We start from the raw sequence: 72089 nt of genomic DNA on the forward strand, positions 1-72089 counted from the left end.
ATTACAAAGTGAATTGTCTACTCACACAACTCTGTTAATGTCATGACTGGCCAGGCAAGTGGATCAAGTCTATAATCCCAGCACTTTAGGAGGCCAAGGAAAGTGGATCGCTTGAGTCCAGGAGTTCAAAACCAGGCTGGGTAACATGGTGAAAATTGTGTCTATTAAAACCAAAACAAATTAGCCAAGCATGTTGACACACACTTGTAGTTCCAGCTACCCAGGAGGCTTGAGCCCCGGAGGTCGAGGCTGCAGTGAGCCCTGACTGTGCCACTGCACTCCAGCCTGGGCAACAGAGTGAGAACTTATCTCAAAAACATACAATAAAATTATCATCATCATCGTGATCAAGAGAGAAAATATAAAATTATTTAAGTGGCTAAACGTGTCACTATCACGTAGTCCCTGATGTGATGCAATGAGCAAGGCATTTTCCTATGTGGTATTCTTTCAAAAATCTGTAATATTGGTTTAGTCATGATAAAAAGATCTGCCCAACACAGATCAAGGGGTGTTCTATTAATACTTGACCAGTACTTGTTTAAACCTTCACGGTCATAAAAACTCATAGAAAGTGAGAAACTGCCACAGATTGGAGTAATTTAAAGATGCCTGATGGTCAACTGCAATTTGGTTGCCTAGATTGGGTATTTGAAGAAAAGGCAGTGAAAATCTTGTGAAATAAGAAAAAAAAATCTGTTGTTTGCTTAATAGTGCTTTTCTAATGTTAATTCTTAGTCTTTTTCAAATATACTGCAGTTATGTAAGATGCTTACATTAATACAGATGGGGATAAAGATATTGGAAAACTCTGAATTATTTATCTTTATAAAATTTTGTGGATCTAAAATTATTTCAAAATAAAAAGTTAAATAATTTTAATAAATAACCTTTACCTTCAGTGAAAAAATAAATTGAAAATATCTACTAAGTAACATACACATGATAGATTTTATCATCATTATAAAAGGTATTCAACTTAAAGATAATTGTACATTCTTAAAGGAAAACTGAGTAACATATTTTTATATTGAACAATATTTATGAGTTATCTAAGAAACTTCTTTCAGGTACAAAGTCTCCCATATTTTAGGTTTCTCTCTCTCTCTCTTCTTTCCCCCTCTCTTAAGTAAAACTGTCAGTAATAAGATCTACTGTAGACATGATGTAGTTAGGAATTCAAGCTTCTCATTTGTAATAGTTTGCTTGTTAATAATATAGTAACTAAATGTTATCTAGGGAGTGAGCTATATAACCATACCACGATTTTTTAAAATTATAGTCAAAGACGTGTTTTTCCACTTAGCAATAATACATACTTGGCTTGGCATCAAATACTGAATTTTTGAATACATTGTTTACTGTTAGAAATATATCTTTCCCAATGTGTCTTTTACTTAATGACTCACCTCAAACATATTTTTTCATGTACTTTGTTACTGATACACAAAAAAACTATGCTCTGACTGGCTGGAAAGAGTACTTCTATCCAACACCGTGAAGAATCTCTCATCCTAGGTGACATTTTTAAAAACTTGATTCTTCTAACCATTAGAGATATTATTTGTGTATCTTCAAAAATTTATTTGCTGAAAAATAATTATTTCCCATGGCATACTATTTTCTAAGTATGATTTGAGCCATTTGTTTTACAGTAAGTCAGAATATAAACTTTCTTTTAATTTTAAGTACGTAATCTCAAAAGTGCCTTCCAACATATGAATGTATTTAGTATAATACTTAGTAATCTGTCCTATGGTCATTAAGTATGACACATAGAAAGAACATTCTAAACATAGCATTATATATTTTTTTAAGTTTTGGATTGAGGTTCACATAGCTTTAAATTATTGCAGAAAAAAATGTTTTGGTTGCCTTCCTATTTCAAATGTTTAAAAATTTTTATTACCCACACACTTTCTTTAATATGTTTACCCATTATCTGAACACACAGTAAAAGTTAGACAAAGTTTATTATTGGTGACAAATTGGTTTAATTCTATATTTTACATAATTATGTGGTCTTTTGCAACTTTTAGCAAAATATTAGGTAAGTTTATTAGCGGTATACTTTTACTGAGGCTGAGATCGCTACTTGGAATAGAAATTTTGGCTCTGTCATTTTCATGGTCACTTTTGTTATATTCTCATTGTATTCAAATAGTGATTCATTTTTGGAAATTCTTTAAAAATATTTTGGTTACTTGTGAAAGGTGAGTTTAATTGAAATAAAATAATATCATCCACAAATCCCCCTTGCAATATGCAGAAATCTAGTAAGAGCAATCCTGTTTACTTCGCCAAATATCACATTTCCTCCTTAACTCAGGTCACTTCCAATAAAACCCATAACCCATGGAAGCCTGGCAAGTACTGACTGAGTCTTATATCATATGAGAAATATTCTTAAAATTGAATATCAGTCAGTATATTTTCTTTAAAATATCTGGATGGATATCACTACTAGATTCTCACAAACCAAGGGATCTTTTTTAAAACTGTGTTTCTTTCTTCTAGGTATGCGGAGGGATCAGACATTACAATTTGGAGAACATTCATCACCAAAAGCTCCTAGTAAAACATATGAGATGTGACATTTCTGTGTTGAACTTCTCATTAATATCCTCTTGTAGAGAGTATAATGATACCACATACTTGGAGCAAAAACTTTAAGATATGCTCTGCAATTCAGCTTCCTGTTCCTAGAGATAGAGATGTCATTCCCTAGAAAGCATGTGAAACACAATAATTTTAATGAAAAATAGATTGAAGCTTCCTTTTTAAACAAATAGCTCATCCCACCTTTCTTCTGATTCTCATATTTTAAAAAATATTACATGACTCATATATTAGAAATTGAATATTTAGCAAGTCAATAGTCTAGTGATATAAACTCAGGTGAAATTTAGAAAAAAAAATCATCAATAGTACTAAACTAACAAAACTAATAGTTTTTTTTTTATGCTATGCAAACCTTAACGAAAGACTTCAATGTGAATGTACTCCAAGTCATTATCTAACCAGTGCACTCCATGTATGCAAAAGTTCTCTTAGTAGAAATTCATAAGGTCAGAATATTCTTAGTATGATGTAAACAAATACAGACATATAATTGTGGTTCTTTAAAGGAATCTTTTTTTTTGGACTTATCCATCTATCTTTTATTTTTAAAAAAGAATTCTAGCAATGTGAGACCCAAAGCATTCAAAAATAACAATGTGCAATTGAAGCTGTAGAATGAGGAATTAATCTTTTATCCATAAAAGAAAATGTTAAATTTAAAACTGAATCAATTCATATTGTTTCTTGTGGACATGTTTTAAAGTAGCAATTATTCTATGTCTATCTATTTTATTTTTGAAATAGGTTAATATTAACAATCTTTTTCTCAAAAATAGCTAGAGATAAAATCCTGGACTAAGATTAAATTTTAAAGTAGTATAAGTTTTCAATATTCAACAAGAATGGATAATACTGTGCACAAAACAGATCATGAATGAGATTAGATCTTGTTCTGTAGCTTTCTACAGAAAGTCTGAAAAACTGGGAAATACTGGAAGAGTACAGATAAAGTCATCTTCTGTAAAATTACTTTCTGTCCATCAAAGTATAAGCTTCTGACCACACTCTATGCTAATAATAAAAATACTAAAGCTCTTTTCTTTTGCTCCTAAATTCTCCCAATCAATTTTTCTTTGTCCATCCTTTAAAATAACACTTGGCACTTAACATTACATTATCAGAAGATTCTGCGAATGTTAACCACTGAAATCACCACCTTTCCAAAACCTCTGCAAGTAACAGAACTCAAAATGGAATCAGCAGATAAAAGACAAGAGACTGGCAAATTATGTCTTTATGGTATGATCTCAATTGATTGCCTTAGGGTTGAACTTTAAATCTCTGAAATAATCATGGAAAGTTTAGAACCATAAAACTTCATTCCCGTGTTTTTTGTTAAATCACCATGGATCAAGTTAATAGCGGACACCTCATTTTAATACTTCCTCATTAATCCATATGTTACAGTAATTGGCATTTAATCCTTATGAAATGGGACATTTTAACTTTGACTAGATTGATTTATTAAATTTTCTTATAAAAGATAAAGCAGAATGTGTTAGGAGAAAACCATAGACCTAAAAAGTGTAGTTATAACTAAAATAACTTAAAATATGAAAATATTTTTCATAACATATCTTAAAGAAAAAAATCACTTTAAAAATAACTTTCTTCTCACTTTCCACTTAAGCAGTCATTTAAACAAAAATTTTGGCTGCAGTACTATGAGAAGTTAACAATAAAGGGAAAGGCAGGTTGTCTGCCTAATTTCACATCTGACATATTTATAAAACTTCAAATGTGTCTCTATAATGTGTTTGTGTATGTTGTGCTGAGGTAGATGATAGGATGAGAGAAAAGCAAGATGAAGGAGAAAACTGTGATGCAGAGAAGTAAGATACTTTGATTAAGACCCCCTATAATTATGATCCCTCTGGGTTGTACCAAACCCATGTCTACCACCTTAATCTGCTGTGATCCCATGACAGAGAAAACACACATTTATTTGAGGGGTACCATTGAACATAAACTTACTTAGTTTCTATATATTTCTACCAGAATGAAACAAACAAAGTCATATTATTCATATACCAAATGCATCCCATTCTCTAGTTCTGCAGATTCAGTTGCTTCATTTAAGCTTACTTTCTGGGTTGTTTTTTTGTTGTTGTTTTTTTTTTCTTTATAGCTAGGCATTCTTCAGAGGATTTTTTTCCCTTTCTTATTCGATGGTGAAAAATTCTACTTATTCCTGAAGATATTTCATCCTGAGTGATTTTAAAAATTCTTCATTTCAGATTCCATCAAGCACATAAAATTCCAAAACAGTGAGTTATGATATCCCTTCATTTTGTTTTGTTTTCTTTTGTTTTTAAAAACTTCTACATTATAAGGGTAGTACGGAATGACTTATACTTTGAAGGTTTATTTGTGGCATTACCCTGAGGTGTCTAAAATACCCATCAAAATCAAAATTCTGAGGTATTGGTGATGTTTTATAGGATTTTTTCCTATAAACTTTTTGTGACACATTCCATCTGGATAGGGGTGTGCTGAGTGTGAGTAGGGGTAGTTGTGGAGGCACCTTGTAGTGATACAGGACTTTCTGCTCCTTGGACCAGCTAAAAACCAAGTTCTTGTCTCACGACTAGGAAAAATTAGGCATGAGGACACATTGAAAGTGAGGAGAGTGGAATTTATTAAAAGAAAGCTCTCAGCAAATAGAAGGAGGTTCTGCCAACAGTCTCCCACCTCACAGATTGAATACCAGGCCAGCACACACAAGCTGAAGAGGCCCGACTCCCCGCCTGCAAAGGTACGAATTCTGAATGGCTGCACTCCTTTCCTCCACTGCGCTGTGGTCCCTTAGTCTGAGCCAGTCCACGTTGATTGTTTTCCTTACTGCTCATGAGTTAAAGGACAGAATTTTTCACCATGGGCATGATTAGGCAAGTCCCTATACACAATGACCTGGGCAGCATTTGACTGTCTCCTGTCTCTATCAGTAGTTTTCTCAAACTATCACACACTCTCATTGCCAGCAGCCACTTTTAAAGGCCAAAACTTAAAGTTATACTTCCTATCTTCCTTAACTGGTAATTCTATATGTGAAAAACTTTGGTTTCTAATTTCAATTTGCCATCAGATTCTGGGAGTTTCTGATATGATCAAGCTTAAAAGCCTATCTAAACAATATGCCTCAAGGAACATGAGAGGAGGCACTTGAATTCTTTTCCATTGCTGATAATCATGTATTAAGCAAACTTTGGGATATAATTATTTTTCTTTCTTGAAAAATAAATGGAGGTTTTGGCTTAGTAATTAACTAGGCACATCACTCAACACAATTCTTCATTCTTATTTTCCTCCTTTAGCTCTTTGTGAAAACATAAATAAAACTACTACATTGTGTTTCATTTTACTTAATTAAATAATGTTCGATTCACACATTTATTAGCTTTTTCTGTTAGAGAAGTTGCCAAACTACTGTTTCCTCAAGTTTATTAAAATATAATTGACAAAAATTATATATATATTCAAAGTGTACAACAACATGATGTGTTGATATATGTATGCATCCTAAAATGATTAAATAAATCTAATTAACATATCTATCACCACATATACTTATCATTTTCTCTGTGTGCTGTTAGCACATTTAAAATCTAATTTCTTAGCAATTTTCAAGTATAGTATCCAGTGTTAATAACTACAGTCACCATGCTGTACAATCTCCAGAATTTATTCCTCCTATGTAATTGAAACATTGCACCTTCTAAACAATTTATGTTCCCGTATCACAGCCCTAGTAACCACCATTCTACTCTCTACTCCTGAGTTTTGCTCTTTTAAGTTCGACGTATAAGTGATCATGCAATATTTGTCTTCCTGTGCCTGGATTACTTCACTTAGCCTAATGATCTCCAGATTCATCCATGTTGTCTCAAATGACAAATGTTTCTTTTTAAGGCTGAATAGTATTCTTTTGTATATATATGCCACATTTTCTTTCTTTTTCTTTTTTTTTAAACTATATATTTAGAAACTTTTTTTCCATATTTTGTACATATGGTAAAAATTATTTTAAGAAATCAGCTCACAGAATTGTGGGTCTGGGGCAAATGCAAAATCTGTGAAGTAGGTCTTCAGGCAAGGAAGTCACTTTTTTCCCGTACTTTGTACTTTCATTTTAGTCACAGGGTATATGTTCAGGATTCTTTTTCTGATTTATTTTTCAGATATTCATGGTTAGTAAATAGGTGTATTGCAGATTTTTATGTTAATTTTATACCCTGCAACTTTATTGAATTTATGTATTACCTCTACCAATATTTAATGGATTTTTAGTGTTTATTTTATCTAATATCTACCAAAAGAAACAATTTTACTTCTTTCTTTTCAATATGGATGCTTAATTCTTTTTCTTGCCTTATTTATCTGGCTAGTACTTCCAGTATTATACTAAAGAAAAGTTATGGTAGTGCACATCCTTGTCTTGTTCCTGATCTTAGAATAAAATCTTTCAGCTTTTCATTACTGAATATGATAGCTATGGGTTTGCCATACATAGCTTTATTATTAACTCTAATAAATAAGTTAAAAAACAAATGTATTAAAGATAACTATAAAAATTTGGTGATAGATACACAATATAGAAAATATAAATTGTGCTATCAATGATATAAAATACAAGGTGCAAGATAAGTTGAACTACAGAGTTTTTGTATGCAAAGTTAAGATGCTGCCAACTTAAAATAGGCTGTTAGAACTATTAGATGATTTCTGTAAGCTTTATGGAAACCATAAAGAGGAATCCTGTTGTAGACACACACAAAAACAAAGCAAAATAAATATAAACATGTAAGTATAAAATGGAAAACAAAAACATCGAATCACAAAGGAAAACAGCAAGAGAAAAAGAATGGAATGAGGTGACGGTTGTAGTGTCAGAAAACAGTCAACAAAATGATGGCGGTAAGTCTTTACCTATAAAAATTTATTTTAAGTATAAATAGATTGAATTCTCCAATCAAAAGACACAGAGTAGCTAAATGAGTATTTTAAAAACTAGATTGAACTTTATATGCTGTCTACAAAAAAAAAAAAACTTACTTTAGCTTAATGGGCACATTTAACTTAAATATGAGGAAATGGAAAAATATTCTCTGTAAATGCAAACCAGGTGAGAGCAGAGTTGGCTATTCTTATATCAGACAAAATAGTCAAAAAATTCCTACCAGTGGTAAAGAAGGATATTATATATTCATAAAGAAGTCAACATCAAAAGAATATGGTAATTGCAAGTATATATGCACCCAACATCTGAGCATGTAAATATATAGACCAAATATTAGCAGAACTGAAGGAAGAAACAGGTAGCAGTACAGTAACAGTAGGGAACTTCAGCATTTAACTTTCCAAATGGATGCAGCATCCCAGACAAAAATCAATAAGGAAACATTGGACTTGAACAACCCTACAGACCAAATGGATGCAGCAGACACATAAGGAACATTTCATGCAAAAGGAGCAGAATGTACATTCAAGTGTACATAGAAAATATTCTAGAATAGATCATATGTTAGACCTCAAAACAAGTCTTAACAAATTTAAGATTGAAAATTCATTATCTTTTCTGATTATTATAGTATGAAACTAGAAATCAGCAGCAGTAAAAACAAATTTGAAAATGCATAAATCCATGGAAATTAAATATACTTCTGAATAACCACTTAGTCAAAGAAAAATCAAAAGGGAAATTATGAAGCAGGATTACTAATTATCAGTCCCATGAGTGGACTCCCATTGTGTGGGAGCAAAGACCAACAGTGTGCCAACCATTAGAAACAGAAGTTCATGGCCGGGCGCGGTGGCTCAAGCCTGTAATCCCAGCACTTTGGGAGGCCGAGGCGGGTGGATCACGAGGTCAAGAGATCGAGACCATCCTGGTCAACATTGTGAAACCCCGTCTCTACTAATACAAAAAAAAAAATTAGCTGGGCACGGTGGCGCGTGCCTGTAATCCCAGCTACTCAGGAGGCTGAGGCAGGAGAATTGCCTGAACCCAGGAGGCGGAGGTTGCGGTGAGCCGAGATCGCGCCATTGCACTCCAGCCTGGGTAACAAGAGCGAGACTCCGTCTCAAAAAAAAAAAAAAAAAAAGAAACAGAAGTTCATATAATTATGCTTTATTGTGGACCACTGTTTAAGTCCACCATGCACTGATTATCTATTTGCCTAAAGAAAAAACACATTGATACACAGGTTATGAAGTGTGGGTTTATTATTTACAGATAGGCAGCATGGGAAAAAGGTATCTCAGATCAGTTGTAAGCTGGTCTTCCAAGGCTCAGAAGAGCTGCCTACAGTGGATGGAGTCTTGTCTGCATGTCCCCGACTTTGCCCCACAGCTGAGGGACCACAAAATGCAGCCCACGCTGGGTTATATACCTCAGAGGTCATGAGACACACTGGGAAAAGTATTAAAGGACATCCTGTTTTTAGGGGAGAAAGAAACAAATGCCAGGATTTCTTGGATTATTTCTCCTTAATTCAAGTCATTACATTCCCTAGGAGGAACAGAAACAAGGCCTGAGCCTTTTCAGGCAGTTCTTCCCTAACAGAGGATATTACAGTCTCTGCATATTCTACAATTATTCTTGAAAATTACAAGAAAGAATGGGAGAAGAACTGGCCTCGACCAAGGTCACCTGGAGAACTGTTCTTGCAAAAATTATAAAATATCTCGAGACAAGTAAAAACAGAAACACGAAACATAGTGAAACCCCACCTGAAAAAAAAAAGAATGGAAAAGTAAATGGAGGCACAACATACTAAAACTTATGGGATGAAACAAAAGCAGTTCTAAGAGAAAATTTAAAGCAAAAAAATGTCTACATTTGGAAAAGAGAAACAACTCATATAAACAACCTAACGTTGCCTCAAGGAACTAGCAAAAGAAGACCAAAGTCAGCTGAAGGAAGGAAGCAGATAAATGAAATGGAGACTAGAAAAATAACAGAAAATGTAAACAAAACTAAGAGTTTGTTTTTCAAAAAGATAAGCAAAATTGACAAATCTTTAACTACACTAAAGAAAATAAAGAAGACTCAAATACATAAAATAAAAATGAGAAAGGGGATATTACAACTAATACCACAAAAATACAAAAGATCATAAGAGACTGGTATGAACAATTTTATGCCAACCAATTGGATACACTAGAAGAAATGGAAAAAATCTTAGAAACATAAAATATACTCAGACTGAATTACGAAGAAATAGAAAATCTCAACAGATCAATAGCATGTATGGAGGTTGAATCAGTGATAAAAATATATCAGAAAAAACATCTCAGAACTTTATGACCTCTACTAAACATTTAAAGAAGAATTAGCATTGATCTTTCTCAAAGTCTTTGAAAAAAATTGAGCAGGTGGGTACACTTCTGAACTCATTTTATGAGGCTGACATTAACTTAATACCAAAAACAGGACACTAAAAAAAATTGTAAAATATCCTTAATGAATATAGGTGCAAACAATTCTCAACAAAGTACCAACAAACTGAATTCAACAGCACATTCACATATCATATAACATGATCATGTGGGATTTATCCCTGGAATGCAAGCATAGTCCAAGATACACAAATCAATAAATATGATATACCAGAATAAAAAAGTGAGGAATAAAAACCACATGATCATCTCAATAGATGCTAAAAAAGCATCTGACAATAGTCAACATTCTTTCACAATAAAAATGCTCAAAAGAGATATGAAAAGAATGTTCCTCAATTTATACATGTAGAGTATATTAAATCCTTCTATATTCAAAGTAACTTACAGTGTAAAAGTTCTAAGAGTGATGTGGTTTTAGTACTTTCAGCATTTTTTTTTGATACTGGATAGAGAAAAATGTGTATTTGGATAGACTAGTGATGATGCTTTTACAGTCATTTGCCACATAATAAAGTTTCAGTCAATGATAAACCACATATACTATAATGGTCCCATAAGGTTTTAAAGCAGGTGAAAATTTTCTATTGCATAGTGATGTCTTGATGATTCTGACCTTCTGAAGGCCTAGGCTAATGTGTATGCTTATGTCTTAGAGTTTAACAAAAAAGTTTTAAAAGTTGTTTTTTAAAAATTAGATAAACCTTATAAAATAAAGAAAAAAGCAAAGAAAATATTTTGTATATAACCATACAGTGTGTTTCTGTTTTAAGCTTAGCGTTATTTAAAAAGAAAAAAACTAAAAGTTTATAAAGCACAAAGTTACAGTCGGTTATGATTAACTTCTTAATACAATCTTTTTATAAACTTAGTACAGTCTGCATGTACAACGTATATAGTCTACAGTAGTATACCGTAATGCCCTAGGCCTTGACGTTTATTCACCACTCACTCATTAACTCACCCAGAGCAATTTCCAGTACTGCAAGCTCCATTTGTGGTAAGTGGCCCCATACAAGTGTGCCATTTTTCATCCTTTATACCATATTCTTACCGTTCCTTTTCTACATTTACATATGTTTATAGACACAAATATTTACCATTGTGTGACAATTGCCTACAGCATTAAGTACAGTAACAAGCTGTACAGATTTGTAGCCTAGGAGCCTAGGAGCAATAGGTTATACCTTATAGCCGAGGGTATGTGGTAAGTTGTATCTATGTTTGTGTAAATACACACTATGATATTTACACGATAAGAAATTGCCTAATAATGCATTGCTTGGAATGTATCCCTGTCCTTAAGCAACACATAACTATGCAAGAATGCAGAGAAAAAATATGGTAAATTTAACTAGATTAAAGTAGTTTAGTAGTTTAAAGTAGATTTTTAAAAATCTGAACTAAAGTAGCTTAATAAAGTAGATTTTTAAAAATCTAACTAGATTAAAATAGTTTAAAGTAGTTAAAAAATCTGTATGTTCTTAACTTTTCCTGTGAAGTGCCTCAGAGTAAATACTTTAGGCTAGACTGTCTCTGTACCTCTGTTGCTACAGCATGGAAGCAGTCACAGATAATGTATAAACAAATGAGTGAGTATTGCCCTTCCAACAAAACTGTATTTACAAAAGCAAGCGGTGGACCACATTTAGCCCATAAGGTAGGGATCGTCAGTACCTGTTCTAATAAAGAAAAAGATCACATTTTAGGTTTTCTTTTGTTGTGTTTTGGGTTTGTTGTTGTTGTTGAGACGGAGTCTTGCTCTGTCACCAGGCTGGAGCGCTATGGTGCGATCTCTGCTCACTGCAACCTCTGACTCCCTGCTCCAAGTGATTCTCCTGCCTCAGCCTCCCAAATAGCTGGTACTACATGCATACACCACCACGCCCAGCTAATTTTTGTATTTTCAGTAAAGACAGGCTTTCACCATGTTGGCCAGAATGGTCTCGATTTCCTGACCTCATGATCCGCCCACCTCGGCCTCCCAAAGTGCTGGGATTACAGGCATGAGCCACCGCACCCAGCCTAGGTTTTTTTTTTTTTTAAGGATATTAATGTTCAGTTTTAAAGCTGGCTTAATCCATTTATTTTTACACTTCTTTTATGATGAGTGGGCATATTTTAAAAATCTAGTTCTAATGTAAAATAATTATTTGAAAAATGTTTATAATTGTTTCTTCATAGTTTAAAATACATGTGACAACTTTAAACCTTTCTTCGAATGTCCTATTGTATATAAATATGTTGTATAAAAATATGGAGCAAAATATAAAAAGTACAAATTTGAGCTGATAGAAAATTATTTAAACCCATGCATAGTGCACAACTAACTAGTCTGTCATCATTTCTGCATATTCTTTAACTTTTATTACTAAACTTTATTATATCCATTCTCATGGAATTGTAGAAGTGGAAACTGGTATGGATGCTAAATTCAATGAGCCATTAAATAGGTGACAATAATCATGATAGTTTCTCTTAAAATTAATTAGAATACAGTCACTCATTTTGGAATTATTACCATGTTGCCCAAAGAGAATACTTTCATAAAACCTAAATTACAGCCAGGAGGAAAAAATATATTTTTATTAATTAACAACTACATTGAGTAATTGAATAGCTGAATGAAATTTTGGGGTAGCATTAAATTTTTTTCTTGATTGTTTGCTTTTTAGATCTAAGAGATAAAGACAGACATTTCCTTACTGTTGACTCTTTTCCTTTTTAGGGTAAACAATGTGTCATGATTTCAGTAAAATTTTTGAAAATCTTTAAACACCATGTGTCCATTTAATCAATAATTTAAAAATAATAGCTAATATTTTAAAGGCATTTATTTTCTTCCAGACACTGTTCTTGAAAACAACAATTTAAGATGGGTACTATGGATATATTTCTTTTACTAGTGACAAAACTGAGGCCTGGAGTCTTTAGATGACTTAATAATAGTCCAACAATGAGAAAGCTGAAGGGTCCCAGACAGTTTGTGCTTAGTCTGTACTTCTTATAAACAGGCAATTGGAAAATGAGATCTACACACATAAAACCATTTATTCATGACATGTGTTTGTTCCTGTCACACATACATACATGAACACTCATGCACATTCATGTGCATACACTGGCATGGATGTACCCACAGAGATGGACAAACGCACACACTGCAGTGTCCACAGAGCTTTGATGAACTGCTTCTAGACTTTGTTCTATCATTAGCTGAAATAATTTTGGAAACTGACATAGTCTCTTTGCATCGTCCTTGAAACTCGGGTGAGAGATTAAGTAGCATAAATTATCTCTAACAGCTTTGTAGTCGATGATTTTGTGTTAACTTTCTAAATTATGGTTTATTTGGGTAGAGTATGTTGGTGATTCATAGTAATAATGATCAATTTCAATCCAAGCCATAGGTTCAGATATTGTTAGATTTTACCATTTTTTTCTTTCTTTTATATGTAAATGTGCAAATTCAATGGCCCCAGCTGTGTCATTTTCTCTCATCTGAGCACTTAGTGTCTTTACAGGTTTAATGTCATAGCTAAGCACATATTTTATGACTAAGGAGAAGTATTTTAGATAACCTAAATGGGGAAGAAAAAAACTTACCCTAAAATGATAAGAGGTTTCTATGGTCTGAAAATTCCATGTCTTAGTTATATGATCATTCTCTCTCTGATTTCTAATGGATCCTTTGGAGAAGGAAGCCACTTCCACTGCTCCATTTAAAAAAATATTCCTAGACACTGTAGTTTGACAGTTTTGTTGTTCTTTCTGCTCTATCAGTTTCTCTGTCTACCTACCATTAGGTCCCAAATGAAAATACATTCTGCAGATATTCACGGACCGGCCACTAAACAAGTTCAGGTATAAAATCAATATGGGTTCAACTATGGAAAAATAATTGGCTTTTGCTGCCTCACTGACCTTTCTACTGAATACATCAGACTTAAATAGAGCTCCACCATTCTGGGGCTTATTGCAAGTGAATGTTAGTTTTTCTTGTGCTCTGACAATTATCGGGCTTGAGTTATAACAAGTATACTTGGCTACTTTTTTGTGGACTTTGATCAGTGGTAGTATTCTAGCTGCCTCATTATTAGAAAATAATGCAATGTTGTTTCCACTAGCAAACACAATTTGTCAATTACTTTTGTTATTGTTTCCTGTGGAAAATAATTTCTGGTAACTGTGGATTGATGTAAAAACCACACACCATGTCCAAGTTGCTTGGGAAATAAAATATGTCAGTACACTATATTCGATAACTGTTTAAAAAATAATAAATAAGCCAATTGTTCTGCAGTGACATGATATATGGGAATGGTTTCAAAAAGCATAATGTATTACTTCATATCATTCACATAGATACAATAAATTAAGGATCATATATTAAAACTTCTAAAAAATATCTCTTGCTCTGGTAGTAGCTGACATTTAGCTAATTTACAAAGATAAATCATAATGAAGATATCTGCTTTTTTATGGCTTAAAGCATGAAGCTAACAGACAAAAATTAAAACTGTAAAATAAATAACAATGTTTCTAATTTTCAGTTATACATGTCATAATTGAATTTTTTTATATTCAGAATGACCAGAAATACGTTTTAAAGTATTATTTTATAGAATGTTTAAAAAGAATATAAAATATAAATTAATTTCTTAAGAGAAACATAAAAATGATGCAGATAAACTGTAATTACTTTTCAGAATATGTTTCTTTTAGTAGTTTTCTTTCTCAGATTTTAATGTGTGTATCTTCCTTTCTGCAATTGGAAACAAGTAGCACATTTAGCTTAAAGTTTTAAAGGTTGGGAAGTAATCATTTCTCATCTGAATACTTGCCTTGTGACATGATTCTAATTCTTAACTCCATCTTTTCAATTTTGAATCTTTAAAATAAAATTACTTTCAATTTTTCAAGACAATATAAAAACAATTTGTAAAGATAGACACATTTATCTGATTATTTGTTAAAAATTAAATTAGGAAATGGCTGCATTAAATCTATAAAATTCCTTTCTTTAGAAATTGGTTTTGCTATTTCATGAACAATTCATTGTCTCTACATTTTGTTATTCCTTAAGAAACTAAAACTAAATATTTAAAAATCAAACTAAAGTGTAATCTAAATGGGCATATCTATTTAAGAACTATGATTTCTTGCAAACTTAATAGATTTTAAGTAGTTCATCATCAACTATAACTAAAAATGATTAATTTGTTGAAATAAAAATTATTGTCAAATGTAATTAGAATGTATTATGTATGCTAGCATTGCATATAAATAATTGATTTAAAAACAATGAAATCTCTAGGGCATGGTTATGTAATCAAACACCAGGAAATGTTTTCAGTCCATTGTCGGGTCTGAAATGTCCCATTGTATCAGTAAAGAGACTGTTTTCATTAGACTCAAAGAGTAGCATCAAAAATAAACACTGTTTGTGTATAACAGATAAAGCAATTAGACCATAGAGACTTAAAATGTAAGTACATCATTTTGACATTTAGTTGGCACTTATTACCCATAAGAGCAATGCTATCAAATAGCTAAATATTTTGTTAATAAATCATTTTTATCTATCTAGTGATTCTGGCATAAATGTAGATGTTACTTTCTCTGTCTTTGCTAAATATAATTAAATATAATTTTTTAAATAAAAAAATTCAGTTTCCTTATTGGTTGTAATAATGGGCATTTTTTTCCTCCAAAACTAATGAAATTCCCATATGTTCTTACACACTTTGAAGCTTCTTAGCTATTTTAGTTTTCTCTGCATTGTGGACAAGTGTAACATTATCATGAACATCAGGGGAGAAAAAGTATTGGTCTTTTAGTGAAAATTCTGATGTATAGGTAACAATGGGTCAGATCAATTATATGACTATCAATGTGCTCATTACTTGACATCACCAAATTATTACATATATGTCTAATTACGTATATGTGTTTATGTATGTTAATGAATAGTTATGGGTTTTCTGTTCTCTGACACTCTGTATTCTGAACAAATTTATCCCCATAATCACTAAGTATTTCAAGTTATCAATGTCTTTGTCATTCATATACCATATAATCATAACAACAATTTTGGAAGTGACATTTTTCTCATGCAGAAACTGAGACCCAGTGAAGTTCAGCTAGTAGACAAAGGTCACAGTGAAGAAGGTGTGGAGATTGAACTGAAACATAGGCTTTCTGGCTTCTGATTTAGTTCCCTCTTTATGGCATTACATTATTTCTACCTGTGGGGTTTTCTTCCCCTCTTTAACAACAGTGCCAGTGCCCTTTCTAACTCTCACTTGCATTAAGTAACAGAGACTCTCTCCACAACTCATTATTGTCATCCTCACATACTTATTTCCAAAAGGTTTTATTCTCTTTATGAACCAGGTCAGCATCTTTCTATTAATAAAATCTCTAGGGACTTGTTAATGCTTACCTCACATCCATTTATTTTACATTCCAACCACCTCATCCAGAATCCAGTATCACTTGTCTTCTCAGTAGTGTCAAAAAAAAACCTTCTAGCCTACAGCATCCTCTATAAATAAGAAAGTACTCTTCTATCTCTATAACTCATCAATGACCTAATACGTTGTGCACCTCTACAACTACATTAACGTTTCTAGTTAGTGATATATGTATAGATAGATATATATAAATATAGGTGTGTATATATATAATATACCCATATAACTTTTATGCCCTATTTTGGAGGAGTTTATTTTATTGTTGTAAAACAAAATTATAGCATTTCAAAACTTCATTTATGTTGTTATTATGGTATAAACAAAAATATGCTGTAAAGAAAAAAATGTGAGCTGCAAAATAAATAGATGTTTTAAACTAGGGTGTTAAAAACTAGTTTTTAACTAGTTGTTATATTTTAAAATGGAACTAGATGTTATATTTTAAAATGGAATAAGTTGTTATGTAGATTCCTTTTTCATTTTTTAAATAAGGGCCTTATGCTTACCTGATCACATATATTCGAGTTTTCAGCCTAACAGAATCTTACATAGTTTAATGAATCTTATACAAAAAAATAAAGTCTGCTATCCAGTGTTGACTAATATGAAATCTTCATAAAATTTTGTCTACTGGAAAAGAACAGATAAGGCAGGTTGTCTGAAATTATATCTGGAACAGGTACATGATAGGTTTTTAAAATTTTTAATATGATATGGAGGGCAATATCATTTCAGGCCAATGACACTAAGTCTGGGAAGCTGTAAAGCAATGAATCCAATCTCTTGCTATCAAAATAAGATCTATGATGGAAAATTAATAAGTAAATGCCTTCCTTTCATCATGATGGCATTTGGGAGTTTTAGCGCTCTGTAGCCCATTAGTCAGTTTAGTTAATGACTCTGCTTATCCTCTTAATCATGTGTAGCACATTGACTGAGCTTCATTTAGTTCAAAGTGCCTTTCAAAAGCCTGAATTGAATCCGAGTTGTGGAAAATCTTACCTTTCCAGAGTACAAAACATACTTAGTTCACATCTCTCATGTTTAGGATGTCTTCAGAAAATTTGAAGTGCTTCTAAATATAGAAAATTAAAATCAAGATAAGGCCCAAAGAGATCATGGTTTAAATTCTTGACTGTTCACACATCCATGGCTTATTTAAGGCTTGAAACATGTATTAAATTCACAGCAATTTCTAATAATAAAGAAAGCAAATGCACTAAGAATAATTTTAATAGAATCTTTTTTGTGTTACAATATTTAATTTATATGTCTGCCTGTTTAAGGAAAATACTTGTAACTTTATTAAGATACAGTGCGGATTGAGATATTTTAATCAGATTAATTTTATAATTTAGAAGCTATTAAAATATTCTCCTCCCCATTAGTATAGCAGTAGATTGACCTTATGTGAAATCAAAAACTTTCAAGACATTGTAACTAACAAACCCAACATCATAAGAAGAAACCTTATTTATTCATTGTAAAATCCATGAGAAAAAGAATAATAATTTAGTCTTTTCTTCTCTGGTGACAAGAGTTAATGTAGATCAAGGATTTTGTGTATGTAAATTTGGTTCCTATAAAGTTTAGGGAAAAAATATAAAGTTGAATTGTACAGAATTGTTTGATTCCTTAATTCTTTCCTTTCTTCCGAAAGAATTTGTTTCCTTAATTCCTCTCCTTTCTTCCAACATCAAAAAAACACATTGTTTTTTCCTACCCCCTAACTCACACTATTGCAATATGTTTAATGTGTATTACCTTGTAGAATATATATTGCTGTATGTGTTTATTTTAATTTATATAAATATTATTAAGTTACAGATATCATTTTATTTTATTTTTACTTAGCATTATAGTTATAAAATTCACATAAATGTCTAGACCTGATGTATCATTCCCACCTGAAGGATAAAACTTGACGTTTATCCTCTACATTTTTCCTCTTTAATCTAACAGTGATAGATCCCTTTCAACAACCTGACATCACATCATTGCTGTGGTAAATATGCTTATTTTTGTTGCTTTGTCATCTCAGCAATACTTTTTTTTAGTTGTATTCAGCAACAACATTGGTAAGTAATAGGATACAAATTTTATTATGTACCAAAGACTGTTCTCCCTAGAGCTGTTGTGCCAGTTTACATACATATTAGCAGAGTATAAGGCATCTCATGTCCCAACACCCTTGGAACACTTGATGTTATCACGCTTTCTGATTTATGCTAATCTAACAGGTAAAAAGTGATATTTTACTGATCTTTTAAGTTACGTTTTCTACTTACCACATTTTGAGCTTTTCTGCATATTATTAACTTTCTTGGTTTATAATTTCTATAAACATTTTCCTGTATTGTTATTAATCCTTATTAATTAGATTTCCTGTCTTTCCTTGTTGATTTACAAGAATTCTTTGACGTCATAGTTTGGCAAACTTTGTTCTGCACAGGACCAGATAATAAATACTTTCAGTTTCATGGGGAATACAACCTTTATCATAAATACTTAACTCTGCTATAGTAGCATGAAAGCAGTCACAGGTAAGGCATAAACAAATAAGTGTGACTGTGTTCCAATAAAACTTTGTTTACAAAAACAGTCCACTGGACAGATTTGACCCACAGACCATAGCTTGCTGATACCTAATGCTCATGAATGATAAAGTCACCTAGAAAAATGGAAAGGTGATGGAAAAAAGATAGTTTGATAAGCACAGACATTATTAGAAAATGACAGAAGAATTAGAAGCTTAATAGTGGAGTTATGAAAGATGAAATTATAAAGTTGATAGAAGTAAGTTTAAGAGAATATTTTTGCTATCCAACTCACAAGTCAATGTGCACACAAAGAAACCAACCAACAAGTAAAAAAACTACTTAAATTTTCTGTTCAAAGAACATGATAGAGAAATTAAAATATCAACCATTAAATGGCAAAAGAGAATTATAATAAACATAACAAACAAGACTGATATCTAAAACTACAGGATTAGTTTGACATTCTCTTAAGTGTAGTTGCTTAAAAAAAAAGAAAGGCCAAAAAAAGGAAAAGAAGAAGAGTTAATTCATGTCTGAAAAGTTTAAGGCATTTGCTTCTAGAAAGTGAAGATTTGCACAATTACAAGAGGTAAGCCTCTGATAAATTTCTAACGTAAAGAATAGAAATTTAACTGTTTACTTCTAACAAGTTGAGTTTATGAAAGGCATGATTTAACATGCCTGAAAGAAAGCATAGAATGTCACTATGACATTATGAAAATGCAACTGAAATAACACAGAACAGTGTAGATAACATACATTTAATTTTGTTTTATTTATGTAGACATTTACTTTTAGTTTTAGTAAATATCTACTTATAAATATATTTTATTTTGTTTCTTACACAAGCACATTAGTGTGTATATGTATGTGTGTGTGAAATACATGAATTTTTTATGTTTAGAAAAAAGACAATTATTAAGAAATCAAAGTTCTAGGTAAGTAAGAACTGTAACAGACGTCTTCCAAAATAATACATTAATTTCAAATCCCAAACAGAAAAGCTAAGCATGCTGTCATAATCCCTTGAAATAAAATGTCTAGGTGACTAGACTACTTTTACAGAGATATTGTTAAGATAAACATAAGTTTTAACTCTAACAATATACTAGGTGAATATATCACAATGATAGAACTGTAAGTTCGGTAATTCTGGCCTCACAAAACTGAAATAATACTTCTTTTCTGGGAACTCTACCATGAATAAAAAACTTAAAATCTATGTGAAAGTCAAATACTTAAAATTTCCATGAAAAAACAAATGCAATGTTTTTATTAAAGAAAAGTCATATATTAATAATCCTCCATTGCAAAAAGATGTGCCATAAACAGACTAAAAATCATAAAAAACTATATCCTCAGCCAGTATGAGGCTATTCTTTCTCCCTTTTTATTTTCCTTTCTTTCTTCACCTTTCTCTCCCTCCTCCTCTCCTTCCTCCTCTCCCTCCATTTCCCTCTGCTCTCTCTTTCCCTCTTTCTCTCTCCTCTTCCCTTCCTCCCTTTCTTCCTTTCTCCATTTTGCTTCTAGGTTTGGTTTAAATATTGAAACTTTAGCAAAATACAAATGTTTCATTTGATAAGTTTCCTTAAAATATGGAAAGTCACCAGGACAAATATAAAAATAAAGTATAAGAAGAAAATCTAATGAAGAAATATATTTAAATCCACATAGTAAGACTTTCACTGCATATATAATTTGTACCTATTTCATACATTTCTTAGGTACATAAAAGTCATGTATATAATTTATTATTTTTATATTTTATAAGAAGTTAAGGAAGTTTTTCATTACTCTTTAAATGATTGCAGGAATCTGGTTAGTTAAGTTCGTAAGATTTCATATGCTCTTTGGGTAATTACTGTGGCTATTTGGGGAAGTGTTAATATTTGAATTCATGTTAAAGAAACAACTTGTGAAATGAATAAAGTTAGCATTTAAACATGAACAGTGTCAAGTATCTGTCTCTGAACCAGGAAAATGTTAGTAAATTTTTAAAAATTATAAAATGCTCCAAAATTTTCATTTCAGGCACCTTAGTCTTTGTCCATCTCTGATATTTTTAGCTAACTTATTCCAGCAATTCCACTGCAATGATTCTTTGCCCCTTTTGGGAGATCTAGCCAATTCTTACCACCAGCTTTTTTTTTTTTTTTAATCTGTAACCTTTATGTCCTCTAGCTCTTTCTTCTTTTGCTTTGATTCTGTAGTTCATCATTATAATCCTCACCTCGTGATGACATCCCCTTTTTTATTAGACTGTTAAACTGTACTCCACCTGTGTAGTCACAGGAACAGCCAAATGTGGCTAGAGCAAAATGCATTCTGCACTGAGTTAGAGCACGTTAAATATATGACACATTTCATATGTTTCCTAAGCTGATTACACTTCAATATATTTCCCAAGTCAATTTCATTTCTCAATTTCAAAAGTAGAAATTCTGTGTTATTTTGTCAAGCTGAATATTTCTATACCTGTTCTGCCTTCTCATGCTACTGAGGTTCTTAAATCTGTGCTTCAGAGAAGCATTTGAGGTCTCTGGAGAAAATTCAGGTTTTCCTAAACTTGGATGGGAAAATAAAATGAAATATTTTGATTAATATCTAAGTGAAATTTAACCTTTTCTTCAACTATGAATGTAGCAACAACCCTTGAAGCCTTAACTGTGTCTTTGAACTTTATTAAAAATGCATATATTTAATATATTTAATAGCACATTAGAATTGTTGCCAATGTTGAAATATGTGGATCTTGATCATTGCTTCAAAGTGATAATAGATTTAAAATCTGCTATTGAATCCTGTAACTGAATATATTACTAAAAATGCACATTTATTGTTATGTAAAAACTAGTTTCTATTTTTGGATACCAGCAATTTTTAGTATAATTACAATTTTTCTTCATAGTATTGTGTATTTTATGCATTTCTTTTCTTTTCTTTTTTCTTTGTGCTCTTGTTGCCCAGGCTGGAGTGCTATGGCACAATCTCGGCTCACCTCAACCTCTGCTTCCCGGGTTCAAGTGATTCTCCTGCCTCGGCCTCCTGAGCAGCTGAGATTACAGGCTTCAGCCACCATGCCTGGCTAATTTTTGTTTTTTTAGTAGACTCAGGGTTTCACCATGTTGGCCAGGCTGGTCTCGAACTCCTGACCTCATGATCCAATCTCCTAGGCCTCTAAAAGTTCTGGGATTGTAGGCATGAGCCACCGCACCTGGCACTATTTCATGCATTCTAAGAAGTCTACCAGAGAACTAAAAGATCCCTGACATACACATAAATGAAATAAAGATCTGCTGACAATAATCTGACTTCTTAGTTCATAGAAGCAAAGAGAACAGAAGAGGGTTACTTCATCTTCACCTTACAAAACCCATTAATCTTTGATCCATGTATTTTATATAGTGTTCTTCATTTCTGGCTTATTTCCAATTTAAATGAAATATCTAAATTAGCTACTACAGCCAGATATTCCAGTTATGCATAGGATGTTTTTTCCTTTATCTGCTCAATAAATTTGTCCTGTGTAGATATCCTCTCTCTCTTTCATCATCAATTTTTCCTTCCTTACTTGCTGACCGAAATACATTAACAATGAAAGAGCCTCTGATGTCTATTATATTTGAAATGCATACATTTTCCAATGGCCCCTACAATATTCTTATTCCCTTTATTGTTTTATAAGGCTCTTACTTCCAGTTATTACATAGTTTTTTGCTTACAACCCATGCTCTTCACTGGAATAAGATCCTTAAAGACACTTCTTTTGTCTTCCCCCCACCCCATTCACCACACTGCTATCACTTAGCCTAGAATATTGTAGAAACTCAATAAATATACACTGGATGGGAAATTTACTATAAAAGGGAACCTCAAATACAAAACAACCAGGTCTAATTTTCTCTGAATAAGGTATATACGGTAATTGCATAGTTGGAACAATGGTAGCATCAGAAAATCACTTATTAAAAATGTCTAAGTTTCAGAACACACGTACAAAACAGTAACCTATTGTAATGAGAATAGACCATTTGTTAAATGATAAAATATTAACCTCTAAAAGGATGGAAATGGAAGAACTGATAATATTGACATTGAAAGACTGTGTAGGAGAATTGGTGAATCACACTGAAACACTTGTGAATAGGGGCAGCTTCATGATCATGAGCATGAGGCTTGTAAAGTTCAGTCCCTCCCATATTAAAGTGCCCCAGCATTGGTTTAATGCTCTGCTGCTGTCATCTTGAAATTCTTAGTACTTTTTAATCAAGCGTTCCTACAGTCTATTTTTACCTTCAAATTATGTAGCAAGTCCTGCTTGGAATTAGAAACTTATGCATTTGATGTGTGCTCTCCTTTGTTAGCTAGAGAAATTTGATACGTAATTATTCTTACTCAAAATTTCTATTACACATGTGCTAGGTGTTAGAGTCCTTTCTCATTTCCAAATTTTACTTTTGTAATAAGCTTTGGCAGGATTTTATTTAATGGAATGTATTGGCAAATTTGTCAAGTAATAAAAATATTACTTAAAATAGACTAGGTGTTTCCTCAGATCTTGTACATGTTTATTCAGAATTATAGTTAGTAATAAAATTAAAATTAGTTTCTGTGAAAATATTAAAAAGTGCAGTATTAAGCTGGGACTAAACTATTCAAAATGTGAACCTACTGAACATAAAATTCCCAAGTGAAAATGTTTGTAACAGAGGTAATGTGCCTGTTCATTGAGTAGGTTCATTTTATTATACTTATTTGATGATTTTTGCTTTTATTGTGCCTAAAGCTTTTCCAGTTAACCACAAAATTGTCGTATTGAGAAACTTATCATAACTTCTAACATGTTTAATATCCGTTTTACTTTTAGAAGTTACTATTTCCACAAACTGTGACATAAAAAGCCTGAGCTACCTTAGTACCACCATATGTCTCAGTATCAAAAGAACAAAAACAAAAATGTTTAGTAGTTCTTGACTTTGAAGAGCTACAAAACTTAAAATATAACACTAAATCATAAAGAATAGCATGCATACAAAGACTTGAATACAAATAAATTAGCTAAGAAAAAATATTACATGGTAAAGAAGACTTGCACATTTTGTGGAAGAGATACTGGTTTCAATCTTAGTATAAATGCAACAAAAAGAAAAGAAAAGAAAAGAAAAATTAGGAAATAACAGAAAAGTTGAAAGAATAGAAAAACTAAAAAAAAAAAAAGAAGAAGAAGAAGAAATTTTAAAGAAACACCTTTCTTTATTACAGTTTTATGTCCTGGAAATTTGAACTAGTCTGAGACTCAGGTAGTTATTCCACTTTTAGTCTTCAATGTGTGCCTACGTAGTTTTATGATTTGAAAGATTTGAACTTCTTTGATGATTTGAACTTTCCTGAACATTGGAATTTTTATTTGCAAAATGTGAGTTTTCCATCTTATCTTCTGTTCAGTGAGTCTAAATGTAAGTATCTAAATCCTTATAGATTAAGTAGGATGAAAAAGCAGCCATTTGCAACTGAAGCAATGGAATTTGTGCTCCCATGAAAACATCTGTTAAATTTTAATCATTTTACTAATTCCTGTATTATGAAACTATGTCCTTCTTGTTAGATTTTGATCATTTTACTAATTCCTGAATTAGTTATATATCTAAATGTAACAGTTTTAAATACAGAATTCTTGCACACCAGTGGTTGTTTCATTTTTTTTTATCATTAGGTCAAAGCCTGTTGCTTTGCAGTAGATGGTTCTGAATATATTTATTCTTCATAGATAAGTATACTATTAATTGTTTCTTCTACTAGAAAACAACTTAAGAATATTAATCTCCAATATAAGGGGCAATAAAGTAGCTTGGAGGGTTTCTATTCTGGTAGAAACCATAATAGCTTATCCTCTGTTCACATGCAAATTTATTAAACACAAAATGAATTATTTGGCTTCAGCTTCATTGTAGTTGATGTATTTCTTTTCAGACAAATTAAACATAAGAATAGGTATTTTGATAACACAGTAGCAGAAATGTATAAGCCAGGTCATTCACCATTTACATATTAAACTTTTCATGATGACAACTCAACTTTGATGTTGTCTGAAATTATAAAGATTAGAATTCCCCCTTTAAACTCTATTGTCTGTAGAAACATAATAACAATGTATGCTTACACATATATGTAAAAAAGTTTTTTTAGAATCTACTCTTTTTTATTTGAAAAATATTTGCGTATGCTTACTGTATGTCATGCATTCCACAGTTTTGTGAAGATAAGAGCAAATATGACTGCATATTACTGGGTGTCAAGAGATGAATTGTGGCCCTCAAAAAGATTAGTGTACATAGCCATTCCTGGAACCTGTGAATATGTGGTAAAAGAGTGAATATTAGCTTATGTTGTAAAGGAGATCGTGAAGTTAAAGACTTTGAAAGAAGGAGTTTATCTTGGGTTATTCAGGTGGATCCTAAATGCAATGAGTGAGACAGATGGAGGCTTGACAGACAGAACAGGAAAAGTCTGTATAGAGATGGGAGCAGAGAATGAAATGATAAAGCCACAAACAAAGGAATGCCAACAGTCACCAGAATCTGGAAAAGGCAAGAAATGGAACTCTCTCAAAGATTTTAGATCGTGTGCTGCCCTGCTCACAACTAGATTTCAGACTTCTGGCCTTGAGAACTGTGAGAAGAAATCTAAAATCTGTTTTTTGTTTTGTTTTGTTTTGTTTTGTTTTTATGAAAGAAAGAAAGAAAGAGAAAGAGGGAGAGAGAAGAGGAGTCTTGCTCTATTGCCTAGGCTGGAATGCAATCTAAAAATAGGTATTAAAAACCTCTTTTATGCTGATAATTGTGCTTAACAGGGAAGACAGGAAGGAATAAGGGAAGAAAATAACAAACAGCCAACCAATATTTCATAAATGTCTGTAAAATGCTATGCAAATGCTGAAGAGTGATTTACTTCCAATTATGTGATGACTTACAAAATAGGTGTAATGTGATACTGAGAAAAATGTATGTTCTGTGGACCTGGGGTGAAGAATTCTATAAATATTCACTGAGTTTACTTGTTCCAGGTCTGAGTTCTAATCATAGATGTCCCTGTTAATTTTCTATCTCGTTGATCCGTCGAATATTAACAATGTGGTGTCAAAGTCTCTCACTATTATTGTGTGGGAGTCCAAGTCTCTTTATAAGTCATTAAGAACTTGTCTTATGTATCTGGGTGCTCCTATATTGGGTGCATATATATTTATGATCATTAACTCCTGTTGTTGCATTGATCCTTTTACCATTATGTAATGTCCTTCTTTGTTTCTTTTAGTCTCTGTTACTATTAAAGACTATTTTGTCAGAGACAAAAGTTACAACTCCTTTTTTTTTTTTTTTTTTTTTGCTCTCCACTCGATTGGTGAGTCTTCCTCCAATCCTTTATTTTGAGTCTTTGTGTGTCCTTGCTTATGAGATGGATCTGGATAAAGCGTACCGATGGGTTTTGACTTTTCATTCAATTTGCCTGTCTGTGTCTTTGATTGGGGCATTTAATCCATTTAAATTTAGGATTAATATTGATATTTGTGAGTTTAATATTGTCATTTAATGCTAGCTGGCTATTTTGCCCATTAGTTGATTTAGCTTCTTCATTATGGAGAAACTCTTTACCTTTTGGTAAGTTTTGGGGATGACTGATACTGGTTGTTCCTCTCTGTGTGTAATGCTTCTTTCAGAAGCTCTTGTAAAGCAGGCCTGGTGGTGATGAAATCTCTGAGTGCTTGCTTGTTCATGAAAAGTTTTATTTTTCCTTCATTTATGAAGCTTAGTTTGGCTGGATATGAGATTCTGGGTTGAATATTGACCCCCACTCTTTTCTAGTTTGTAGGGTTTCTGCTGAGAGATCTGCTGTGAGTCTGATAGGCTTCCCTTTATGGGTAACCTGACCTTTCTCTCTAGCTGCCCTTAGAATTTTCTCCTTTATTTCAACCCTGGTGAATCTAACAATTATGTGTCTTGGGGTTGCTCTACTTGAGGAATATCTTTGTGGTGTTCTCTGTATTACCTGGAGTTGAGTATTGCCCTGCCTTACTAGGTTAGGAAAGTTTTCCTGAATAATATCCTGAAGAATATTTTCCAACTTGGATTCATTCTCCTCATGACATTCAGGTACACCTATCAAACGTAAATTAGGTCTTTTCACATAGTCCCGTATTTCTTGGATACTTTGCTCATTCCTTTTTACTCTTCTCTAATCTTGTCTTCTCGTTTCATTTCATTAAGTTGGTCTTCGACCTCTGATATCCTTTCTTCTGCTTGATCAATTCGACTGTTAAAACCTGTGCATACTTCGTGGCGTTCTCATATGGTATTCTTCGTTCCATTAATTGACTTATATTCCTCTCTAAATTGTCTGTTCTCTTTAGGATTTCGTCAAACCTTTTTTCAAGGTTCTTAGTTTCTTTATGTTGGGCTAAAACCTGTTCTTTTAACTCACAGAAGTTTCTTATTATCTACCTTCTGAAGCCTAATTCTGTTAATGGAACACACTCATTCTCCATCAGGCCTTGTTCCTCTCTTGATGAGAAACTGTGATCCCCTGTAGAGGGAGAGGGATTCTGATTTTGGGTATTCTGGGCCTTTTTACGCTGGTTTCTTCCCATCATTGTAAATTAATCCACCTGTCATCTTTGTAATTACCGACTTTCTAATTAGGTCTCTGAGTGGACGTCAAACTTGCTGATTCTCAGTGCCGGAAGCTGAGCAACCCACTGCTCTGGCTAAAACAGCGGCATTAAGATTCATGGTGCTTTTCTGCCTGGGAATCTCTGGTTTGGCTTCCCTTTTGAGTCCCTTTTTCAATCAGCTGAATGGGCGACTCTGCCTTTCAAGAGCTCCAAACGTTGACCAGAAGGGGACCCAGTCCCGTTTACTCTGCACCAAGAACCACCACGCCGGCCACAAGAGTCACACTGGCGACCCGTGGAGCTCCTCCACTGGGAATCTCCTGGTCCGTGAGCAACAAAAATTCGTCTGAAAGTGTGGTGTCCTCTCATTCTCTGCACTTTCACTGGGAGCTACAATCCTGAGCTGCTAGTAATTGCCCATCTTGGATCTCTCTCAAATCTGTTGTTTTCAGCTACCAAGTTTGCAGTAATTTGTTGCCAAAGGCACAGGAAACTGATACACCAGGTAAGCAAAAGTTCTTATAAGAGTATACAGAAATAACCCTGATTTTGGTCCTGGGGTTCATTTTAGGCTTCATGATGGAGGTGACATTTAAGCTGCTATGAGATTTCTATATTCTTCTGATCTGTGTCTTTTTCTTGATAATAATTTATTAATTTTTATTGAAGCTAGGAAATAAGTATTCTGAAATATTTCATCATTCTAATATTATAATTCTCAAGCTTCAGAAAACTAAAGAATTACTAGAAAATTACAGAAAAATGAAGAATTCTAGAGTCTATTCTGTGATGGTTAATACCCTCTGGAGAACCATGACTAATATATATCCAGATCTACATTTCAAAATCACTGAACATGAGATTCTGTGATTTACATTTTTGAAGAGATGATCTTGCTCTGTCACCCAGGATGGAATGCAGTGACACAATCAAGACTCACTTTAACCTTGAACTCTTGGGCTCAAGTGATCTTCCTACCTCAGCATCCCAAGTAGCTAGGACTACAGCATGTCACCACTCTTGGTTAATTTTTTAAAATTTCTGTAGAGATGAGTTCTTGCTATGTTGCTCAGGTCAGACTTGAACTGCTGGACTCAAGTCATCCTCCTGCCTAAGCCTCACAAAGCATTGAGATTATAGACATGAACGACCATGTGCAGCCTTGTGATTTACCTTATAAGGAAGTATCAGAGATAAGTCTTAAGAAGTCAGATAGTCTCAGGTATTTGTACCATTCCTTGGGACAGTGCATCTTAGCTCGAAGTAGCATGGGCTCTAACTCAGATCCTGAGCTCTAGAGTACCTTCCTTGACATCTTCTAAGCCACTCTAGTGGACTGAGACTGATTGGGATTTTAGTGCCATCTTGGTTGGCTTCACCTAGCCCAGAGTGGGACCTGAGTGTACTCTTTGAGGTGCTCTCTGAGGTGTTTCTTCTCATTGAGGGGCTCGCCAATCCTCTACCTTCCAGGTGGCAGCCTGTTCCAGTATGATATTACATGTTATACTTAGTTTGCTGTCAGCACTCTGGGTAACCAAAGGTTAATCACTGTTCTGCTTGAGCCACATTTGTGAGTACCCATATGGGCTCTCACATGCCCATGTTCTAACCCTGGTGCCACTTCTGGTATAGCTCCCAAGAATTACAGTGGTTGCAGCAGGTACCCTTTTACTTATGCTCCTGCTGCTTCTGTTTCCCCAAGACAATCTCTTGACCATCTTCACAGGCTTTAGCCACATGTGAGATGGTCCTTTTGGATTGCTGTAATTCTATATATCAAGAAATATTTACCTGTCCTCCAGTACATGCTTAAGACATACAAAGAAGAGCAAATTCATTAGAATTCAGAGAAGTCATCCCCATTGCCATGGGGTTGCTCTTCTTATTATTCCCAATGCTATTCCTCTGAACTCTCCTTTTGTGGGCTACATTTTAGGAATGCAGAGTACACATCCTGAAAATTTTGGGAGATGACATGGTTGGAAGATGTATTGTTCTGCTTTTATGCTATAAAATTCTCCTTGACAAATTTAACAAAAAGAATGAATTCTCTTTTATATTATTTAACATACCCTGGGTAAGACTTGCATTATTGATCATCATCAAAGAAACACACTCAAAAACCTGTGAGAAAGTTATTAGAAGCAAATAATCACTACACAGTAGACCACCACACTCTCTCATTAAAAGCATTTTAAAATGTCATTACAGATGGCACTGGTCATAAAAAGTCTGTATTGTTTTAATTCAAATAGATTTCAAAAAAATTGGAATGTGATTAATAATTTACTAATCTTATCTTGTGGGAAATATGAAAATAACCAGGATTAGTGCATTTAACAATAAAAAAGCAAACAGAAAGAAATGGTTCCTGTATCTGAACAGAAAGATATAGGGCCCAAACCCTTTAGATCATTTTCACATGCATTAATTAGACATTAAGATAAGAGGTATGTAAATACTTGTGATAATTTTATGTGTCAACTTGACTAGGTTAAGGGATACCCAGATTGCTGGTAAAACTTTATTTGTAGGTGAGTCTGTGAGAGTGTTTCCAAAAGAGATTAGCATTTGAATCAGTACACTGTGTAAAAATCCCGTTCTCATTAATATGGGAGTGGGTATTATCCATTCTACTGAGTGCCTGCGTAGAACAAAAGGTGGAAGAAGAATGAATTCTCTCTCTTTTGGAGCTGGGACATTAATCTTCTCTTGCCTTAGATATCAGGTTCTCAAGCCTTTAGATTTAGGCTGAATTAAACCACCAGTATTCCTGTTTCTCCCAGCTGGTGTACAATTTATAATGAGACTTCTTGGTTGCTATAAGTGGGTAAGTCAATTCCTGTAATAAATCCCCTCTTGTGGTACTATATTTATTCTAAGATATATGTAGATGATACATATGGATGTTTGTTCTGACTAATACAGTACCACTATATATAAATATTTGTTCTGACTAATGCAGTACCTATATCTACCATAGATCCATTGGTTTTCTAATATATATGTGCATCAAATATTTTTATATAGAAAGAATTCTAGTTTATTGAGAGGTTTTAGCATGAAGTGATGTTGAATTTTATCAAAGGCCTTTTCTGCATCTATTGAGATAATCATGTGGTTTTTGTCATTGGTTCTGTTTATGTGATGGAGTATGTTTTTTGACTTGTGTATGTTGAACCAGCCTTGCATCCCAGAGATGAAGTTGACTTGATCATGGTGTATAGGCTTTTTGATATGCAGCTGGACTCAGTTTGCCAGTATTTTATTGAAGATTTCCTCAATTTTCATCAGGGATATTGGCCTGAAATTTTCTTTCTTCATTGTGTCTCTGCCAGGTTTTGGTATAAGGATGATGCTGATCTCATAAAATAAGTTAGGTAGGAGTCCCTTTTTTCTATTGTTTGGAATACTTTCAGAAGGAATTGTACCAGTTCCTCTTTGTGCCTCTGGTTGAATTTGGCTGTGAATCCATCTGGTCCTGGGATTTTTGTGATTGGCAGGCTATTAATTACTGCCTCAATTTCAGAACTTGTTATTGGTTTATTCAGAGGTTCAACTTCTTCTTGGCTTAGTCTTGGGAGAGTGTATGTGTCCAGGAATTTATCCATTTCTTCTACATTTTCTAGTTTATTTGTGTAGAGGTGTTTATACATTCTCTGATGGTAGTTTGTATTTCTGTGGGATTAGCAGTGATATCCACTTTATCATTTATTTATTGTGTCTATTTGATTCTTCTCTATTTTCTTCTGGCTAATAGCCTACCTGTTAATTTTTTCAAAAAACCAGCTCCTGGATTCATTGATTTTTTTGAAGAGTTTTTCATGTCTCTATCTCCTTCAGTTCTGCTCTAACCTTAGTTATTTCTTGTCTTCTGCTGGCTTTTGATTTTGTTTGCTTTTGCTTCTCTAGTTCTTTTAATCGTGATGTTAGGGTGTTGATTTTAGATTTTTCCCACTTTCTTCTGTGGGCATTTAGTGCTATAAATTTCCCCCTAAACACTGCTTTAGCTGTGTCCCAGAGATTCTGGTATGTTGTGTTTCTCATTGTTTCAATGTGTTTCTCATTGTTTCAGAGAACTTATTTATTTCTGCCTTAATTTTGTTATTTACCCATAGTTATTTGGGAGCAGATTCCTTAGTTTCCATGTAGTTGTGTGGTTTTCAATGAGTTTCTTAATCCTGAGTTCTAATTTGATTACACTGTGGTCTGAGAGATTGTTATGATTTCCATTCTTTTGTACTTGTTAAGGAGTGTTTTACTTCCAATTATGTGGTCAATTTTAGAATAAGTGCCATGTGATGCTGAGAGTAATGCGAAGTTCTGTAGATATCTATCAGGTCCACTTTGTCCAGAGCTGAGTTCAAGTTCGGAATATCCATGTTCATTTTCCATCTCATTAATCGGTCCAATATTGACTGTGGGGTATTAAAGTCTTTCACTATTAAAGCATGGGAGTCTAAGTCTCTTTGTAGGTCTCTAAGAACTTACTGTATGAATCTGGGTGCTCCTGTGTTGGGTGCTTATATATTTAGGATACTTAGCTCTTTTTGTTGCGTTGATTCTTTACCATTATGTAATGCCCTTTTTGTCTTTTTTGATCTTTGTTGATTTAAAATCTGTTTTATCAGAGACTAGGATTGCAAAACCTGCTTTTTTTTCCATTTGCTTGCTAAATGTTCCTCCATCCCTTTGTTTTGCACCTATATGTGTTTCTGCACATGAGATGGGTCTCCTGAATACAGCACACTGATGGATCTTGACTCTTCATCCAATTTGCCAGTCTGTGTCTTTTAATTGGGGCATTTAGCTTGTTTACATTTAAGGTTAATATTATTATGTATGTGCTTAATCCTGTCGTTATAATGCTAGCTGGTTATTTTGCTTGTTAGTTGATGCAGTTTTTTCATAGTGTCAATGGTCTTTAAAATTTGGTATATTTTTGCAGTGACTGGTACCAGTTTTTCCTTTTCATATTTAGTGCTTCCATCAGGACCTCTTGTAAGGCAGGCCTGGTGGTGACAAAATCTCTCAGCATTTTCTTATCTGTAAATGGAAACCTGTCTCAAAATAATAAGAGTGATTTATCACAAACCCACAGCCAATATCACACTGAATGGGCAAAAGGTTGAAGCTTTCCATTTGAAAATTGGCACAAGACAAGGATGCCCTCTCTCACCACTCCTATTCAATATAGTATTAGAACTTCTGGCCAGGACAATCAGACAATAGAAAGAAATAAGGGGTATTCAAATAGGAAGAGAGGAAGTCAAATTTTCTGTTTGCAGATGACATGATTGTATGTTTAGAAAAACCCATTGTCTCAGCCCAAAACCTCCTAGGTATTTTATTTACTTTGTAGCAATTATGAATGTAAGTTCACTCATGATTTGGCTCTCTGTCTGTTATTGGCATATAGGAATGCTTGTGATGTTTACACATTGATTTTCTATCCTGAGATTTTGCTGAAGTTGCTTATCAGCTTAAGGAGATTTTGGGCTGAGACGATGGGATCTTCTAAATATACAATCATGTCATCTGCAAATAGATACAATTTGACTGCTCTTTTCCTAATTGAATACACTTTATTTCTTTTTCTTCCCTGATTTCCCTGGCCAGAAATTCCAATACCATGTTGAATAGAAATGCTGAGAGAGGGAATTCTTGTCTTGTGCTGGTTTTCAAAAGGAATGCTTCCAGTTTTCGCCCATTCAGTATATTGGCTGTGGGTTTGTCATAAATAGCTTTTATTATTTTGAGATACATTCCATCAATACCTAGTTTATTGAGAGTTTTTAGCATAAATGGCTGTTGAATTTTGTTGAAGGCCTTCTCTGCATCTATTGAGATAATCTTGTGGTTTTTGTCTTTGATTCTGTTTAGGCGATGGATTACAGTTATCGATTTGCATATGTTGAACCAGCTTTGCATCCCAAGGATGAAGCCAACTTGATTGTGATGGATAAGCTTTTTGATATGCTGTTGGATTTGGTTTTCTAGTACTTTATTGAAGATTTTCTCATAGATGTTCATCATGGATATTGGCCTGAAATTTTCTTTTTTAGTTGTGTCTCTACCAGGTTTGGTATCAGGATAATGTTGCTCTCATAAAATGAGTTTGGGAAGATTTCTTTATTTCTATTGCTTGGAATAGTTTTAGAAAGAATGGTACCAGCTCCTCTTTGTACCTCTGGTAGAGTTTGACTGTGAACCCATCTGGTCTTTAACTTTTGTGGATTGGTAGGCTATTAACTGCTGCCTCAATTTCAGAAATTGTTATTAGTCTATTCAGGGATTCAACTTCATCCTGGTTTAGTCTTGGGAGGGTGTAATTGTCCAAAATATCTTTACTGATTGACTGAATTATGCAAAGGTTTCTCTGTTTTTTATACTTCTATGATTATCTTATGCCATGGAGCAGATTCTGTTTGTGAGATTGAATTGAATAAGACATGGCAGCTACTCTCAAATTTTTATTAACTTGGGGAGATAAGCACAGGTAAAGATATGTCAAATATACTAGAGAACAGTTTAATAATTTGTTACAAGCTTACAGTGCAGTAAGAGTTTAAAGGGATAAATGCTCAAAGTAACCAGGACTAATGAAAATAACATTGAGCTGAATACTGAAGGATGAAAAAGTAATTGCTCAGAGACAGATCATCGAGGGAAGATGGGAAACTTGAGAATGATATAGAAGATTTAAGTCCACATGTTATAAAATAAACAGATATTGGAAACTTATTAGACTGTTGAGCAAGGGAATAACCTGATAATCATGTGATAAGAAGAATCACTTGAGAGCAGAACTCAGTCAAAAGAAAGTGATTGGAGTAAGATGGAGGGTATGTAAAGGGGCAGATACAAAATTCTAGATGGGAAAGTAGTAAAGCTGTGAATTTGATGGTTGGGGAAAATGTAGAAATGCACAGGTAAAAACAAAATCATCTGAATTTCCAATAGCAAACATGTCAAGGCTTGGTAAAATTTAAGTAAAAGGAAATGTTAAGATGATTCAAAGATGAGACTGAGGGAATGACTGAAGTGGTAAATCCATGAATCAGTAAATGCATAGCTTCAGTGTAGCTCCACAGGTTCTCAGATTTTCCCAAACATAAAAAATGCTCTGTATTCCCTTAAATGCACTTAAATGAGGTAGAGCACTTTCCCAGTTATACCATTCAAGGAATTGAATATTACTGACCATCTTAAAATTATGAATTTTAGTACTGGTTTATGAACTTGACTTTGAAGTCTAAATTCAGTAATTTTCAATTAAAACTAAAGGTTCTTAACTAAAAAGAGTGTCTTGTTTTAAAATGCCCAAGAAAGCATATTATGTATATTTTTGAATTAAATATAAAGCAATAGGAATTTTAGTAACATAACTTAATTGCACATAAATTATAAATATAAAAGAAAAGATCAATGCAAATTATCACCAATTTATGGTTACATGATTATTGATTTTTTGCTCTTAGAATATTTCAGTTGTTAAATTTGAATCCCAAAAGCTATCTTCACTTAAATGTAATATTGATTGTTACAAGAATATATTGAAATATAATACATAAGTGTGACAAAAAGTAAACTGTGCCCCATTATATTATATTAGTTTCTTTTGAACAATTATATTCTAGTTAAAGCATATTATTCACAGAAGGGCAAAAAACCATATGTGCATGCTGTTCCTTGGCACATATCAAAAGATTCCACAATTTATTCAGGTCTCAGTGATATGTTTTGATGACTCTCTTTACATTTCAGTCATAACATTTTTGTAAATCACAAGTGCAATTACCCCAAAAAAAGCCTAAAATATTTTTACATGTGCTGAATCCTGCCATTATGCTGATTTTAGAAAGTTTTTAAAGATGAGAAATTTAAATACTATATTTAAATTGTATTCTTTATAAAAGTGTTAAAAATTAAAACATAGAAGATGAAAATATTAAATAATATTGAGGAAATTGTTTTGAAAAATACTAGAGAATAGCATTGTTACACATAACTGTTTTAAGTAAAGGCCATTAGAAGGAGGTGCCCAGAAGGTTAACATAATGAGACCGTGTTGGGCTGTTGCAGCACTGGGATTCCTAGGAAAGCCAAGTCCAATATGGAATGCTCTTATCGTTTTAAATAAAGCTTCGTATTTCTTAAATTTGGGAACTCTCTTCAGGAGCATACTGCCTGGCTTCAATTGTCATTATATGGCAGAGGGAGAGAAGAGATCTCTGAGGGAGCCAGAGAGCCTAAACTATTTAGAGCTTTATAGAGTAAAATCAACATCTTGGAATTGCAATTTTAAGCAAATGGGTAGGCAGTGCAGACTGTGGAAAATTGGTATTATGCACTCCCTGTGGCTTGTATCATTTAGTTGCTGAGCCGCAGAATTTAGCCTAGGTAGAAGCTTCTGGATGGTACTGAAGGCTGGGACTATGCTAAGGGAAATAAAGCTGATGTTCATTCGAACATATATTCAACCCAAACTTTACAATGATTTGTATGAATGCAAGGTAAATGTACAATCTAAAGGAAAAGCTGAACAATTATAATCAGAAAACAGAGAAGATGTTGGAAGTTGAAGGCCTCACCCTCAGTTTAATTCTGCTTTCACCAAGTAATTATCGTATGAGCAGATGTTAGGGAGACAAATGCCAACATGTACATTTTGCTGCCAGTCAAAGAAGTATTGATTCTTTCTTGTGAAATAATCATAATTCTCATAGAGGACTATAAGATGAAATTATTTGTAAACCACTTATTTCATGTTTTCTACTTGGCATGTACACATTTCATCACTGGAAAAATCACATTCATTTATATGGTAAGTGATACATAAAAAGCCCTAGGCAACGTAATACAATATTTGACATATTTTCAGCTGTATGTTACTATTGACTCATTTTTCATTCTTAACATTGTCTATATTTTATAAAAATTCTATACTCAAAGTACTCTTTCCAAATCAACGCATTCTGTTAAACATACATTTTCCCTCATATAGGAAATTATATGCAAGCTATAAGTAAAAACATTGTATTTTTCAAGGTTATTGATACTCTCAACACTCATAATTGGTTAGAATTTTACTGATCAAGGAAAAGAGATTTCAGGACTCTAGCTATGTGATAATTTTATAAACATTCTTCGTGAAGAAACTGGACAGAATATTTAGTCAATTCTGGTTATGTAGCCCAGCTAACTATTGGTGACCATTCTGATTCCTCTTTCCCACACATTGAATAAAAGTTTCCAAGTAATTTGTTTTTTTTTACTTAGGGGACAATTAGAATAAAAACAGAGCAAACATTCGAAGTGGCCAGGCCAAACTAGAAAGCGATGGTAATGAGAATTCAGATAAAGTTATTTTCCTTCCACATGATTACTAAAAGAAAAAACAGTGCAAAGATAATAGATAAGATCCAGTGTCAGTTCCCCACCTTAGTGGGTAGCATTCTACCATGCCCCTTGTTTCTGATAGAAGAGCTCCCAATCTTGGATGGTGAACAGAGACATGTCAGGTTAGAGAAATCTAGAAATATGGGATTATTGCTGAAGGAGGAGAAAGTGATCTTGCAAATCCATCCAACAAATGCAGAGAAATAGTTCCAGTGCCAATTAAATGCTCCTTCTGTGTTTCATTTTCTGTCATCAAGTCACTTGTGAGTTGGTGCCATAAGAGCATTGCGTACAAAACCACAGGAAGAAGAAAGCTATAAAAAGTGCTATGATTTGTTCCTTTCTCTTGGAGGTCAATATGCCTTGGTGGCAGAAATGTAATAGTTAATTGTGTGAATTAATTCATTTATTGTTTCATTCATGGGACTAACACTTTTATGGACACTGTTAAATAAAAACTAAAGCTACTACTTTGATTAGTCTACTGTTACCATTGCAACTGCCATTATTTAATAATACTATCTCTAAGGCATTATTCTAAAGCCTTTACATTAATTATTTTATTCCATTCTAATAACAATGGTATGAATAAGTGTTATTAATGTACCCATTTTACAGATAAATAATATTTAAGAGGTAAAGTAATGTACCCAAAGACACACATATTTAAAGTGGTAAAAATGAGATGTGACTTTGTCTATTTATGTGATTCCTAAGTGAATAAGTTTTAATTCTACATGGTTCTATTCCTATTCATGAATAAATTACTCTTTACTCTCAAAAAAGTAAGTTTTATCAAGGAGATATACAGATGGTTCTCAACTTACCATAATTCAGCTTATGAATTTTTAACTTCACAATGGTAAGGAAGTAATATGCTTTCAGAAGAAACAATAATTCAAGTACCCATACAACCATTCTCTTTTTCATTTTCACTGGAATGTTCAATAAATTGCATGAGATATTCAACACTTCATTAAAATAGGTTTAGACAGTTATCCCACCTGTAGGGCAATGATAGTATTCTAAACACATTTAAGAGAGGCTGGGCTGAGCTATAATGTCAGTAGGTTAGGTGTATTAAAAGCATTTTATAAATACAACGGGTTTCTCAGGATATAACACCATCATAAGTCATGGAGTATCTGTATAGGTAAAACATAAATATAATGATACCAATTAAGTACTAATGAAGATATAAACAAAGTTAAAATGCCGTTGAAAGTGTAAGAAGTTAAGAAAAGCTAAATTATTCTAAAAGATAGAAAACGCTTCCCTGAAAATTTGATCTTTGTATAATGCCATGTCAAGGAAATGACCAAGAAATAAAATAGAAAATTCTATTACAGTATATTGGGAAAAGCGTACACAAAAATATAATGCTAAAAATGTAATGACATTCTTGAACGCAAAGCCCCTAGAAAAGGACTGTATTCCTGATGCATCAGTTTCTGTTTAGATGACAGTCTTTTCCAAAGGTAATGACAAGTTCCTGAATGCTTCTTTGAAAAATGAGTTAAGTGATCTCTAAACATGAGCAGCAGCTTGGGACAATATAATTAAAATAAAAAGTACTGTCCTTGGCTTCCAAAAAAAAATTGTGTAGAAGGAACTACAGTGTGAAGAAATGTGAAATAATAATAATTATTATTATACTTTAAGTCCTGGGGTACATGTGCAGAACATGCAGGTTTGTTATACAGTTATGCATGTGCCATCATGGTTTCCTGCTCCCATCAACCCATCATCTATGATAGCTATTTCTCCTAATGCTATCCCTCCCCCAAACCCCTACCCCTTGACAGGTTCTGGTGTGTGATATTCCCCTCCCTGTGTCCATAAATTCTTATTGTTCAGCTTCCACCTATGAGGAAAACATGTGGTGTTTGTAAAGATTAAATCTAATCTATGATAGTGGTTATTAATTTAACTCAGATCCCAGAACTTCTCAGTGAGATAAAACTGTATATCACAGACTTCTAAAATCCCAGTAGGATCACTCCCTAATAATCCAAGTAAGTGGTCTGATAGTACACCTTTTATTGACTACCTCTCTTTAGCTTTCTCTCTTTCCTACACTTTTGTAAGTGATACCTGGAATCAACTCTTTTAAAAATGCTTAGACTTTAATCCCTGTGTCAAAGTCTATCTGAGAGAACGTAAATTAAAACAATATATAATTATATTGAGAAAGAGAAATTCAGCAGTAGTAGTTGAGCTTATGGGCCCTTTTGAAAGCCTCATACAATTTTCAGACTCAGTGTCCCCCAAAAATGTGTGCAAATATACATGCACATACATACATACACTCTTCATACATCAATTTATCTTATAATTGTTTTGTTTTGTTTTTTTTTTTTTTTTGAGACGGAGTTTCACTCTTGTTACCCAGGCTGGAGTGCAATGGCGCGATCTTGGCTCACGGCAACCTCCGCCTCCTGGGTTCAGGCAATTCTCCTGCCTCAGCCTCCTGAGTAGCTGGGATTACAGGCACGCACCACCATGCCCAGCTAATTTTTTTTGTATTTTTAGTAGAGACGAGGTTTCACCATGTTGACCAGGATGGTCTCGATCTCTTGACCTCGTGATCCACCCTCCTCGGCCTCCCAAAGTGCTGGGATTACAGGCGTGAGCCACCGTGCCCGGCCTTATCTTATAATTGTTTATTGATTTCTGGCAATAAGCCAGGCACTGTTGCTAAGTCACCCACATATAGTAGAGAAGAAGCTCTTATAAAGCTTACGTGAAGACACATTTAATGTGAAATCATTTGGTTCATGAATATACTGAAGCTCTAATATGGAGAACCCTGCATGCTACTAACCCCCGGTTCAACATCCCTAGAGAGAAGATAGAGATGTAAATCTGAAGTATGATATTCAGGAACCACAAGAGTTAACTATGGGAATTAAGCAAAATAATAGAACACTGAAATGATCAGGTGGGATAATTATAGACAGTATCCTTAATTGAGAAGAAAAGATAGCAAAAGACTATAAAGAATGGTGGTTAAAAAATGGGAGGGGGTGATTTAGGCTGTTAAGCTTACCGAAAGTAAACTCTTAAATGGTATCCTGATTATCTGGCCAAAGTGTCAGTCGTTGAAGCTTTAATGTCAAATAAGTCATACCTCGCAGGATCCATGCCCTATGTTGGCCCTACTCTGAACTGATTCTGGTGTTTAACTTTCATTAATCATTAGAATGTGGTGAAAGAGATGCTGTACAAGTTCAGGGTCCAAGCCTTAAGAAATCCTGCCAACTTTTTCTTAGGAATTGTGAGCCACCATTATTAGAAGTCCAGCTACCCTGCTGGAGGGAGCACATTAAGAGACTGTGTGTTTTCATTTGTCAATTAAAAAGTGAGTTAATACTGATAAAGAAAATGAAAGAGAAACTATGAGGAAAGACCACTCAGAAAACTATGTGGAGAGAGAGAGAGGCCTTAAGATTACAAGGAAAGAGAGTGGGACTGTGTCTTCCATCTCTCCCTGACAAGATGTCAGATATGTAAGTGAGCTGTCTTGGATGTTCTTGGCTTGTAGAGCTTACAGATAACTAGTTCCAGATAACATCATGTAGAATATAAAAACTGCTCATCTTAGGTTAGATAACACGGGGAGTTTATGAGAGGTAAATATATAGTTAGTGTGTTCAGCCCTAAGTTTTATGTAGGAAGCAAACCAAAAGAGCTACTTATACCCAAAGATGAGCCATTAAAAAGCAAAATAGAGAGTGCTGCAATAAACATACATGTACATGTTCTTTATAGTAGAATGATTTATAATCCTTTGGGTATATACCCAGTGATGGGATTGCTGGGTCAAATGGTATTTCTTGTTCTAGATTCTTAAGGAATTGCCACACTGTCTTCTATAATGGTTAAACTAATTAAAACTCCCAGTGACAGTGTAAAAGTGTTCCTATTTCTCCACATTCTCTCTAGCATCTGTTGTCTCCTGACTTTTTAATGATCACCATTCTAACTGGCATGAGATGGTATCTCATTGTGGTTTTGATTTGCATTTCTCTAATGACCAGTGATGATGACCTTTTTATTTCATGTATTTGTTGGCCACATAAATGTTTTCTCCCATCCAAGTACTAACCAGGCCCGACCCTGCTTTGCTTCTGAGATCTGACGAGATCGGGCACGTTCAGGGTAGTATGGCCGTAGATGCATAAATGTTTTCTTTTGAAAAGTGTCTGTTCATTTCCTTTGCCAACTTTTTGATGGGGTTGTTTTTTTCTTGTAAATTTGTTTTAGTTTTTTGTAGATTGTGGATATTATCCCTTTGTCAGAGAGATAGATTGCAAAAATTTTCTCCCATTCTGTAGGTTGCCTGTTCATTCTACCTGGAACCAACCCAAATGGCCATCACTGATAGACTGGAAAAAGAAAATGTGGCACATATACACCATGGAATACTATGCAGCCATAAAAAATGATGAGTTCATGTCTTTTCAGGGACATGGATGAACTGGAGACCATTATTCTCAGCAAAGTAACACAGGAACAGAAAACCATGCACTGCATGTTCTCATTCATAAGTGGGAGTTGAACAATGAGAAGACATAGACACAGGGAGGTGAAAATCACACACTGGGACCTGCTGGTAGATACAGGGGAGGAACAGCATTGGGAGGAACAGCATTAGGAGAAACACCTAATGTAGATGATGGGTTGATGGGTGCAGCAAACCACCGTGGCACATGCATACCTATGTAACAAACCTCCGTGTTCTGCACATGTATTCCAGAACTTAAAGCATAATAATAATTTTTAAAAAGCAATAAAGAATGACTCAGAAACAGAAGCCAAGACACACAGAACTAGAGCATAATCCATAGAGATACCTCACCTACTGAACTGTGGAACTTTTCTGCATGCACTTCACTGGATTGAGCATTCTTAGGGGTCAGTGATGACTATAGTTTTCCACAGTCCCTTCCCCTGTGTCAAGGAATGCAAGTGCCTCTCTTGGTTCTGGTGTTGTCTGTGTCATCTCACCATTGTATGTCAGATGCGTATGTGTGTCTGAAAGCAGAGAACTTGTATCCTTATATAACAGATGTTTAAATAAAAAGGATGACACTTAGAGAATCCTCATCTGCAACTGGCCTGATTCAGATGATGATGATGAGATTTTAAACCTATTAGCCAAAAGGAATAAAACTTTGGGAGTGAGATACTTAGAAAAATGAGGGTGTGAATTGTTAGGGCTCAAAGAGAGGACTATGGTGACTAGTCTTCAAACATGGCCTCTCAATAAACTCTATCTCCTGTATTAATGCCCTTAGGTGGTTCTCTTCAGCATCAAACCTGTGCTGGTATATGACTTATTTGAGCTAGAAGTATGAGGCAGAAATGATGCTCTGCCAATTTTGAGCTAGAAACTTAAGAAACCTGACATCTTTTGCTTATACACTTTTGAAATGCTACATAAAAAGTTCAACTGTCTAATTGGAGAGGCCATGTCAAAAAAGAGAGTTGTGTAACTGCATTGAGAGAAGACTCACTCTCTAGTTTTCCAGCTGATTCCAGGCATCCCAGTGTCCCAGCTGAGCCATATTCCTGCTGTACCTCCCTATCTTCCAGATGACTGCAGTTCCATCCAAAAAATGCTAAGCAAAAAACTGTCCAGCTGAGCCCACTCAACCCATGGAATCAAGAGTAATGATGAATAGTGTGCTATTTTAAGTCTCTATGTTTTGGGGACTTTTGTTTCATAGCAATCAAAACTGGAACTGTATTTTCTTATTAGGAAGTTATTTCACTTCCTTTACTGAAAGAACATATCTTGTTCAACAACTGCTTTTTGAGTTCCGTTATGTTTGAGTTTCTCTGAATCTAACTCACATGAGCACAGAATTTAGAATTTATGGGGCTGAAAATATTTTTTCCTAACTTGCTTTTCTAAAACAAATAACTTATAGAGTGAGTGGTCCACATTTGCTTCTTCTAAACTAACTCTGTTAGCAAAACTTTCTTGCTTACACAAGAATTCTTAAAGGAATCACTCTTTCAACAAAGGCTGATCAGCCAGAGATCATCAGGATAAAGCCTGTAGTCTGACTAAATGATATTTGTTGCCTTGTTGCATGCCACATATCTCAGGAGGAAATGCAGAATGCCACTCTAAGAGAGGGAAGGAAAGCTTGTTTTTAAGGATTGGGTTTATCTTACAGGCTGTTTCTGAAGAGAATTTAGGAGAAATTGAGATTAACTAGGAATTGGGTGCTGCCAGAAGGCAAGGAGAGTTTAACCATTGGATATTCTCACAAATGCAATTGTTCCTTGGTACCCACAAAAGATTGATTCCAGGACCCCTGCACATACCAAAATCTGTAAGTGCTCAAGTCCCTTATAGAAAATGGCATAGTATTTGCATATAACCTATATACATCCTTCTGTATATTTTAAATCATCTCTAGATTACTTATAATACCTAATGCAATGCAAATGGTGGGTAACTAGTTGTTATACTATATTGTTTAGGGAATAATGGTAAGAAAAGAAGTATATACATGTTTAATACAGATACAATCACCTTTTTTTCCCCTGAATAATATCTATCCATGGTTGATTGGTTGAATTCAAGGATGCAGAACCCATGGACATACAGGATTTCCTCCACGAATGGATACAAGAAAATGGCCAAGTGAGGAGTCATCATTGATAATAAAGCAAAAATCACTCAAAGGGGGAGATATTAAGGCATTTTGCAATTGCTGCATAGCTTTAAAAAAAAATAAGGTTTTCCCTTAATTTTGCAAAAGGTTTTATTTGTATTTGTGCTCCCAGCCTGATCAGTGGCAGGACTGCTTTGCTCCTTCAATCCACGCTGATTTTCTTTCACTCTTTCCATCTCAGATAAGTCTGTATTACTTTACTCTTTATGTATTGAAATTTTATCCTTCAAAAAATGCTGACAATTATTTTTAATGTGAAAAGTAAATTTAAAATTCTACTTCTTGGTTGGGTGTTGTGGCTTATGCCTGTAATCCCAGCACTTTGGCAGGCCCAGGCGGAGGGATCACTTGAGTCCAAAAGTTTGAGACCAGCCAGGGCAACAGGATAAAACCCTGTCTCTACAAAGGAAAAAGAAAAAAAAATTACTAGCAGGATGTGATCACATGCACCTGTGGTCCCAGCAGTGAGCCATTATCACGCCACTGCACTCCAGCTTAGGTGATAGAGTGAGACCTTGTCTCACAAAAAGAAAAAATCTATTTCTTATTTATCCTCACAGAAACTTCACTGTTATATATAACTGTTGAAAGATGAACCACATAAATTATTTATTAATTAAATTAATTTTAAGTTAATATTCCCTGATGCAATAACACAATGCCATAGATTGGGTGGCTTAAATAACAAACATATATTTCTCACTGTTCTGGAGGCTGAAGGTCTGAGTTTAGGGTGTCAACATGGTCCAGTTTTTTGATAGGTCCCTTTTCCTCATTTAAAGGTGGCTACTGTCTTGAATCCTCACATAGTGGAAATAAAGAACTCTGGTACCTTCACCCCCCTTTAAGGACATTAATCCTCATCATGGGGCTCCAACCTTATGAACTCATTCAAACCAAATTACCTCCCAAAACTTCTACCTCTTAATAAAATCATATGGAAAGCTAGGGATAAATGTGAATTAAGGGATGGGAAGCACAAAACATTCAGTCCACAGCAATAAATAAATTCACAATTAGATTTTGAACATCTATTAGGTTATGTTTAGAGGTTTTTCAAGTAACAGATAATGTTGATGACAGAAGTTAAACTTACAATTCCTTATTTCGTTCTTTTTTCAATTAGCTAGGCTACTTACCCTAACTATATGATTGCTTAAAGTACAGTAGGTCAAATTGTGTGTACCAATTTAGAGAATCCTAAAACTCAAAGAATTTAGGAGAATCACTTCTAAGCATGCCTAGCAGATGCAATGTAAATATGGATGTAATCATTTGCAAGCACTAGAACCTTTTTCACAGTCTTTGACTACAAAGTAGAAAATTATCGCATCCCATCTGGTCTGTGTTATATCTATAAGGCAGTTCTCCTAAAGTAGATTGTTCAAGGTCAGTCTTTCTGTAAACTTCCTAATGTGCAAACCTAATAAAGGCTTAACATTACCATATAAAGGCAATTAGCATTGTTTATATCAGATAACTGCAAAACCAAGTTGTAAATTTCAAGGGTGGTTTATATAATGCTTTTATGATTAATGTAAAAATGAGTATTTCACTAAAATCTTAACATTTTGAAAAAGAACAGAATTTTATTTAATCAAGAATAGTTTCTGCATGACAGTAGATTGATATTTTATTTTCTTCTACTCCTATATTTAATAATTGAAACAAATATATTATTTCCCTTTCCTGTCCAGCATTTTAATACCAGCATAAAATTCTGGTCAAGCAATTATCTTGTGTGTTTTAAAGATAGACTATATATGAAGGAAGGTTTTATACATCAACAAATATTTCTTTACCAGATGTGTTTCATTTCTGACTTATGACTTAACTATATATTTTATGGGTATTTTTTAATGCAATGATACTGGAAATTTTAAATTTTTAGCTTTTTAAATTTAGCTTTTTAAATTTTTCCTTAATTGTTGGTTGTCTCATTTATATTAAATCTATGTCTATAGTAGAGTAAAACAACTGATAAATTCTAAAAACTGACAATATAGGAGTTAACCCTAAATAAACACACAAATAAACAATCTGTTTAATGAAGACAAAATGATAGGTTTTTATTAAGTATTCACTTTCCAGGAATATATTTGTGCTGTTATAAAAAAATCTAAATACTACATTATTAAAATTAAAGTATCAAAACAGAAAAATTGCTTTAATTGTTTTTTGTAGTTTAAACACTAACAGCAATGGAATAAGAATCAGACTGGCATCAAACTTCTCAGCAGCAACAGTGCTTGTTGAGAAGTTAATAAAATAATGCTGTAAATTTCTCAAGGAAATGATATTCAAACTAATAATCAACTATTTATCAACTTTGGACATTCAAGACCTCACAAACTTCACCCTTTGCAAATATCTTAGGAAGTTCTGTAGAATACATTTTTCAAAATGAGATACGAAAACAAAATAAAAAATATGAATCCAGAATGTATAATATACTTTCCAGTGACATAGACAGTAGCTTACAGTATAACAGATCTGCAGGTAGGCAGGAGATAATTTATTTCAGATTAGATTCCAAAGAGAACTCCAATAGACAAATAGCCTATTTTTAATTAATTACTTCATAAAGTGACAAAGTAAAAAAAAAAAAAAAAAAAAAAAGCAATCAAATTTAAAGAACACAGATATTTGGGTCAAAATTATTGAATTTGATGAAATCAAATCAGCCAAGAAATCAATTAAATTAGAGAAAATTCATAAACTGCTTTAAAAAGTCATACATAGTAAACAGTGCTATTAAAGCAATTACAAGAACTAGATTTGGAAAGAAGGGCTTAACAACTTGTTCCTCTAGCCTAAGAATGCTTGAAGACTTAATTCTTATTCTAGTCCTTCTTAACTCTAAATCAAGGTATATATACCTGTATCTTTGAAAATACTTAGATTACTATGTATTTACGTAGTAGTAATACCTCACTGTCAACATCAGTGGGTTTTTTTTTTTTCCGTTGGTCTATTTTGTAATCAGTTAGTAACTTACAATTATTAGTTACAGCAGCACCAGAGAATTGAATCTAGTGACATACTCGTTAGGATCCTACTTGACTAGATAATTCAAAACCTGAAGAGACCTCATAGCTGATGGTGTCACCATGTTAACGTAACCATCACTCATCTAGCCTTGTTGCCTTGTTCCTATGACTACTTGTGTCCGAAATGCTGTGCAATTTAATAACCTCAGTGCTGCACCTGGAATCCCTGAGGCTTTTGCTCTACTATTGTTGCATAGGCTGTATCACCAACCTGTTATCCTTCCTAACAGTGAAGCAAACGTTTTAGGGAGAAACCCGATGTGTTAGCTGTCTTTGTCCAACAAACAAATGCCAACGCACAACTGCACATGCAAGATATTTATTGCTTAAAGAAAAGTGAAGGGCATCTAGAATAGGCAAGGAGAGCCTTCCAACTGTAATACATGCCAAACTCCTCTGAAGGAGCCAGAAATTAGGTAAAAATTGAATTAGGTAAGAAGTTTCTCAAACTGCAACACTGTTTTTTAAGAAGGTTTCAGCCAGGCAAATGAATCCTTGAGCCAAAATTGCCTGTTAGAAGAATTCTTTGTCTTGTAAAATTGGACGTGCTTAGTACCACTGTCTTGCCCAGTCATTGAGAAGTCGAAAAACCTTCAGGAAATGTGGCTTCAGCACAAAAGCAGGAGTGGATCCAGAATAGTAGTTCCCTGGCTATTAATCAAGAGGCTCCCTGTGCAGAAAGTCCAAGAGTTTTATTTCAATGGGCATTACAATCCGCCACTTGTGACTCATAGCTGTACTAATATGTATCACACAATTTCCAGAAAAAGCTCTTCCATGGCTCTCTTGGGCATCTCTTCCTAAAAGGAAACTTGGAAGGGACAGATCTGTGCAATAAATATAGCCCCTTTTTCTGCAATTAGTATCAAGGCCACCAATGGTACTCACTGCCTTCCTCTGCTATTCATCCTAAATTTTGTTCATATTCATCTATCTCTTTGCATGTCTTGGTAGGTTACTTGATGGTGTGATCCAAACCTACATTTTTGTAGAAAATTAGTTTTTGAAAATCATATGTTTTTAGGTTGGGTTATTGCAAGTGTCCATTCAGAAATAGTGGGACAAGGGAGTAGTAGGAGTCATCTTAGTGGATTACCTGGGTTCCATATATATATATGTAATGTAAGTAATATATATATGTGTGTGTGTGTGTGTGTGTGTGTGTGTGACCTTATTATGTAAAGCAGCCCTACGTCCTCCTGCTTATTTTAGTTAATTATACCTCCCATAATGATGTGCCTTCCACTAGTTGATGGTCCTTGAACACAGGAAGTTCACAGTTCTCAGGTGGAAGCTGTCATTCAATGGAACATTTTCTGCATCCCATGGCAAAAAAAAAGCCCTATTTGGGGAAAGAACATCCAGCCATCCAACCCTGAGGAATGGAAAGCAGAAAATGCCCCTGTGCATCATTGGGAATAATACTGGGAACACTCTTACTTCTACCACATTGTTTTCCAGACCCATCTATTCTTCCTATTGGGCATACAGAGCTATATAGAAGCTTCTGATTTAAAGATTATATTATGCATGGTAAAAAATAAAAACACTTTTGCCTTTGAGCTTGTGATTGATCTATGCTTTTAGAAGGCAGCTCCATGACAGCATCTGCTTCTGAATAGTACACTGGTGGTACAACAAGTGGATCCTATGGTTCAGGATAACCACACTTATACCCACTTTGCTATGAAGTGAGGTATCAGGTTTCATACAATGGTGTCTGGTATCCAGTTATATGCAGAATTCTAAGATGATCCACAAGACTCATACTAATTCATATGCACACCTATATAATCCAGAACAAAGCATTCTAATTTTATGACTTCCTATGTGCCTTTTTCGAAATATCTCATGGTATATTAATCTCTGTTGTAGATATTATGTCCTTGATGGGGGAGGAAATGGTTTTATAGTTTCTTTTGGCCGCCCACACCATGATAGCTCTTACTCCACAGGCCAGTTGAAACTGGCAGTATCCTCCCCTTGAGTGTGTGTGAGTCTTAACTAATCAGATGTATTTTTAAAAATATGGGTCTAGAGAGCAGAGGTAATAGAAGTCAGAGATATTTGAAGATGCATCAGATGCTCTCCTGTTGGTCTTAAAGAAGGAAACTGCTATGACATTAAAAAGCATGTGACAGAAAATAACAGGCAGGCTCTAGAAGGTGAGAGTAGCCCCCAGCTGACAACCAGCAGGGTCCTCTATCCTACAGTTACAAGGAACTGAATTCTGCCCATGATTGCATGAGCATGGAGAAGACTCTGAGCTCCAGGAAAGAGCACAGGCAACAGTTTAAGCTCAGTCTTTTTAAGACTGTAAGCAGAGATTCCAGCTAGGCTATGCCTGGACATCTTCTTTACAGAAACTGTAAAGTAATAAATGGATGTCATTTTAATCTACTACATTTGTGAAATTTTGTTATGCTGCAATAGAAAACTGATGCAGCTTTCATGCCTGTGGAAAAGGCATGTGAAAGCCCCCATGCGGTAACATTGGTTATAGCTTTGTAAGCAGGAAAGCAGGAAAGCCAAATTCATACTTGGAATATCTATCCATGTCTATGAAGACAAACAACTCAACTATGAAAGCCCAATGTAGTTTATTTGCTACTAAGTAGCTTGCTGGTATACTTGAGGAGTAGCATCATATAAGTTCTTCAGAACAGGTATCTGTTTATGAAAAATTGAGCTTTCCAAAGAGATAGTAGCTAGATTGGTCTTAGTTAGTGAATGTCCATGTTGCTGAGTAAATTCATTGTGTTTTTTAACTGCTATTGCATTGTGAAGTCGGGTTCTATTGCTAAATAAGACTCACAGGACATAAATGAAAATACTTACAATTAAATAGTATACTCCAGAAGATAGGTACAGTATATTAGTGATGATATTAAAGTAAAAATATGCATTATAGCCAAATGCTATCTCATGAAGAGGGTTCAGGAGACATCAGGTGTGAGCTCCTATTTTAATTCATCTCAAAAGGCCATGAATGGCATTTTTTTCTTGGATCAGGAGCCATCGATATGTGCAGGGAACACCTTGGAATTAGGAAGCTCAAAATGGTATCTTGGCTGGAGACTTTTTTTTTTGGCTGGCTATGGAACGTATTTTTGCTACATAACCAGTTTTATCAGCAGAATCCTCCAGGGTGTCACTGAAACCAGGTGCAAATCATCAATCTCATTGTTGTCAATAAACAATCCCAACAAACTGGAATGAATGGTCCAGAAAATCCTCAGATCCCTGGTTGCAAAGCAACACTATTAATCAGTATGTTTTGTGCCTTGACTAAGGGGCATTGTCATAAACAAACTTTAGAAAAGCAGCCCAAGATAATTACAAATCTGCCATAATTAACCTTGAAAACACAGACATGACCATTCTATTGGTGCATGCCAGTTCAAAATGGCACAGGAAGAAGTCTGACTAACATCAATGGGCCAGGTCATTATGTCTGTTTAGTAATCAAGTCCCATTTCCATGGTGGTGTCTTATAATGGGCATCTGCACTTGGTGCTAATTTCCATATGCCACCCATCATGTGAATCCATCCAGAGAAATTTGTCTCTGATTTGTCTCTCCTTTTCTTTGAGGCCTCTGGCAAGATGAGTTGTTGACTGGCCAGAAATCTACATAGACCTTGGAGCAGTTCTACTACCATGCAAATTACAAGACCAGCACTTTCATCAACTCTGACTGCTGGAAAATCATTTCTTTCAACTGCAATTCATGCTCACCTGAATGTGTCTGTAATGCTGATGCCAACCAAGCACAGTTTGCACCTATATACTGAGTGAACCCATTCCTAAATGAACCTAGGACTTATTCCTTCTTGTTCAGGGGAACACCCACAGAGAGATGGGAAGTAAGAAGGTTCTCTTTGTTTGTTTTGTAACTAGAATAGTAAAAATAAGAGTCTGAGCTGCCCAGCCATGGAAGTGTATCTATGTCTTCTATTGCTCAAGCTTAGTCCAGGATATGGAATTCCCACATTATGATTACTGATGAGTCTCTGACCTCATAACTTGTTGAGTCCAGCAGAAAGCAGCTTATAATATCAGTTCCATATGCACACTCATTAGATGCCAAGGTGTTCTGTTTCTACTAGTAATATGATTTGGCTGTGTCCAAACCCAAATTTCATCTTGAATTATGACTCCCACAATTCCCATGTGTCATGGGAGGAAGCTGGTGGGAGGTGATTGAATTATGGGGGTGGCTCTTGCCCATTTTGTTCTCATGATGGTGAATAGGTCTCACGAGATCTGATGGTTTTAAAAATGGGAGTTTCCATGCACAAACTCTCTCTTTGCCTGCTGCCATCCATGTAAGATGTGACTTACTCCTCCTTGCCTTCCACCATTATTGTGAGGCCTCCCCAGCCATGTGGAACTGTAAGTCCATTAAACTTCTTTCTCTTGTAAATTTCCCAGTCTCTGGTATGCCTTTATCAGCAGTGAGAAAATGGACTAATACAGTAAATTGGTGCCTGTAGAGTGGAGTACTGCTGAAAAGATACCCAAAAAATGTAAAAGCGACCTTGGAACTAAGTAACAGGCAGAGGTTGGAACAGTTTGGAGGGCTCAGAAGAAGACAGGAAAATGTGGAAAAGTTTGGAACTTCCTAGAGACTAATTGAATGGATTTGACCAAAATGTTGATAATGATATGGACAATGAGATCCAGGCTAAGGTGGTCTCAGATGAAGATGAGGAACTTGTTGGAAACTGGATCAAAGATGACTCTTTTCACATTTTAACAAAGAGACTGGCAGCATTTTGCTTCTGCCCTAGAGATTTGTGGAACTTTGAACTTGAGAGATGATTTAGGGTATCTGGTTGAAGAAATTTCTAAGCAGCAAAGCATTCAAGAGGTAACTTGGGTGCTGTTAAAGGCATTCTGTTTTAAAAGGGAAACAGAGCATGAAAGTTTGGAAAATTTGTAGCCTGACCATGCATTCGAAAATAAAATCCCATTTTCTGAGGAAAAACTCAAGCCTGCTGCAGATATTTGCATTAAGTAATGAGGAGCCAAGACAATGGGGAAAAATGTCTTCAGGATATGTCAGAGACTTTGAGGCAGCCTCTGCCCTCACAGGCCTGGAGATCTAGCAGGAAAAAAACTGGTTTTGTGGGTGGGACTAAGGATCCCTCTGCTGTGTGCAGTCTAGGGACTTGGTGACCTACATCCCAGCCACTACAGCAGTGACTAAAAGGGGCCAAGGTACAGCTCAGACCATGGCTTCAGAGGTTGCAAGCCCCAAGCCTTGGCAACTGCCAAGTGGTGTTGAGCCTGTGGGTGCACAGAAGTCAAGAATTGAGGTTTGGAAACATCTGCCTAGATTTCAGAAGATGTATGGAAACACCTGGATGCCCAGAGAGAAGTTTGCTGAAGGGGTAAGGCCTTCACAGAGAACCTCTACTAGGCAGTGCAGAAGGGAAATGTGAGGTCAAAGCCAGCACACAAAGTCCTTACTGGGACATCACCTAGTGGAGCTGTGAGAGAAGGGCCACAGTCCTCCAGACCCCAGAATAGTAGATCCACCAACAGCTTGTACCATGTTCCTGGCATAGTCACAGATACTCAACACCAGCCTGTGAAAGCAGCAGGAAGGGGCCTATGCCCTGTAAAGCCACAGGGGCAGAGCTGCCGAAGGCTGTGGGAGCCTATACCTCTTGCATCAGTGTGACCTGGATGTGAGACGTGGAAGTAAAGGAGATCATTTTGGAGCTTGAAGATTTGACTGCCCTGCTGGATTCTGGACTTGCATGAGGCCTGCAGGCCCCTTTGTTTTGGCAAATTTCTCCCATTTAGAATGGTTGTATTTACCCAATGCCTGCACCCTCATTGTATTCGGTATTATCTAACTTTCTTTTGATTGTACAGGCTCATAGGCAGAAGGGATTTGCCTGTTTCAGATGAGACATTGGCCTGAACTTTTGAGTTAATGCTAAATTGAGTTAAGACTTTGGGGGACTATTGTGTAGTCATGATTGGTTTTGAAATGTGAGGACATGATATTTAGGAGGGGCCAGGGTGGAATGATATGGTTTGGCTGTGTGCCTACCAAAATCTCTTCTTGAATTGTAAGTTCCACAATTCCTATGTGTCCTGGGAGGAACCCAGTGGGATGTGATTGAATTATTGGGTCGGGTCTTTCCCATGCTATTCTCATGATAAGTCTCATGAAATGTGATGGTTTTAAAAAATGGGAGATTCCCTACACAATCTCTCTTTGCCTGCTGCCATTCATGTAAGATGTGATTTGTTCCTCCTTACCTTCCACCATGAATGTGAGACCTCCCCAGCCATGTGGAACTGTAAATCCAATAAATCTCTTTCTTTTGTAAATTGCCCAGTATCAGTTATGTCTTTATCAGCTGTGTGAAAACAGACTGATACAACTAGGCCTAGTGATATGCCACAAACTCATTCTCAAAAGGTGTATAACCCTATCCTGTAGAGATTATGTTCTTTCACAGGGAGGAACTAGTTTTAGAGTTATATTTGGCCTCGTCCAACGTCGTAGCTTTTAATCCACAGGCCAAGGAATCAATGTAGGAATTATTCCTACTGGCAAGCCTCACAGTACTAATTACACCCTTGCAGATTAAGGGAATGACTGCTAGATAAGTCTTCAGATCTAGTCGGCTCCTATTTAGCTGGGACTCCATTTTCTATTTATCCTTACAAGTCCCCTTCTAATAAAGGAGCTACAAAAAAAATTGTGTCTTTGGGTGGCAGTGTCAATCAGACCCTTTGTCTGGTAACCCTCGTAGTAATTGGAGTTACCCTTTCCCCATTGTAGGACCCCTGAGCAAATGACTATAGTCTTTGGTGAAAGACTAGGGAAACCATTGCAGAATATAACAGCTGCGATGTTAAAGTAAATGTTCTTTGTGTATGAAGAAATATCCCGATTTTGGTGACCAGAAGGAAAGACTGTCTCACAATATTTGTGCTGCTTTTCCATAGAATGCAGTGATTGCCTTGAAATTCCTTGTGAGCTAGGTAAACTATCCCTGAGCCTGGGTAGAAAGAGTGGTTGTGCTTTCTCGGCATTCTCCTGCCACTTTCTCCAGCAGAATTCAGAGAAAGACAATGCTCTGGGATGGGGATTTTCAAGGTGTGCAACAACATTAACAGGATCTAGGAATATGCTAGAAGCAAATTATCTGGACTGCCTCTAACTTTGTGATTAAAAACTACTGGATGGGAGGGCATGAGGAGTGAAAGTAATCTTAGTATCAATATGTCCTCCAGCTAATTTGGGGGCACAGCAAAATTTGAAAATATCAGCACTAAGGAACTACAGAGACAAAGGTTGGCAGGAGACTAGAGCTCTAAGTCACCATTTGTAACAAAGCCCCTGCTATCCAAGAGCAGTGCTATAAACTGAGTGACAAATAGCTTCTCTTTTTAGAACTGCTGTACAATTTAAGTCTATTTTTTACAGTAGTTTTGGATTACCATAGCGAATACCAAGACACAATAAGGAAATAGTGATGAAGTATACTTTGAAAAAGACAACTTGTTAAGAATAGATGAGGTAGGAGCATAACCAAGGTGGGCAGAGATGTAACAAATGGATTGTTTGAGTTGGGAGAAATTTTATAATTTGTATAACCTGATGGGAAAAAAAGAATGTGTATTTGCAGTTTGAAAATAATTTTTAAAAACAAAAATAGTTTTAAAACAACCTGCTTTTCATTATATAGATGAAATTATGTTACAGATTTGTTAGTCCATTACTTTTATTTACATATTTGTGTATGTATGTATCTATTTATTTATTTTTACTTAGCAGTGTGTTACATTCATTCACGTCTCTATGTGAACAACTAATTTGTTGCTTCCAACTGATGTGTAGTATTTTATGCTGTGCGTGCATCCTATTTCATTTGTCTCCTTTCCCCAGCAAGGAAAGCCAGATGGGGGTACAACATCCAAACATGAAAAATAAAGCAGAAATTAGAGAAAATGTGCAAACTATGAGAAAGTGATAAGAAAGGATGTATACAAGTTTTAATTCTTTTTTTTTTTTTTTTGAGACGGAGTTTCGCTGTTGTTACCCAGGCTGGAGTGCAATGGCACGATCTCTGCTCACCACAACCTCCGCCTCCTGGGTTCAGGCAATTCTCCTGCCTCAGCCTCCCGAGTAGCTGGGACTACAGGCGTGCACCACCATGCCCAGCTAATTTTTGTATTTTTAGTAGAGACGGGGTTTCACCATGTTGACCAGGATGGTCTCGATCTCTTGACCTCGTGATCCACCCGCCTCAGTCTCCCAAAGTGCTGGGATTATAGGCATGAGCCACCGCGCCTGGCACAAGTTTTAATTCTTTTAATTTTAAAAAATCATCCAACTTTAATTCTTATTGCTTCTTATCTGCACAATTGATTAAACTATATAGTTTTGTAAAACTAACATGTATTAGGTAACACAAAAACCACAAGCATCATTATTGTACTTGGTAACTAACTATAGACCACACTAATGTTTTGCGGATAAACATAATTACCAATGTTTGTACCAATCTGAGTCAAAAGCCAGAAATGTTATATCTTAAATGACAGTTGTCCAATTCACAATCCATTGGCTATGGAGTTCTAGAGATTTGTCTTATTTGCCTATGAAGTGTTTTTTTTCTTTTCTTCCAAACAACTAACACTTTAAAATTGAAATGTTTCTTAAAGAAATTCATGGCAACATTTATTTTAGTTAACAGAAAATATTTTAAGACCATTTTGTAGCAAACACATATATTATATAGCAAAATGTAACATTCCACAAAAAAATTTAGGTTATAAATTCTGATAAAAAGTTTTTTTTGCATATGGAAGGTCCCTTCAGGCTATAAGCCAGCAGTGAAAGTTAACTTTTCTCCATTGTTAAGGGCACTGTCTTGATACATTTTGAGATGCATTGCCTTAGGGCAGCCTGTCATTTCATCCCTAGACTTAGAAAACAGCTAAATGGACCCTAACTCTTAGGGCAATAAATGGCAAGGTGGTTTTTAGTATAGCATTTATTTTTTGGGAAAAAAAGTCAATTATAAATGAAGCAAAATATTTTCTTCGTGGTATTTTTAATAATTTCTTTAGGTCAAATACTGGTTTTTAAAATCTTTACAATGGTGTTTAAAAACATATCACAAGAAACATATCTGATACAACTATTTGTCAAGGCATACACTAATTGAAAATTATCGCTGCCTTTCTTCTTCACTTAATAATTAATATTTATATTTATTTTAGAATTTTCTGTATATCAAACTTGAAGTGTAGCAGTTTTCAAAAAGTTGTGGCTCTTAATGTAAGCTTCCTTTTTTTTTTTTTTTTTTTTTTGATGGAGTTTTGCTGTAGTTGCCCAGACTGGAGAGCAGTGGTGTGGTCTCGGCTCAGTACAACTTCAGCCTCCTGGCTTCAAGCGATTCTCCTGCCTCAGCCTCCCAAGCAGCTGGGATTACAGGCACACCACCACGCCCAGCTAATTTTTGTATTTTTAGTAGAGATGAGATTTCTCCATGTTGGTCAGGCTGGCCTCAAACTCCCAACCTCAGGTGATCCACCCACCTCGACCTCCCAAAATGCTGGGATTACAGGTGTGAGCCACCAATCAGCCCTTTAATGTATGCTTAATCCTTCATTAGAAAATTATTGGACCAGGCGCATTGACTCATGCCTGGAATCCCAGCACTTTGGGAGGCTGAGGCAGGCAGAACTCTTGAGGTCAGGAGTTCAAGACCAGCCTAGCCAACATGGCAAAAAAAGTCTCTACAAAAAATGCAAAAATTACCCTGGCGTGGTGGTGGATGCCTGTTATCCCAGCTATTGGGGAGGCTGAGGCAGGAGAACTGCTTGAACCTGGGAGGTGGAGGTTGCAGTGAGCCAAGATCATGCCACTACACTCCAGCCCAGGTTGACAGAGTGATATTCTGTAAAAAAATAAAATAATATTAATAGTATTTTTAATCAAGTTTAAGAAAAAAACAAAAATTTAAAACTTTGTTATTTTGGTTATTTTACTAAAATAATACTTGATTTATGTAGTATTAACATTCACATTCTTCTGAGTAATTGTCTCTAATTTCATGAAAGATCTCTCATTTGTTTACATTTTTAAAAAATTGGTATGAATTATGTTTTTATTTTTCATTTTAGAGTATAAACATTGTATAATTATTTCCAAATTTATGTTCACTACTTCAGTTGAAGAAAATATTTCTTTACTATATATTTTGTGTTTAAATTTTTTGGGGCATAGAGCATTCATATGAAACAGTGGCTACCATGTCATGTAAAACTCTTATTAGATATATTTGTATGGTTTTCTTCTCTTAATTTGTCTTATGTCAGTTTAATTCTTGGGCCCAGGGTAAAACCCTAAGATGGTAGAGGGATAATTTTGCCTCCCCTAAAGTAGAAATTCGAAATAGATGCTGTTTACATGTACCACTTAACTGGCTTATTTTATGTGATTCTTCTAGTTTATGTAAAACCCTACTTTTGTTTCTCAAAAGAGTAGATATCCTTTTTCCACCTCTTAGAGAGTCAATCAATTAATATTGATTCCACTGCAATCTGCAACAACCAACAACAAAAAGTTTAAATCAGATTGCAATCTGTATATTTTTAATCCCCGCTTATTGAGGAATCTTATAAATGCATAGAAAGGAAGGGAAAAGTCCTGCACATTTACAGTTTTTTTAATCTACCTAGTCCTTTATTGTTGAGGATAAACCTACATTCGGTACTTATAAAATGGAAAGAGAAAATCAAAAGTAATAAAGAGGATGATAAAAATAAACTCATAGAAAGTGAACACCAGATAAATGAGTCAATTAGGGAGCAGAAGAGCATTTGAAACAATATGTGAATATAGTTAGTAAAATTTGAGGAATTCTACCACTCCGTACCTATTAACTCACACAAAAACCAAACACTATGACACAACATACCATTGAATAAAAATAAAGTATTATTTAATAATGCTTTAATAAACCATTATTTACAACTGAAACTTTAGTTGCTAAGATATAAACAGAATATAAGTAGGAGGACTACGAAAAGAAACTCAGGCAGCAGCCACCAGAAAGAAAGAACAAAAAGAGAGAGAAACAGAGAGAGGAAGAAAACAAAAGAAGTAAAAGAAATGGTGTGAAATAAAAGAAAGAAAGTAGAAAAAAGACAAAAAGGCAGTAAAGAAGGAAGGAAGAAAAGAGGGAAATGGAGGGAGGGAAAGAAGAAAAAACAGAGAAAAAGAGAAGGAGGAAGGAAAGGATGGAAAGAGGGAGGGAAGCAAATGGTACAATTACTGGACATTTGACATTTCTTAACAAGTTAACATGTATCTAATACAGTTATTTACTCAAGAGAAAAAAAAAACACGTCCATATAAAAATCTATGCATGAATATTCAGAGAAGTTTTGTTATCATTAAAACTGTAAACAATTTTAATAACCTTAGACAGTATATGTATAAAGAATTTGTGGAATCTGTCCAGAGTCATCATATTTAGCAAAATAAAAATGAAAAGAATGACTAATAAACAAAACAACATGAAGCTCAAAATAATTATGCTGAGGAAAGAAGTCAGACCAAAAAACACATACAAAATTATTTCAAATCTATAAAAATATAGAAAATGTGAATTAATTTATATAGAAAATACAAACTAATTTATAGCAATGAAAAGCAGAACTTTGGTGGGGTGTAGATATGTTTATTATCTTGTTGGTGAATAGTTCATTCACACACACACATTCCTATCAAATTGTGCAACTTACGGGCATTTTATCATGTCAATTATACCTCAAAATTTGTAACAACTAATGTTATAAAGGTTTACTTTAATAGCAGTTTCAGAAAAAAAATCTGACAGAAGAGTGCAGAAGGCAATTTTGAATTGATAAAAGTACGTGGTATTCTAGCTTTGCTGTTAGGGATAAGTGTTCAAAGAAAAAGATCTCATTGAAGGTCAGGTTGTATGTAGTAAAAGTCTGACAGACAAGCATATACTCCTTGAAATTTCAGAATTATAATAAAAAATAATCCTGAATTATTTGAGAAAGAAATTAGGTAACCACCAACAACAAAAAAATTTAAATCAGATTCTCTACACAGTTTTCTATACCATAATGGAGAAATATCCTCAACTTTTAAAAGAAAATGACTTGGGATTTTGAATTCAATAATAACTAAAAATCAAATGTGAAGGCAAAGAAGAAAAAAGCTAAAAAAAATCAAGAAAATTAAGTATTGTGATTCATATACAAATTAAATATTAGACCACAATAAAAGCACAATGAACTAAATTATCTGGATTTAGACACACTTTAGCCCTAGAAAGCAGCTGAGTCAGAATGAAGCAGGAAGATAAAGGCTCTGGAAATTGCAGCTTTATTTAGTAGATGGACAGTTCAAATACAGTGAAGACATTTGTTCACTGTGTAAGCAAAAAAGTATTACTAATCTTAAGTGAGAATCATTAAAAAGAAAGTATGGCCAATTTATGAAGCAAATGGGACAGATGTTTGAATACTAGACAATTCAAAAATATTTTAAATTAACATTTTAGATGTTTTATCTTGAACTGTGTAAGAAAGGAGACAATGAAGCCATTACACAGACAATGTCCGTCTATTCCTCAATCGGAATTGTGTATTCAGCAATGTTTGCTTAGTCATAATACAGGAAGCTTCATATTTTCAAAGATTTTTAATTTTGAAGGTCAATTCATCTGCAAAGCATGACAAGTCTAATTATATCCAGAGAAATAAATATTAAATTATTGTATCTTAATAATTCAAAAAGTCTTTGTGTGCCTGAATGTAACTGGAAGTCACCTTGTCTGGGACAGAGAGTAATAGGAAAAGCCAAGGAGGTAACCATGGCCTGATGCTAAGCTAACTATAATAACCAAAAGTAAGAATGCAATTATTGTAGAGATATTAATATAATCCTATAGGATTACTGGTAATAATGATTATAGGGTTAGATAACTATATTAAGTATTTATAAAGTACCAGGCATGGTTCTAATTAATTCATATACATTCTGTCACACAATCTACATAACTGCCTTTTACATAGGTAGTTGACATGACATTACAGAATAGAAAATCATGATGTAGAAAAATTGACTTTCTCTAATTAAATACATTTTAAATACACATCTCTATATTTTTCTATATCTACATCTATGTATCATTTGTCTAGCTATCTGTTTATCTAGATAGAGCAAAAGAAATAAAAGAGTAAAACAGAGAGAGAGTTTCAGTCAGGATTTGAATCCAGATAGTCTATAAAATATGCTAATTTAAACTAACTAATGGAGTTGAGTTAGCTGCTAAGTAGATAATGTAAATAATATGAATACAGAAAACAAATGGTAGTAGAGTGACTATTAGTGAAGTAAGCTTTAATATTCCAAAGATGAGAAGTCAATAGATAAATGATATATGTGTAGTTTATAACTGTATATGTAATATGGATATGAAGAAAGACATATGAATACACCTATATAGAGTAATCATTTAAATAAATAAATATTTTTAAATGTTTAATATATATACACACACTCTTTTGTTAATATATAAAAATGTCATATACTCTTATTATGCCCAAGCATTGAAATAAAGTTTCCTTGCAAATTTGTTTTTAATAACAGGCATCTGTGTACATATCTAATAGACAAAATGTACAAAAAAACACTCACCGGGTATCTAACTACCATGCAAACAAATTTTGTGGTTCACATGCTCAAAAATGTGTATCATTCTGTGCATGTTATAGTCAAATAAATACCCTAGTCGAGGTATTTCCAAGTTGCTGGAATACTACAGAAAGGTAGATTTAGTACAATTGCCATGCTCACTAGCATGGTTTCAGAAAGAGTACCTCCTAAAATTTAAATTTTCATAGTTCTTGTGGTACTTATGCATTCATCAGACTATCTACAGAAATAGAGATTGAGTGTGAAGACTCAAAGCAGTAAATAAACTAAATATATTTAACTATACTAAGTTTGGAAATAGTGGGAAAAAAAGAAAAAATAAGCATGGAGCAGATAAAACTGTCTTTAGGTTGAAATTTTTAAAATGGCTCCACAAACTTACCAGCACTGAGTTATTTAAGATAAGAAAATTTATTAGCACTGTGGCTTTTACCACAAATTACTTAAAGCTGCTTATACATATACACAAAGCAGTTAATGGTTTGCAGAGCTTCTACCATAAATGCAAGTCACTTTTAGATTAGATTTAGATTCTGACACTACTATAAGAATTTGCTAAACGACAGAGGTATGCCTATACCTTCATCCATGTCATTATATTTTCTGTAAATTCAAAACACTCTTAAAAACATATTTATAATGGCTTCACATTTCTCATATTTGCAAAGAAAATTTTTTTAAAAAAAAACATAAAAATTTGTCTTTGCAAGGAATGTCAGACTTCAAAGATGTGTGCTTTATTGTCTCAAACATAATAGTGTCATAAAAGAGCTCTACCCTTTCATTTCATATCTATTAGAAATGAAAGATGAAATACCTAAAAGTTTTTTACATTAATTTAACTAATTACCTAGATTACACCTGTATAGGTGAAACATGAATATATGGCAAACACTTTATTTTTCTCCAAATTTCGTGGTCCATAGGAAGGCCATCTAAAGTTTCACTCTTCAAATTTCTTGTAATTGTGACCAAAAAAAAAAAAAAGTCTCTCTAGCATTCACTTATCGTTTGATCTCCCTTTTTTCTACCTCTCATTCACTACCTTCTCACAAAAATTTTTATTTATTCACAAAATTAGAAGGAGCAGGTAGATATCTAAAAATATATTTAAGTGTTTTGAATGTAGAGTAAATATAATGAAGTATAACTATAGCTTTAGTGAAAGGATAGAGATGAAAATATAATTGTATCTCTGCCACTGAAATTCTTACACTACTGTTAAAAACTGATAATTTCTCTTCACATACTCATCAGCAGGAACTTACCATACTTGTGGCTTCAATGGGAGAAGTATGGCCTGCTGGCCATACTTGAGAAGCTGGCCTGCTTGGTCACCATATGCCTACCTAAAATTCAGGGGCATTTACTCAACAGAAAAAAGAGGACATTGCATGTAGAATAGTAATAAGCTCTGCTTCTGCTACCCAAAGATCCCTGAATACTTTCACAATTGCACAAAAACCCTCCATGAAATGAAGAAACTAAAGATTGATGATAATCATCACATCTTCATCTAAGTTTAAGATTTCTAAGTGTTGTATAGACCTCTTCATGAGTTTGGATGCAGCTATTTGTAGCCTAGTGACTGATAATATAATGGAAATGTACCTTCATACATTCTAGCTAATATCCAACTATGCTGTATAACCAAGGTAGGTTCAATAAAAATTTTCATTAAGAGAACAAAAGAATAAGAAACACCCAACAGTCTCTTGTTCATAGGAGTTATAAAATACAGCTGAGCAGGAATTTTGAAAAGTCCCTGCTTTGGCAGTAGAGCAAGATATTTGTGGACAAACTGGTTTTGTTCTCTGGGTTGACTTTGTTTTCTGCTATGTTCTGTAGCCCCTGGCTTTGCTTACTGGAGGAATTCTTCTCACTCAATCTCATCTGCAGGCACATCAAAAATATGAGGCTGCACAGCTTTCCCAGCAGGCTTCCATCTGGTGCAGGTTTAGAGCCCAGGGTTTGCTTTAAAATTTGAACAACTACTATCATTTGCAGGCCAGACTTGTGGTTTCTTTGGCAATATAAGACCCTAGAAACTGACTTGGCTTTGGACCTATTTTCTTTCATTCAGTTCTTTGGGGAAATGAACGTAGCCAAAGGACTTATCTAGACAAAACATTGAACCCTTCTTGTTTACCATCGATGCCTTTGTGCTGAGCCCTTTCCTTTATCTTTCTTAAATTAATGGTGGCAAACTTTAGGGTAATTAATGATTTCTGTGGGAAGGTCCCATCTTATACCTGGTATTTGGCTTTGGACTGCCTCCAATTGTCTGTGACAAATGCTCAGGTCTTAAAAACCCTTGCTGTATTATCACTTGCTAAGGCTACTTCTCCACAGCCACCTGTTACAATGAGCCTCACTTAATTTTCTTCTTAATTTGTTCAAGTCAAAAGCAGGAGCCAGCACACAGTTATATTTTGAGGCTTACAAACTAGTTCTACTAATGCTAAACCTCTCAGTAACATGGACAGCCACTGAGAATAACACAGATTTCAGTTTCATCAAATATTTTGTAATAGACTAACAAACAATTCTGGTTCTTTGCCTTATGCCACCAATAAGTAGCCAATACCTTACATTTTAACCCATTTTTGGTATCACCTACCATACCATCCTGGATTCAGGACAATAAATAAAAGAAATTTTAGGTGTTTTAAATTAAAAAACATTTAGTTGGAAAATATTAAATATTTACTATATTGTTGGAAAAGATAAAGGACCAGGCTTTAGGGAAAGACACCACGAATGAGTCCTATAAAATAGTCTTACGTATCAAATAAGGTTCCATAGGTCAAGTCAACACAAGAACCCTGAATTTAAGACTTCTTTAACCATAGCTGATATAAAAGGATAAAAAGAAGCTAAAACGACTACCTCATTCTGAATGAAATTGAGGATGGACAATGGTGATTGCAACAGTGACACAGGGTAACCTGATGTCTCCAAAACCTTGCATAACAGCAGAAAACTTGCAGAAAGAAGTAGGAAAATAACCTCTATGTTAATTGTACCTTCCACTTCTTGTGTAAGAGCATCTAAATATGTAAAAGACTTATTTGTATTCAGAACTCTAGTCACAAAGTTCATGGAAATGCATGGACATAGAAAGTGCAGTGTTCAACCTTTAAAACCTCTGTGGTACGTATAGGAAGGCATCCTGGAAGGAGTGTGATGTGGTGTATCACAATCATCTCCACATCTTATATTTTTACCTGTTCAAAATCCATGAAAATGTTTCTCCTGAAATTTCAAAAGAGAACCAGTAATAATAAAGCATACTCTTACCGGGCACACATAATTACATGATTATGAAAGCACACTCAATCTTGTATCCATGGAAGTGACCCAAAATCCTATTTGTCATTTTATCCATATCTAGGTGGCATTAAATACTCTTCTAGGTATTCTATATTATTATTTTATAGCATATAGATCCAATTATAATCTAATCACTACTAAAATAACCTAGATTATATAGGAGAAAAAGGTAAGAGAAAAAAATGATATAGTTAATATTTATAATTGTCCTGCAAATGTAAGAGAGAAAAATAAGACATATAAGTACTACGTTTAGAAATACCATGTGGTTATTTAGTGTTACACTGTACCACCTTATGTGATATCATCAATATCACATGTCACATATATATTTATTATGGAAATCATTTTATCAGTTGTAAGGAAACTGTTTTGAAGAAAGAAGCGCTTCTTTCTAATTTGGGAAAGCACATACCCATTACTGGTTTTATTTTTATGTTATCTCCTTACTGACTAGAGTATAGGTAACCTGTACTTAATCCTTCTAAATCTTATTTGGTATCACCTGTAACTTCAAAATGGTCAGTATTTATTCTGACACCATTGGATCAGGCTGGGTGCATGTATGAATAAAAGAAAGGACCCAAAGTCAACAACAGAAATGTAACCTTTGCCTTGTTGGTAATCTCTAGAATGACTTGTCCTTCTGTCTTCATAGCCTGTACTTTACTCTTCCTAGCACATTCACATAAACAATTAACTTTTCCTGTAGCTTTTTCTAAAGAGGAAATTAATATTGCAGTGTTAATATAATGGTTTCATGATGACGATATACAGTTGTAGTATAGTCTAGAGTTTAGTACATTTGTGTATACTGCTTTACTCAATTTATTGAGCCACTGCTATGAACTGAATGTTTGGATTCTCCAAAAATTTATATGATTGAAGCCTAATCCCCAGTGTGACAGTACTTGGAAGCCTACCTCCCCAGTGAGGTAGGGCCTTTGGGAAATAATTATGCTATGAGAGTAATTCCCTCTTAAATATGATTAGTGCCCTTATAAAGACGCATGAGAGAGAGTATCTCTTTAGGCCATGTGAGCATATAGGGAGAAGGTGAAGTTTGAAAGTCACAAAGCAGGCTGTCCTTAGACACTACATATTCTGGAGCTTTGATCTTGGACATCCAGAACTGTGACAAATAAATGTTTGTTAAGACACCCAATCTGTAGTATTTTTGTTATAAGAACTAAAATACACTAAAACAGCCACCATTATAATGCCAACTTGGTGTTGGCTACACTTAAAAGAGTAATCCCTCCCCTCACCCCAGGCTATTATGGCTGGAAAAAAAATGGAAAATTGTAATAAAGAACCTTGGGAAAAAGATAGGTTGATAGTTCATGGACTACTAATCCCAAGTCCAGCATCTTAGTATATATTTGTGATCCATACAGTGACAAAAAATGGAAGATAAATTCTTCATAATAAGCATAATGGATTTGAGGATTTATTCAATGTGTCAATGTAAGAGGTTATGAATAAGATGTTATAGTTGTAGAAAGGAGAAAATTCTATTGCTGAATAATATGGATGCTTAAAATATCATCTGATAATGCCATTGATGAATATGTTCTCATTTGTGGGAGAATCTTCCACCTCACCCCCACTCCACAATATATTTATTGACACAATATTTGAATTGTTACATATTCTCAGGAATCATCAATCTCACACGTCATCAAATATACTAACAATAGAAATGGTATGAACAAACATAGCCATGGAAATAACATTTCTCTATTGTAGCCTAAATTAATCAGACACAATTTTTGAATTGTTTATTTCAGCATTAGTAGATGCTTTGCTTTCAGAGAAACAGCCCAGCACTAATGCAATAATGTAAGGCAGGTGTCAGCTCAGAGGATGCTGTTTAAATTTGTGACTTCATAGATTTTATATTCTATGAATCACATAGGCAAGAGAATGTACGTGACTACTACTTTACAGCCAGGTTTATTTCAGAAGAGCAGTCTAGATAGATCAGGTGCATCTTGCTAAAAACATTTTTAGATAATTTCCTTGGCTACCTTCCTGCTAGTAAAATAACCTTAGCATGTTTACAAGGAAATTTATCAGTTCAACATTTACTTAGGTGTCACCAAAGAAGAACGGAATAAGTTACATGCCTGCTGTGGTTTTCTTTTTCTCTTTGCAGGTACCTTGGGAAGAAGAACAGATAGAAAACTAATTAATTACATTGGAGACTTTCCAAAATAGTGACAGATTATACATATTCTACATATTAGCAGTATTAGACATATTCTTCATTAGACATATTATCCTGCCCATCCTGTTTCATTTTTAGTTTCATTCATATGTTCCCACATCTGTTAAACCTTATTAAACCATAAATTGTTGTTTCTGAATTTAAAAAAACTCTTTTTCAGTGAAAGAAATTTTTAAAAAAAGCCAACTGAGGCCATGTGATTTACTAGTCTTATATGCTATATCAGCCAGAAAATACAGCCCTGCATTTTATTGTCATGTTAGAAGTCTACCTTGCAACACCACAAGGTTCTATTTCTCAGGATACTGTACATTTTCTGACAGTAAACAAAGTAGAGTTCTGTTCTTCCCATTTTCAGATTTCATAGATTTGAGGCTTGCTTTGAACTGAATGTTTGTGCTCCCTGGGAATTCAGATGTTGACCTTCTAACCCTTAACATGAAACATTAGGAAATAGGGCCTTTGGAAGGTGGTTACCTGGTGTTGGTGGCTTCCACATGAATGAAATTCGTGCTCTCATAAAAAGAGACCCAGGAGATCATGCTTCAATGGTAGGGATGTTCTAGAAATTACTATGATTACAATTATTTTGGCCTTTAAGAATATCATCATATATATTTATTTCCAATGGAGTTTGAGTTGGCATATAGGGTTTTCTTGTCAGTAATATTTTTGTTAATGGCTGTTAGAACTCCCTTGTAAAGTCCTGATGCTTACCTGACTAGAAAAAAATCAACTCCGTTCTTCTGTGACTTGCAGAATCCACAGCTAATCTCAATGACCTGTGCCACTTCCTGCTCATTTTATTGGGGTGTTGAAATTATTACTCTATCTTTTCTCAATCTATTGGTCCTCCAGTTCCTCCTTTTGTGGGCCAAAGGGTAGTTGGAAAGCATGGTAAATTTTTGGTATTGTTACTTCTTATATTGATAGTTTGTTTGAATTCCATGAAAAATGAACCTTCTCTTAAATTCACCTTGGGAGTAATTGGTCTTTTTGAGACTAGGAGAAGTAGCCGCTCTCTACTGTCCATGGGAAGGTGAATGGACGTGCGGAAGTTGTGCAGCATAGGTATCCTACTTTCTCAATTTTGAGACCTTCAGATTTCAAGTCCCTTTTAGAAATCCTTATTTAACTAGTTGCATTGTCATGAATCTGGCCCAAGGTACATTAGTATTCATGTGTCTCAGCTTTAATTTCTATGACCTGTGCTTAGGAATTTATCCTAGAATATCCACTGGAGTTATTGTTTTCCGTTTACATTTTTATCTTCCTACATTCTACTAGGAATAGCTGGAGATACTTCAGGATCCATTCTGTAGTACTGGGTTCCTAGGTCAGAGCATGAGCCAAACTGATAGTTTATGTATAAAGCAACTCAACACTTTTTAAAGCTTTTGGAAAATATCTTGGCTACTGTCTCTCAAGATTGCAAGTCAAAGGGAGAGCTAACTGTATGGCATTGGTAGATTTTCTTTTTTTCTTGCTCCAGATTTTATCATTGCTCTTTTTTGTCAGTTGACCATAAACTTAAGGATTCCTAATATTGATCTTATTCTATATTGTCTTCTCCAGAGCTCATTTTTAACTGTGACTCCCTGTTCTTCTCTTTCTGCCAATCTGTTTCCATCTCATTCTTTTAGCTGTATATTTGTTTATATGTAATTTATTTGTTTACTGTGTAATAATACAAATATGCAATATCAAAGTGGAAGAATGTATAATAAACCTGTAAATTCTCATAACCCAAAATAATTAACTATCAGTAATTTGGAGCTCTAGCTTTTTCCACCCTTACTATGTGTTTGTCGGATTTTTGCAGCTGAAATATTTTAGAGGAAATCCCCTTCATCCTGCCATTGATTCTTTCAATCAGTTTACATCTTTGAAATAAATGACTGTTTTACTACATAGCAGCAATACTATCATCACCCATAACAAAATTAAAAATATTTTAGTGGTATCTGTTTCAATTTATTTCTAAATGCTTGGAAAACATACTTTCATATGTTCATTTGTTTGTGCTAGCATTTAAATTGTTAATTCTTTTGTGATGTTAATTTGAAATTCTACTTATAATATTCCTATGAGTAGGAATTAAATGTTACTCTGGTGGTTTTATTCAATTTTGATTAAAATGTTTTGATTAGAAACCTTTTAGGGGTGGTGCTAAGAACTTCATATTTTGTCACATCACAGATAATTGTCTCATTCTTAGTGATGTTAAGCCCAATTATTGGATGTATAAACTTTTCTATAAGCACTTCGTAAAACAGTTGCACATTAAGAAGATTTGTTTAAATTAGGTTTTTGTTAGAGCTTTTGAAATTATTATTTTCTAATTCTTTCCACAATTAGCAACTGGACTTCTATAGAGAAAATTTTCTCTTATCAAACAGAGTTTATTTTGTTATCCTAAAATACAGTTATTTCAGAAAAGACAAGATAAACTTTTAATTATTTTTCTTTGATTGTCAATTTTAAGATTACGGTTATTTGGTGACCTAGTTAACTGTTCAGGAGGAATTGAATTTTTAATATATTCACCTTATTGAATAGATGTTAGTCATTCTCTTCAGTGCTCAAACTACACTATCTTTGGCTAACAGCAACCCCTTTAATCTAGTTGTGATATGTTACTTGCTTTGTGGCATAAGATATTCCAGGTTAATTTCATACATCCTGACAAACACCCAGAGTTTGTCACTTGGCTCTTTTAAGTTGGGAAAGATACCTGGAGACCATACTGAGGCATTAGTTAATTCTTGTTGCTACTGGGCTATAATTGCATCTTGATGTTTACATGGCAGATCTAAACATCTGTTTTTGGAAACAATCCTACAATATTTAAAATTTAGAGTTTACTGAAATTTTTTTATATTATATTTTTATTTGTTTATTTTTTGGGGACATAGTCTCACTCTGTCCCCAGGCTGGAGGCGTGATCTCCACTTACTGCAACCTCTGCGCCCTGGGCTCAAGCAATTCTCCTGCCTCAGCCTCCTGAGTAGCTGGGACTACAGGCGTGCGCCTCGCCTTTTATTTTTATTGTCTTGACAGTGTCTTTTGTAGGACATGCATTTTTAATTTTTGTAAGGTCTAGCTTATTAATTTTTCATTTCATTGAAAATGCCTTTGATGTTGCACCTAGATATTCTACTGTAGTATTTTCCAGAAATTTAAAGATGTTGATCATCTTTGGATATTGCAAGATCAGTTGACTATATATTTCTAGACTGTATATTCTGTTTCCACTAATCTCCATTCATCTGTTATTTCACCAATACTATATTGTCTTGATTATCATAGCTTTGTATGAAATCTTGAAGTTATAGAGTGTCAGTCCTACCACTTCATTGTCCTTCAATATCACATTGGCTACCCTGGGTGTTTTGTCTCTCTATATAAACTTTAGAATAAATTTGTCAATATACAAAAAAAATTGAGATTTTGAATAGGATAGCAATGAATAGTATGTTAAATTCTCCATTATAGCAATTAGATTTTTTTTTTTTTTTTGAGACAAGTTCTCATTCTTAGCACAATAATAGCTCACTGCAACTTTGAACTCCTGGGCTCAAGTGATACACACTTTTCAGCCTCCCAAGTATCTGGGACTATAGGCATGAGCCATCAAGCCTGCCTAGTTTGTTTTTTTCTTTTTTGTTAAGATAGCATCTCATATGTTGACCAGGCTGGTCTTGAACTCCTAGCCACAATCAATCCTCCTGCTTTGACCTGCCAAAATTACAAGTGTGAACCACTGTACCCTGTCTTTAGAAAATTTTCACCTAAGCAGTTGCAATGACCTGTTTTCTATAATCTTGTCCATGATGTCTAATAAAAAACTTTTAAATATTTGTGAACTTCTGTATTTTAAATATGTTACTTCACCAACGTTTTGAATATTTATGCATCTTTTGTGTGATTACATTTAAGAAACTTTTCTGTGTTTCTTACTGTAAACTTATCTAATTATGTAAGTTTTTCTGATTTTGAAAATAATTTTATTGGTCTTATTTTCATGTTTAAGATTTCTTTATGTGGTACAGATACTAGATTTTATTTGCAATGTTAGTTTCAAATATGTTGCCAGGTATGTTTTTATTGATCAGAGGGTCTTTTTCTTTTTAACTTACAAAGATTTTCTTTTTTCCTTTCGTTGACAGATAAAATTGCATAGATTTGTTGTATACAACATAATATCTTACAGTATGTATACATTGTGGAAAGACTAAATCTAGCTAATTAACATATGCATTACCTCACATAGTTAGCATTTTGTGTTAAGAACACATTATATCCACTTTCCTTTAAATTTTCAAGGATGTAGTGTATTATTAACTGTAGTCACCATGTTGTACAATAAATATCTTGACTTTATTTCTGTTGTCTAACTGAAAGTTTGTATCTTCATCAACATCTCCCTAAACCTCTGTCCCTGCTAAACACCCTGTTTTCTGGTAATCACTGTTCTACTCTCTACTTGAATGAGATCAACTTTTTAAAATTCCACCTACCAGTGAGATCTTCCAGTATTTGTCTTTCTGTGCCTGGCTTATTTCATTTAACATAATGTTCTCCAAGTTTATCTATGCAGTCCTAAGTGTCAACATTTCCTTCTTTTTTTAGACTGAATAGTATTCCATTCTGTATATACATAAATCACATTTTATTTCCCTATTTGCCTATTGATGCACACAGTTTGCTTCCCTATCTTGGCTATTGTGAATAATGGGGCAAAAAACACGAGTACAAATATCTCTTTGATGTACTGATTTTATTTCCTTTTGATATGTACCCAGTGGTTGGATTGTCAGTTCATATAGTAGTTCTATTTTTAATTTTTTAGGAACTTCCCCACTGTTTTTCATAATCACTAAGCTAATTTACATTTCCACCCAAACTATGCAAGAGTTTTTTGTTCTCCACAGCCTCACCAATAGGCATCTTTTGTTCTTTTGATAATAGCCCTTCTAACAGGTGCAAAGTGATGCCATGTTGCAGTTTTAATTTGTATTTCCCTGAGAACTATGAATGTTAAACATTTTTTCATGAATCTGATGGTCATCTATATGTCTTTGTTGAGAAATATCTATTTAGTTCCTTTGTTCATTTATATATTGAATTACTTATTTTCTTGTTTTTGAGTTGCTTGAGTTCCTTTAATATTTTCAATATTATTATTATTATTATTATTTGAGACAAGATCTTGCTCTGTCACCTGGGCTTGTGTGCAGTGGTGCAACCGCATAGACCACTGCAGCTTTGACTTCCTGGGGTCAAGCAATTCTCCCACCTAAACCTCCTGAGTAGTAGGGATCACAGGCCAGTGCAACCATACCTGGATAACTTTTATTTTTTTTGTAGAAAATGTGCTTTCCTATGTGACCCAGGCTGGTCTCGAACTCCCAGACTCAAGTGATTCTCCCTGCTGGATCTCCCAAAGTGCTAGGATTACAGGCGTGAGCCACCAAAGCCTGCTAATATTAACCTCTTATCATTTGTACAGTTTGCAAATACTTTCTCCATTTTGTAGACTGTTCAAGCATTCTGCTGAGTATTTCCTGTGCTGTGCAGAAGCTATTTAGTATATTTAGACAAATAATCCCATTTGTCTATTTTTACTTTTGTTGCCCATGCTTTGAGGATTGCATCAAAAATGTCTGCCCAGACCAAGATCACCGAGTTTCTCCCCATGTTTTCTTCTAGTAATTTTATAGTTTCAGGTCTTACATGTCATTCTTTCAGAAATTTTGAGTTCATAATTCTTTTAGTCATTTTGAGTAAGATAAGAGCCTAATATTATTTTTCTGCATGCTGACATCCAGTTTCCCCATCACCATTTATTAAAGAGACTGTCCTTTCCCCAATGGGCATATTTGAGGCCTTTGTCAAAAATGAGTTTTCTGTAAGTACATGGTTTTATTTCTGGATTCTCAAC

This window comes from Aotus nancymaae, unplaced genomic scaffold (assembly GCF_030222135.1).
Source record: "Aotus nancymaae isolate 86718 unplaced genomic scaffold, 86718_ANA_hifiasm-v0.15.2.pri h1tg000088l, whole genome shotgun sequence".
NCBI lineage: Eukaryota > Metazoa > Chordata > Mammalia > Primates > Aotidae > Aotus > Aotus nancymaae.